This window comes from Tamandua tetradactyla, chromosome 16 (assembly GCF_023851605.1).
Source record: "Tamandua tetradactyla isolate mTamTet1 chromosome 16, mTamTet1.pri, whole genome shotgun sequence".
NCBI classification, from domain to species: Eukaryota; Metazoa; Chordata; class Mammalia; order Pilosa; family Myrmecophagidae; genus Tamandua; species Tamandua tetradactyla.
In genome coordinates this window covers 76,965,041-77,035,300 of record NC_135342.1, presented here as the reverse complement: position 1 = coordinate 77,035,300, position 70,260 = coordinate 76,965,041, and the positions used below count along the sequence as shown (strand labels likewise).

Below are 70,260 nucleotides of genomic sequence, written 5' to 3'. Positions count from 1 at the left end.
ATTTCAGGGGTGACTGGCTCACATACCTCTTATCATCCATCTGGCCACTTGTTCACAGGACAGCGTTCCAAGAGTACAGGCCTAGGCTTGGAACTGGCACACAGTCACTTCCACCACATTCTGCAAACCAAAACAAGCCACAAGACTAGTTCAGATTTCCAGATTCACAGGGGTGGGAAAACCTGCTCCATATCCTGATGGGAGGAAATGCAAAGCCACATCACAAGAGGTGCGTTGTAGCCATTTTTTTCAGTCTACATTTATTTCAAAATTGATGGCTAAAAATACAAGTGTCAGGGCATTATAGGAAACACACCAGTGGAGTTTCCTTGAGAGACACTTCAAGGAGATGAGCTACTAACTCCCAGAACTGACACAGGTCTTAATTTGTCATCATGATTCTATTATGCTCCAGGTAGGGATTCAATTATTTGCTTCCTCCAAGTGGGAGGTAAGAGGAGTAAAAAAATTGGAAATACCATGGTAATAATTTAAATATAATAGAAGGAGCAGGACAATTAACATCCCTCATAGATGTCCCAAGCACATGCCGTGCACTGGTTGAGGCCCTTTGAATACATTATTCCTAATCCTAACATATACCCCAAAGAAGTAGTTTTTTAACTGCTTCCCTGATCTTGGAGCAAGCTCAGAAAAGATATCTAACTTCCCCAAGGAGTGGTAGCAGAACGAAAGCTCAGGTCTGCTAACTCCAGGGTGAGCACTTTGTCCATTATGCCAAGCTCACATCTGAGCATTCCGGGAACAGAACACAAACAGAAAAGTAATTCACTTTACATAGCTTGACCCTCTGGTACTTAAGAATACTCCCCCATACTGCAGCGCCATCTTGCCTCTCCTAGAAATGCTTCTGGTCAATTCAGGGTCAAAGTTTCAGTTTTAGTAGCCATAGGGTATCTGTGTTATTGAGGCTTTTATTGTCTAATTACTTAGGGAAGCAGTATAGCTTAATTTTATTAAATCTAATGGATTTATATATCTTGGCTCTTTCTACAAAGGATTTGAGGAAACTTATAGCAAAAACAATACAGCTCTTTCTACTTTATATTTTGAGAATATTCACAGTTTTGACCACTAATCAAATGATATCTAAGTTAGTTTTTGATACTTGGAATTTAAGAACTTTGCTATCCAAATATGTAAATTTTTTTCCTGTTGCCTTAATTTTAAATTGGTTTATGAAACTTACTGTGCAAACACAGGCTTTACAATGATTATATGGATACTTTATTTAAATTAGCCTATGGTTAAGCTAACTAATATCCATTTTTGGTGGTTCTAAGTGTATTGCTTCTTTTCTTAAATAAAAAATAAGAGAAAAAAAACACAACAATATAGCTGAATACAGAATCCCAGAAATCAAAGGCTGTAGAAATATTCCCAGAACCCCTTTTTCCACAGACAAAATAAGAAATAATCATTGAAGAATTTCAATTTGTGTATCTTAAATTAGACAACATAAAAATCCCTTGGGAAAATGTTTACAATGCAGATGACCTGGCCTTACCCTGAGATTCTAGTGCAAGTGGTCTGCACAAGACCTTAAAATACAGTTTAAATTTCCCAAGTAAGTCTGTTGCAAACCGTACACAGGTCAGACTTTGAGGAACACTGAAGAAAATCCCAACCACTTAGCAACGAAGGAATTGCCTTACTAGCGTTCACTCCAAATGAACATCCTTACACACAGTCTTCTAGGTCCTAAGCATAGTCCTTGCCCCACAGGTAGAAAGATAAATAAGAAGAAAATCCCTGCCCTTAAAAAACTCAAAGTCCAACCACAAGTACAGTGACTTATATAATCAATTGTGACACAATATATTTAGTGCCACAAATTTTAGCCCTTTAAGGAATTGGAATAAGTTTCATTTATGAGGCAACTACGGGGTAATGACTACTTAAGATCACAGGCTCTGCAAGTGGACAGTCCCAGTACAATATGAATCCTGGTGCTGCATTTGCTAGTTCTATGATCTTAGAACTAACATCATTTGTAAATGGCAATACGGGTAGTACCTAGCTCATAAGGTTGTAAAGATTCAATAGAGAATAAATATAGGCTATATTTCAGAGTATTCATCTGTATATTGTCTATATATTCCCTATGCCTGGTACTGAAAAAACTGTTTTATTGGTATGGTGGAGATAGGGGTGAGGCTGATGGAGGTGCTGATGGTGATGAAGCTTGTGGTGGTACTGGGGTGTGGTGGTGGAGGTGGTGGTAGTGGTAGATGAAGGTGGTGGAGGTGGTGATGGGGGTGGGATGATGGGGGCTGGTGATAGTGGTGGAAGTGGTGACAGGATGGAGGTGATGGTGGGGGTGGGGATGGAGGTGGTAGTGATGGGGATGATGAAAGGTGATGATGGGGGTAGAGGTGGTAATGGGGGCAGTGGTAATGATGGGGGTGGTGATGATTGTAGTGGTGGTGGTTAATCTCTCTTTAGTTTACTTGGAAACAAAAACAAAGACTGAAAGAAACTACAGCCCAAAGGCAAGAAGAGAAAGATCCTGATGCCTGGCTATAGAGGAAATTCTTCATCTCCCATTTCCCAAAGAACAGATAAGACTGAGATTTTAGATAGAAAGTAGGAAATATAATGAGTTACATTTTGGCTAACAAGTTTGAGATAAACAGAATTTATCAACTGGAAAAGTGAAAAGAGGATAGGAGGAAAATGGAATTGAGAATCAGTCACATACAGAGAAGATACAGGGAAGAGAATGTAGAGGGAAAATATTTAGAAAAATAAGAGGAGAGAGAAGATATAGAGGCAAAAATAAAAGTCAGTGCAATGCTAGGAAACTTCTCCCTAAAGCATCATCTTCTATAGGTACAGTCATTTAGTCAGTTACAAATTCAACTCATTTCCATCTTGTCAAAAAGATATCACAGGAAATATTTTCCAATTCTTGCTGAAATCGAAATATGCTACATGTATATTTTTAACATGGTCTGTCCATCTTACAACCTTACTTGAAGACAAAATAATGTTGGTTCAACATCAATGGTTCTCAACAAACCTATGCTAAGCCCAGTGATTCTTGCTTTCCTTTCTCTATGATTCTAATTACCTCTTGAAAAATCCTTCCATAATTTTTCCAGGTATCTTCCTCAAGGTTTAATTGCAGTTTCTAGATTCTACTCTTTTTCCATTTTTAGATAATTAGAACTTTGTCCTCCACAGGCATCTAGCAGTTCTCCTGCCTCTCTGATTTCCCACAGATCACATACTTCAGTTTTAAAATTTTATCTGAAAATTGTCCTCCTGGCATATAATTCGTGTAGGCCCATGAACCCTGAACTCATCCAGTGATGCTCCATATTCTCTCAGAATATCCTCACCTATCTTCAAGTGCTGATGTCTTCTAAACCACAATTGTTCTAATAGTTACAATTTGAAACTATTTCCGTTCCAGAGATGGAGGAAGCATACTTACTTGAAAGTGTCCAATACTGAATTACTGGGCACTCAATTCAGTGCCATTCATGGAAGACAGTGTCTTTATACCTAGACTATTCCTTCCACACATACCTAGTTCCCATCTATACCTGACAATGTGGGGTCAATCAGATGGCCTCCACCAGAGTGGTAGCCATGCCAAGCATGCACAACATTTTGGCAGCTTCAATGTGCACTAACCTATACCTATGACCACTAACTCAGACCAGCCCACCTATTCTGCTCCATACCACTTCATACCCCCGATCCACTCCCGACCCATATTGGTTAATATAGAGGATTGGGTTGGGATTCCCTTGATTAAGAGAAAAGGAGAAGCCCTTGGTCAGAGGCAATATTAAAATCCATTTGGGAGGTGTATGGGCAGTTCAGTGGTAGAATTCTCACCTGCCATGTGGGAGACCCGGAATTGATTCCCAGTCCATGTGCTTCTTCCCCCACCAAGAAATTCAACAAATGGTGCTGCAATAATGGAATACGCACATGGAAAAAGAATGAAATGTGACCCCCACCATACATCATACAAAAAAAAAAGCCATTTGATAGGGGGCAATTAGGTGGTATAGTAAGGTATAGAATTTAGTTCATCCTCTAAAGCAGCTAGTAAATAGCAGAAATGGCATTGAACAACTACTGGGGGAATATCAGTGACCAGAAATACAGCATACAACAGTCCAGAACAGATGGAATGGCTGAGGTCCAGAATAGATGGAATGGCTGAGGTCTCACACGTAATTGTAAGTCCCCCAAGCCATGGAGGCCAATGCCCCTTCCCCACAGGACTGGCAGGCTAGTTCCTTGAAGGGAAAGGAAACAGACTTTATTAGTAGCAAGGGCTTAAAGCTCAACCAAGTTCCAACTGCAGAATTAATTAACAAACTCTAACTACTGAAAACAGTCCTGGAGCACAAATAAACCTGGAATAAGCACTAAAGGAACTAAGAGTTTTTGCCCTGGCAGAGAGGGGGCAGGGTTGATATGGAAAAAAAAGAGACTTTTTGAGTTGGACAGCTCGAAATACTGGAAAAGGACTGGATCCCAAGAAAAGGGGGCTCATAGAGCTTGGAGATACGTAGAGCTGAATACCAACTTCAAGCTATTGATTGAGAAACCCAAGGAGCAGGGGCTTGTCTAAAAAGTCTGAAAAGACTTTTTTTTTCTTTTACCTCTCAACAGCTATTTAGATAGAACTGGAAGCACTCCCAGGCTCCAGCACTGCCCCAGGCAAGGGCAGAACTAAAGTTAGTCTGAGAGACAAAGTAACTAGTCAGGTGAAAGGGGTTAATTCCCTAAAGGGCATTAACCCTTTAGGTTAATGCCTAAAGAAAAAGGGGGTGGGTCCCATCTCAACTGGAGGCCCTCCTTCAGGGAATTCAGTAACCAGGGGCTGGAAGACAGAAGCAATCAAAATCCTCCTACTACCTCACCTCTGTCTCAACCACACCCTTGGCAGGGAGAGTCTGCTGAAATTAAGGGACCACTGCATCTTGTTAAACTGGTGGGAAGCTAAAGGCAGATAGGCATCACATGCTGGGCAGGATAGAAAAAACACACAGTCTAAAGGCTTCATAGAAAAGTCTGGCAACCTGCTCTGTCTCATCCTCAGGGAAAACTGATGCTTGCTACTTTCTCCTCCTGAGATGTGGGCCTGTCTGATTTGGGAAGACCTTACTGGGGTCTATAATGTCTGAGGAGACCCTTCTCAAATAAAAAGGCTCCTTATAGGCAGGGCAAGAAACAGAAAAACAAGAACTGCAAAATCTGATCAGTTAAAGAGAACCTATGCTAGAGGTCTAGATGAAGTTGAACTTACTATTAAAAAAAAAACAGATAGAGAACAAAGCCATCCAGGAAGAAAATCCTAGGTAAAAGAGTGAAAACAAGTACCCCCCCCCCAAAAAAAAACTAATTAAGGAAATCAAATGTCTAGATGCCAGCAAAAAATAACAAGTCATACTAAGAAAATCAAAGATATGGCCCAGACAAAGGAACAAACCAAAACTTCAAATGAGATACAGGAGTTTAAACAACTAATTCAGGACATTCAAACAGACATGGAAACTCTGATCAAAAATCAAATCAACGAGTTGAGGGAGGATATAAAGAAGACATTAGGTGAATATAAAGAAGAACTCAAAAGTTTGAAAAAACAAATTGCAGAACTTATGAGAATGAAAGGCACAATAGAGAAGATTATAACCTGGTCATTCCCAGAAACTTAGGGTATATACATGATACCCAAGACTTGGTTTTAGAGCTCTGAAGCTAGGAAAGTTGGCATTACCCCATACAGGAACCGTTTTAAAAGCTGAAAATATTATCAGACTTCGATTAGAGATATGAAGGAAGCTGATCTAGATAGGATTAAGGTAAATCAGAATAGAGAGTAAAGGATGATATGGTCCATATTTTAAAACTTCAACTTCTGTGTGAGACCAAAGGGAGAGAAGTTTATTTGGTGCAAAATTTATATCTTGGGTAGTGCATTACATAATTTAACTTGTATGGTCAATTGAATTGAATACCATAAGTACATGGAATCGTGAATAAGACGTGAGATCTTGTTGTTTTCTACAGATCAGTGTGATACCCCAATATATCCCAGAGAAATTTAGGTAGGGAATATAAAAATATTTGCAAAGTCCCCTTGGGGGACTAGGGAGAAGGAGGAAATATTCGACTTCCCCATTTGGGGAATTCCTGATATTCTCACAAGCAGTGGGGCCAACCAAATCAATAGGATGAGCCCTCCATCTTGGGGTTTGCTCCTGTGAAACTTATTCCTGCAAAGGAGAAGCTAAGCCTTTTATAATTATGCCTAAGAGTCACCCCCAGAGAACCTCTTTTGCTGCTCAGATGGGGTCTCTCTAAGCCAACTCAGCAGGTGAACTCACTGCCCCCCCATCACCACCACATGAGACACGACTCCCAGGGGTGTAAATCTCCCTGGCAAAGTGGAACAGAACTCCTAGGACCTGGCATCATGGGATTGAGAAAGCCTTCTTGACCAAATGGGGGAAGAGAGAAGTGAGACAAAACAGTTTCAGTGGCTGAGCGATTTCAAACAGAGTCGAGAGGTTATTCTGGAGGTTATTCGTATACATTGTATAGATATCCCTTTTTAGTTTATAGTGTATTGGAGTGGCTGGAGGGAAATACCTGAAACTGTTGAGCTGTGCTCCAGCAGCCTGGATTCTTGAAGATGATTATATAATGATATAGCTTTTACAGTGTAACTGTGATTGTGAAAACCTTGTGCCTGATGCTTTTATCCAGAGTATGGACTGATGAGTTAAAAAATAAGGATAAAAAATAAATTAAAAATGGGGAGATAAATAATGGGGATAAAGGGTAAGAAACTGGGTAGAATGAAATACTGGTGGTCAGTGAGAAAGAGGGGTATAGGGTATGGGATATATGAGTTTTTTTCTTTTTTCCTTTTAATTTCTTTTTCAGGAGTGACACAAATGTTCTAAAAATGATCATGATGATGAATACATAACTATGTGATGATATTGTGAACCACTGATTGCACACCATGTATGGACTGGATGTATGCAAAGATTTCACAGTGAAAATGTTTTTTAAAAATATATATATATAAAACCATTTGATAATGCAAAAACTAAATAAGATTAATTGGGCCACCCTTAAAAGCCTGTGAGGATCCCAAAATGTCTTTATTTATTATACCAATATCTAGTGACCTACTTAAAGAGGTGTGTAAAATGATATACAAACATAAAACTTAAAAAACATTGAGGGAGAGAGTTTAATACAATCGTCACACAATTAAATGTAAAATTCAGATTCGGGTGCTATGAAGGAGGATGTGGTAAATGATCCTTTTTTTTTGCATGGGCAGGCACCAGGAATCAAACTCAGGTCTCCAGCATGGCAAGCAAGAACTCTGCCTGCTGAGTGACCATGGCCCCCCATGGCAAGTGATTCTTTAATGGTGTAAAAGAGAAATATTCAAACTTAGTCAGCAATACCAGGGAAATCTTCCTTGAAGAAATGAACACTAAATGAGGGCCAAAGGATGCATGGGAATTAACCATAAAATGCTGATTTCTAGACCTTCTTCCAGAGATAAGGAATTCTACTCTTTGATCGTGGGCCCAAGCACTGGTACTTTCAGAAGCCCTTCCCCAACCCACTGCAGTTAATACTGACGTGCAGCCAATGTTGAGAGCCACTGAACTAGGAAGACAAGATGGGTGGATACAGGGAAGAACATGTACAAGGTCCCATCAAAAAGGAAAGGAGATGGCTATGGTGGAAACTCAAGAAGCCTGGCATGTCTTGAGCATGGAAAACAAAAGGGAGCATGAATGGGGACAAGGCAGAGAAGGAAGGCAGGAACCAGGCAGGACTGCTCAGGTCATGTTTGGAAATTTTTTTTAATTTTGTATCAGTTGGAATCAAGTTGATAATTTTTTTTTGCATGGGCAGGCACCAGGAATTGAACCCAGGTCTCCATCGTGACAGGTGAGAATTCTGCCTGCTGAGCTACCATGGCCCGCCCAAGTGGATAATTTTTTAATTTGTATTTTTATTATTTTTTGGACATGGCCAGCTTTGCATTCTGTAAAGATGACTCTAACTCCCTGATGGAGAAAGATTGGAGGAAGCAAGAGGGACTAGAATTGGCCCATATGTACTTATGGGGAGTGGACAAGGAACGCATGCTGGACCTGTACGCTGAGAACTGGGGACAAGCAGTGACCACTGTCCCCTGGGACAGTGGGAGAGGGCACGTGAGGTCAATCAGGTGGCCTCCACAAGAGTGTAGCCATGCCAAGCATGTACAACATTTTGGCAGCCTCAATGAGCACTAATCAACAAGTTTGGCTGAAACCTCTCTTTCCTCAGGAGGGCAAGGCTCAGCAGCTTAGACTCCCTCTCTTGGCACAAGACTGGGAAAGGCTGACACAATCCATCCAGCCCGCCGGAGGCCATATGCCCTGCTTAACTCCTCCACAAACTCTCCACTTGCAGGCTCACAGACATATGCAACCTTAATATGGTTATAGCATCAAACTCCCAAGGATGGGAGAGAAGGGGTGCTCCAGAGCAAGCACAATGATGGAGAGGAAAATTGTCAGAAGTGATTCTTGGCTGAGATTGGCAACATACACTGTCACTTGAACCTATCAATAGACCAGGCTGATGATGTTTTTCACTTAACACCTAGTGACGAGGCTGTCAGAAACTGGCAGGAGATTCTTGCATGCACTGCCAAGAAAAAGGAACATGAAAATCTGTTGAAACCCATGCTTGCTAATAAATATGCCCATGGAATTCTTTTTTAAGGAACCCAGGATTTTAGATGTCTAGGCAACATTTGCCAGAATTCAAAGCGCCTAATAAAGTCAGCAAGTATCTCTGCAGCTCCTGTGTCAATATGACTTTGGCTGACTGACAGGGAAGTGGCAGGGCAAAGGGTTAAGAAAGGAGGGCTCCCAAAGATACTGAGCTTTGTAAAGTCTAGAGTGGGGTTTGCAGGCTATGGGCAAAGGGAGCAGACATATAACACTGCTCCTAGGCAACACTGACACTGTCCAGGCCACTGGGGCCAAGTGCCTGGTGTTACCTGTATTAGGGGGGGTTATGGGGGACTCAGCTGAAGGCTTAGAGGAAAGATAGAATAAGTGATTCCACCTGGGCCCCTGAGTTGTCATTCTAATGACTTACGTCTAGTAAGATGGCACTTCCCCACCCACTGGAGTTAGGCAAGGCAGGATGACTTCCTTCAGATAGTGACACAAGAGTGGAAGCCATGGATGGCACACTTCAAGGTAGGAGCTTTAAGGGCCAATGCACAATTTGCCATTTGCTCTTTCCTTCTGCCATCAGGAGTGGCAGTGTTCCAGATGGTGTCTGATCCAGGAGCTGGGTCTAGGAGTGAGGACAACCCAGAGCTGAGCCCCCAGTTGACCTGCAATAGGTGTGGAGCATGAGTGGAAAATAAAATTAGTTGCTTGAAATCACTGAGATATGGGATGTTGCCACATGCCACCTGATAGAGTCATCTGCATGACTCCATCTCTCGTCTCTCACATAAGGATTTTATTGCACAGTGGTTACAGACCCACAGGACCTTACGGACCACCAGACCCTTCTGGTCTACCAGTGAAGGTCTGGGACAAATTTCTTCAACTCTCCGAGCCTCAGTGTTTTCACTTCTAAAACATGAGTAGTAATACTAACCATCCTATAAGAGTCTTGCAGTAATTAAAAAAAAATAATGTATAGAAGTGATTAATCTTTATTTCATGGTATGCAGAAATGAGCTCACATAGCAGGCCTGAAACTACTGTCCTTAGCAAGACCTGCTTACAAGGTTAGTCCTTAGCTGATATCTGCTAACTTATTTCAAGAAGGTCTCATATTATCTAACTAATAAGAGTGGTTTATTGTGCCTGGACAATTTGTATAAACAGTATGGTTTGTGCTGAACACCTGTTTTCCTTCAGGGTGTCTGGAATTTTGGTATGTGTGATACAGTATGCATATGTGACCACCTCTCAATAAAGACCCTGGGTACTGAGCCTCTAAGTAGTTTCCCTGGTAGATAACACTTTTCATGTGTTGTCACAATTTGACACTGGAGGAGTTGTAAACTTGCACCTGGTTTCCCCCCAGACTTTGCCCCATGCACCTTTTCCCTTTGCTGACTGTGCTCTGTATCCTTCACTGTAATAAGCATAGCTCTGGTTATGACCATATGCTGCAGGCTGTAAGTCCTCCTAGCAAACCACCGAAACCAGAGGTGGTCTTGGGGATTCCCAACACATGCTAACCATAAGAATTGTTAGTATTAAAACATAAAACAAAAGAAGTCACATAGAAAGAAACCTAAAATGCCTAGTTCGTAGGTGATCATGAAACCAAAACACCAGCAAATTGACGTAAGTCCTCAAGGTACTTACTCAAATACCAAGAACCCAGAATGGTGACTTTTCTAGCTGAGGATTCAGGAAAGCACACTCACCAGGAAAGCAGAGTTGACCACCAAGGAATGAGCCTATCCTTGGCAGAAGTTTTCACACAAGCAGCCATTCCTAAGGTGACTCAATTTTGCTAACATTTCACAAGCACAGTTCTTCACCTTTTAAATACATCATCTCATTTAATCATCAAAACACCATTCTGGATTTTGAGGATTAAAACCCATTATCCCTGAATGACAGGTCAGGAAACAAACACAAAAAGCTTCAGCCATGTGCCCCTGGATGCTATCATGTGGTTAAAGGTGCAGGTTGGGACTCCAGACTCCTGGGTTCCCATCTGAACACTAACACTGAGCTCCTTGCCTCTTGGGTCAGTTGTTTAATTTTGGGGCATGTTATGCCTGTAGTAGTGAAGGAAAAACGCTTGGCTCTTGGTCTGGCATATGGCAAGAATCTAATAAACAGTGGGCGATATTACTGCCTGCCATCGCACAACTATTAGGTGGAGGAACTAGAATTTGAATTCAGGCACATGTAGCTACTTTTCAGTTTTGCTTCCATTTGAGAAGAATTGGGAGGGGAGCTTCCCCTTTGAGTAAGAAGTATTTTCTTTGTAGGCCCAATGATCACCCACCCATTCCACTGCACTCATTCCAATTAGGACCCCTCTATACCCTCTGTTGCCTCAGAGTGTGCAAAGGAGCTGAACTCCTACCCCCCACCCACCCACCCCTAGATCCTTCCTGAGGCCCTCAAAAAATAATTCTGGAGAATCTCAGATCCTCTGCTTTGCCATCTCACAAACCCCGACATAATTACAGCTGCCACACTAGAGTGCTTTGAGGGTTATTGAACTAATGACTATAAAGTCGGTGGAGTTTTCAGAGGAAAGAGCCATAAAAATCAGATAAATAAAACAGTCAATCAGTACGTGTTTATTGTGTCCACAGGGTACATAGTGCTATACTCAAAAACAAAGATTAAAGGTGAGAAAAGCAAAGGAAAAGAAGGGGGAAAGTTAGTTCAGCCAAATTTTTTCAGGCCAGTGAGCAAGGCCAGCAATAAAGTTAAAGAGCCAGAGTCCGCCAACTCTTTAAAAGATCCAGGAGGCACCTACACAAATCAGTAGGAAAAAGATAAATAACTCAATTGGGGAAAAAAATGAGTAAAGGATGCAAGCAGGCAATTCACAGAAAAATAAATATAACTCGCAAAAAAAGCAATGAGGAGATGCTTACTGCCCTCATAATTCATCAAAACAATAACAAAATATCATTTTTCACTTCCCATGTAGGCAATTTCATATTTTAATTTTCTGATACTTACTCCTGGCAAGTGTGTGAAGAAACAGGTGCTCTGAATCCACTTTCAGGAGCAACATGATAATGCAAACTTTTGGAGAGCAAATGAGGCAAGATCAATCACAATTAATACATATAAATGCACTTTGGCTCAGCAATAACACAGCTAGGAATTCGCCCTGTGCATAAACTCACACACACACACACACACACACACACACACACAAACTAGATTTGGCTATATAAGGATCTTCATTACATCATCATTCTTAACAACAGAAATTAGGAACAGCCTGACATGCATGAGTAGCATGCTAGTTAAATTATGGATAATGTGCATGGTAGGACACTGGCCAGATATAATCAAGGATGAGGTCACTCTCTCTTGGCCAGTAGTAGAGAGTATGTGCCCCAGAAAATCATGTTCTTAAAGCTAATCCATTCCTGTGGGTGTAAACTTATTGTAAGTAGGACCTTTTGATGAGGTTATTTCAGTTAAGGAGTGGCCCAAGGTGGGTCTTAATCCTCTTACAGGAGTCTTTTATAAGAGAATGAGATTCACACTAAGAGGGTAAAAGCCAAAAAACCCTGAAGAGAAGGGTGAGACCAGTAGAAGGCACCGTGTGCCTTGCCACATGGCAGAGGAGTCAAGAATTGCCAGCAGCCAGTCTTCTGAAAGAAAGCATCATCTTGATGAGGTCTTGACTTGAACATTTTTCTCAGCCTCAACACAGTAAACAAATAAATCCCCATTGTTTAAAGCCAACCCATTTCATGGTATATTGCTTTCAGCAGCCTAGCAAACCAAAACAATCATATTAAGAGAAAAAAGTTAGATCACAACCACATATGTACTGTGATCCCTCTTGTGAATGAACATATGATGGGCTTCGTATTCAAGGACGAGCCAGCAGGTGTGCTGTGACCACAGCAGGGCCTGCTCTCCTGGCCCTTGCTAATGTGGCTGTCACCATCAGGGCTGGAGTAAGCAGGAATGGGAGGACTTGTGTTGCTGCTCAGTAAAAGCCAAACCACACATACAGTCTTCATCTCAACAAAGGAAGAACATTGCATATTGGTTAAGATTCTTCACTTGGGAGCCAGGAACCCCAAATTTGAAGCCCAACATTGGTGCTACTTACCAGCTGTGTGCCTTTGGGCAAGTCATTTCTCTTCTTTGTTCTTTAGCTTCCTTAAAATAGGAATAATACCAGAACATTTTTATGAGGAATAGCTCTGTTACTGCCTGAAGAATGCTTGGAAGGAGGCATGGCAGATAGCAACTTCTGTCAGTGTCTTTAAGCAAGAACGTGGACTCTGTGATCAAGTTCTCCTGGGCCTTCACGTGGCCCCAAACACCCAAGGGGGGGAGAAGAAAAGAAAAGAAAGGTGCATTTTTACATATTCAATGGGCCACTCTACAGGATGAAGTTACTTTGAAAAGGATAATTAGATCTCCAGTTGGTTTTCATTTTATTTCACTTTCTTAGCCTGCAGTTGACAAGCAGGGAGAGTGTGTTACATCCACAGCAGCCAACTGCAAAGCTGCCCGATTGCTCCCATTTCTATAGCGAACTCCTGAAAGAGAGAAGCCTGCTGGTGCAAACTGCTTTGATGGGAGGAAGCATCTAAAATGCATTTTAATTTCAATTTGTGTGAAGCTTTTGTATCAAATTACGGATCTGGGGCATGATGCGGCTCAGTGAAGAATCCCATTTTCCAACCATTTGGATGTGTTCATTGTGCTGTCAAGGGCTAAAATAATTAAGGCTGAAATCCTAATCTCCACTGGAGACTGTCTGCTGGTGTTCCACTTCCCTTGTGAATGATCAGGTCAAGGGACAGACTGAGGATTAGGATTCCAGAAACCAGCAGTGCCCCCTCCAAGGCCCCAGCCCACCCAGAAATCACCAGGCAGGTCAACAAGTCCCAGGAGCGCCTCAGGCCTATGTGATAATGCCTCTGGTGTTCTGAAGCTTACTGCAGGGTCACCAGTCAACTAGGGCCAGCCAGGACTGCTTCTACAAACCAAAACTAAAGCTGGGAGAATTTGGCAAAGTAATTGAATTCTGCAAACTGGTAAGCCAGTTATTAGGCAGCTGAATTCACCTTGTTGCTTTTATGCACGCCACCCTGAGTCTCAGGAGAGGAGACTCAGAAACCAATGAGCTGCATATGCTGGGGGCCTGCAGTGCAGTTCCTGAGACTTTCACCCCGGGGGCGCTGGGACAGGATAGAGTGGGAGGCGATGCATACCAGAGATAACTGGCTAATGCAGTTATCTCTGGTATGAAGAAGAATGAGAGACTGCAATTATAAGGACTGTGAAATTGGGTGGCTGTTGCTGAGCACCATAAATGCCTTGAAGAGAGAAAATGACAGACTCTGGGCAATTAACAATTTTGAGCAAATTGTGTCGAGGGTCTCGGGTCTCTGTATGGGGTTCCTTAGCCTGCCACAAAAAAGTACCACAAACCAGTGGCTTAGAAAAACAGAAATTTATTCTCTCGTAGTTCAAGAGACCAGAAATCTGAAACGAAAGGATCAGCAGGGTTGGTTCCTTCTGGTGGTTCTAGGGGAAGAGCCCTCCTTGCCTTGCTCCTAGCTTCTGGCAGCTGCCAGCAATCTTTGATTTTCCTTGGCTTACAGCTGAATCACATGGCATTTTCCCTTTCTGTGTGTCTTCACGTGGTCTTCTTGTGAAGACACCGGTCATTGGAGTTAGGGCCCACCCTAAATTCACATAAGATCACATTCCAAGATTCCAGGTATACATGAATTCTGGGGGAATATGATTCAACCCAGTACAGCCTCCCTGGCAGTAAAGAAATTGCCATCTCCATCAGCTGGGAAGCAGACAGAGTTGATAAACAGACATATGACTTAATTCCATGAGGGGCCGAATTTCAGAGAAGGCTAGATTCTCAGCCTAGCCACATCTTCTGCACCAAAATCAGGGCCCTGAACGGAAGAAGCATGACTCTGAGTCTTGGGAGGTGGTTGTCTGGAAAGATGTACTTGAGCACCTTCAACCCCAACATCTCCTGAATCCGCTGATGTGCAGAAGGAATCCATTCCCTCTTGTTGGAAGATAGAGCCACACCCCGTATATTGTTTACAAAATAAGCAAAGCCTCAAATGAGGGAACCTCCACTGCCCCTACTGGCTACCAGGCCAACACCAAGGTGGAATGTTAGCCTACCCTGACTGAGCGAATGTGGGGCCTGCTAGAGGGTCATATGCCAGAGTAGCCTCAGGACCCAGGGCAACACTGATGGGCAAGAAACAGATCATGCCTGGGAGTGAATCCCAAGGGTGCCAGGTCCAGGTGGGCAGAATATAAAGTGTTTTGGATACAAGAGAATTTGTTTTAAAACACAGGTGCTTTCCTGTGTCATAGGATTTAACTTCTGGCAAGGACCCTAAGAAATAGACCTAATGTGCAGCAGGGATGGCCCTTGAGTACTTGGACAAAGCAGTGACTAGCATTAAATGAAGTTGCCAGGAATGCAGTGGCAGACTGTGGAGGAAGGGATCAAAAGGCCCAAAGAAGAGGAAAGTGGGTCACACTGGGTCCAGCATACAGGCCTGATGTGGCCATGATCCTTGGCAGGGCCTGGAGAATGTTCCAGGTACCAAGGAGATGAAGGATGCACTGTGAGGTGTGCACCAGCCTCAGTGAAACACTCAGTAGTGGCTTTTCCTCCAGCTCAGGGCTGACAGTAGGAGATGCTATCACTTACCTGGAATCCTAATAACACAGGACATGAAAGGATTCCGGTGTGGCAGAAACCAGGTTGCAGGTCTTTACTGGAGGAAGCAAAATGAGTATAATTACTGTAATGAGCAGTAAGTCTGAAATGATAACCAGGGGGTCTGATTCTCCCAAAGGGCTTATAAATGTGGTATTCCCAGGGGTCAGCTATATGGGTGGCCAAGAAGAGTATTACTTAATAATATAACCAAAAGAAATAAGGAATCAATAGAAGACTAAAATCATTATTCCCAATAGAAAAGCATGACACCTTGTCCAGCTTATAGACCTGAGCCAGTTCTCAGACCTACAATCCAGTGATTGAAGGAAAGGCCTGCTTCTTATGTGGAAGGAACTTGCAATGCGATGGCATGTCTATAGTGGTGACTTCTCAGTCCTTCCCCAAAAGGATCAAAGGCCATTTTCTTGTGCAATCATACTTGGGGGAAAGAAAAAGTCCAAACCTTTTGAGGGCTGTTGGATAAAGGATCCAGTTGCTACTGATAGCCAGAATCCAAAGCAATATCATGGCTTCTTTAAAATTTGGGTGAATGGGATCAGGTAATGAAGGTATTCTTGCTGAAATCTTCCAGTGGGTCCACAGATTCCACAGATCCCTCCTCAGCATCATTATGTTGGTTTTCAAGTATATAAGAGCAGTGAATAGACTAAGATCCCTTAGATTGGTTCCTTGAATTTGTAAGGGGACAGGCCAAATGGAAGCCCCTGAAACTTCCACTCAAACCAAACAACAACAAAAACAACAATAAATCAAATCATTCTTCAAATACTTGAAGGATGCACAGATGGTAATCCACATTGTATCCTTATTTAATTCATTAATCTGTTCCTTGCAAAACCGAGTGAACATGGTGGATGAAATTGGACCACTACGAAATTAACCAAATATTTGCAATCAATTCTAACTACTGCACTGGATGTATTATCTTCACTATATAGGGCAAGACAGCTTTGGATACATGAGATGCAGCTACTAATATGACAAATGCATTCTTTCATGTCAGGAAATAGGATAAGAACAAGTTCACATTCATATGAGATAGCCAAAAATATGTATTCACAGTCTTGCTGAAGGGCCATGGTAATTTTCTTTTTCTTTGTCACAATTCAGATTGATGGGACTTGCTTGGGCCATCTGGATAGTTCATAGAGCATCACATTTGTCAATTAAGTTGATGACATCCTGTTACTTGGACCTGTGATCAAAAAGCCTCAAGTACTCTTGATGCTTTGAGTATGTGTGCTCCACAGAGTGAGATTTCAACACAACAAAGATTCAGGGACCTGCCACATAAGTGAGGATTTTAGGAGACCAGTGAGATGGGACATGTCAGAACATCACTTTCAGAGAGAAGTATATTGCATCTTTCACTTCTTACCACTGCATTTGGTAGGCTTCTCTGGGTTTGGGAGCAGCATATGCCACAATTAAGGACACTGAACTGGCATTTTTATCACATGATGTGGAAGAGAGCTAGTTTTGAGTGGGGCCTACTAAAGGAAGGATTTTGTACACTCCCAGGCTGTGATGTAAGTAGCCCTTTCTCTTGGCCCATATGAATCAACTGACCCCACAGTTCTAGCAGTATCTGTATCTTTTTTATCATCACATAGTTATATATTCATCACCATGATCATTTTTTTAACATTTGCATCTGTCCAGCAAAAGAAAGAAAAAAGAAAAACTCATACATGCCATACCCCTTACTCCCCCCTCTCATTGACCACTAGTATTTCAATCTACTTGATTTATTTTAACCTTTGCTCCCCCTATTATTTTTTTATTTCTTATCAATATTTCTTATCTTGTCCATGCCATAGATAAAAGAAGCATCAGGCTTTCACAAACACACAGTCACACTGTGAAAGCTATATCATCATACAATCATCTTCAAGAAACATGGCTACTGGGACCAGCTCTACAGTTTCAGGCACTTCCCTCTAGCCATCTCATGCACCATAAACTAAAAAGGGGATATCTATATAATGCGTAAGAATAACCTCCAGTAAAACCTCTTGACTGTTTGAAATCTCTCAGCCATTGACAATTTATTTTGTCTCAGTTCTCTCTTCCCCCTTTTAGTCAAGAAAGTTTTCTCAATCCCTTGATGCCAAGTCCCAGCTCATTCTAGAATTTCTGTCCCACGTTGCCAGGGAGGTTTACACCCCTGGAAGTAATGTCCCATGTAGCGGGGGGAGGGCAGTGAGTTCGCTTGCCTTGTTGGCTGAGAGAGAGAGACCACCTCTGAGCAACAAAAGAGGTTCTCTGGGGGTGACTCTTGGGCCTAATATTAATTAGGCTTAGCCTATCCTTTGCTGGGATAAGTTTCACAGGGGCAAATCCCAAGATTGAGCGCTCAGCCTATTGATTTTGTTGTCCCACTGCTTGTAAGAATATCAGAAATTCTCCAAATGGGGAAGTTGAATTTTTCCCCCTTTCTGCCCATTCCCCAAGGGGACCCTGCAAATACCTCTTTACTCACTGTTCAAATCACTCTTGGATTTATTGGAGTATCACACTAACCTGGACAAACCAACAAAATCTCATGTCCTATTCAAGGTTCCATGTACTTAACGGTGTTCAATTAAACTGTCCATATAAGTTCAATTAGGAAATGCACTAGTCAAAATATAAATTTCATACCAAATAAACATTTCTTGCTTTAGTGTCACAGAGAAGTTGAAGTTATAAAATATGAATGACCATCTATCTTCAACACCCTGCAATACTGACATTACTTTGTTCTTCCTCATGCAAAAACATTTTTTAATTTATACATTTAGTCACTATCATTGTACATTCTAGGCATTCCTAGATTGGTATCTGTATTTTTAAAAAGAATATTGTTTATGTTCTCTGGCTAGCCTTCATTGAAGAGACCTCCTTATGTTCTGGAACAAAGTAAGGTCATCTGCTCAAAGAACTATGCACAATTTGATCAAAATCTCCTAGAACACTCCTGGAGTCTAGTAAATATGGAACATCTGACCATGGGGCATAAAGTGACACTGATCAGAACTTTCCATTATATGCTGAAGGAGGAAAAAACAACAACTTTCATTCATGGATGAGTCAACACACTTGTGGTTACAAGCCAAAAAGTGAACCAATGCTAGAATTTAGTCCTTTCAAAGATGACCTTAAAAGAGACTGGTAAGATAAAGTACTGCTGTTGAGCAGAACTTTGGGCAGTGCAACTAGTCTTACTTTGACTAAAGAGGGAACTGGTCTGCCGTAAGGGTCTACATGGACTCCTGGACAATGGTGAAGGCTGAGCTGCATGATGAGGAAGAAGAAAGATTCAAAGATCAAGAACAAGGACATGTGGGGAAGTGGGCAGTGGGTGGAGCTTTGTGAGAGTGCACAAAGTATGAGGATCTAGGATGACTTTGGTAATCTGGCAATTTCAATAAACTAGTTGTTCTAGTTTGCTAGCTGCCGGAATGCAACACACTAGAAACAGAATGGCTTTTAATAAAAGGGGATCTATTTTGTTAGTTCTTCAGAGGAAAGGCAGCTAACTTTCCACTGAGGTTCTTTCTTACGTGGAAAGGCACAGGATGGTCTCCTGCTGGCCTTCTCTCCAAGCCCCTGGGTTCCAACAACTTTCCCCAGGGTGATTTCTTTCTGCATCTCCAAAGGCCTAGGCTGAGCTGTGAGTGATGAGATGAGGTATGCTGAGCTGCTGGGGCTGTGCTATGTTGCGCTCTCTCATTTAAGCACTAGCCAATTAAGTCAAACGTCATTCATTGCAGCAGGCACGCCTCCTAACCAACTGCAGACATAATCAGCAACAGATGAGGTTCACATACCATTGGCTCAGGTCCACAGCAACAGAACTAGGTGCCTTCACCTGGCCAAATTGACAACTGAATCTAACTACCACACTGGCTACCACACTTCCAGAAATTTGTCCCTAGAAGGTATCTGGCTAAATAAACAACTATTATTTTATATATGAGGTTATTTATTATAGCTCTGTTACTAATAATCAAAAATGGAAACTGTGGCCCTGAGCATTACTAGGAGATTGAATATTATATCAGGGTAAATATAAGCACTAACATTTCCATTCCAGTTGCTCTGATAATTGCTTTACATGCAACAATCCACTGATTCCTCAGAGCACCATGAAGTAATTACTGTTATTATCCTATTTTATAGTTGGGGAAACGGACTCAGAAAACTTGAGAAACTCACCCAGCAACTCACAGCTAGAATTTGCATCTACGTTACCTGATTCCAGAGCCAGATCCCTTCCTCATGAAATTATTCTGACTCTACAATGAAATATGAGGCAACAATTTAAACAGTTTTTATAAATATGCAGAGCTAAATTTATTAACAAGATACACATATTATTGAATAAAAGTGAATTATAAAACAGCTTGGATTGCATTATTCTGCCTTTTATTTTAAGAATGATTGAAAAAATAACACAGACGTTCACAGATGCCTGGAAAGATGTAGACTAAAATGATAGCCATGGTTATTTCTGGAAAGTAGGATTTTGATTTTTAATTTTTACTCATCTCTATATTATTTTAATAATCATAAAAATATTCAATTTTCATTTTAAGGAAGAAAGAATAAGCCAATCCTTTTACACTTCTAACTGGAGAAAGTAGCACACCTCATATTCCATACACACGTGCCTCTGCTCAATCCTAACTCCTCAGCGCATTCCCGTTTTAGGCAGCACAAGTCCTTTGGGATGGGTTGCAAAGGAGAAAGGGACTATTAAATAACTTAATTGAAGTCAATTTTTCATTTGAGGCTTGGAAATCATTGCTAAGCTGTCTGGAAAAATAAATCTGAGCCAACATTCCCGAAAGCCCCACCTTGTACCCTGCCAATTCTTCATAAGTTCCAAGGAAAAGGAAACTCCACTTATTGGGAATCCACTTATTGTACCTGGTCTCCTCCAGACCTTGCCCCATACCCCTTCTCCGTTTGCTGATTTTGCTGTATATCCTTTCCTGTAATAAACCCAGCTGTGGGTATGACTATATGCTGAGTCCACAAGTCCTTCTAGTGAATCACCGAAACCAGAGGTGGTGGTAGAAACTCCTGACAAACCCCTCCAAACAGAGAGATACACTCATCTTCACCCATATGAGTCTGGGTGCTTCTGAGAGTGAGCAGCTTCACGGATCATGAAGACACTTCTCCCTTATCCTGAGAGTTCAAAAGTTAAATAGTACCTTTTCTCTCTATTCCTACAGAGTTTTGCTTCCATTCATAACCATTATTTACCCACTCCATCTTCTCTGATGCATGAAGAATTTGGTTTCATACTTGGAGGTATGTGTCCTCACCATAAAGTATAATTTCTCAGAACTCCTTGTGGGAACTCCTTTCCCATTTTCAATGTACAGAAACAGATTTATTTAACATACTGCCCCAGAGATCTCTAAAATGTTTAAAATTTGAATGAGAACATTCATGCCCTCCAGCCACATTTCCTGAACTGTGTCTTGCACTCCCCCATTGGAGGGGGTCTGTTCTTGCAGTGGTGGCATGAGGAAGGAGACTGGGGTGCAGGGGGAACCCAGAAGGGCACCTCTGTAGGAGATAGGATTAACATAAGACCTGCGGAACTACTTGGGAGTAGATGGCATTAGGGTGGTGGCGGCAGTAAGCTGCTTTATGTTATCTGATTTATGTAAGACAGTCTAGGAGGAAGAGAATGTTTGTTTACCCCAAATGGTTATTTTAAGTACGAAGGAAGAACACTGAAAGATAAGAACTTTGTTTCCTCAGGAAATGCATGCATGCCTATTGTCATCCTGTGTTATATAACCAGGATCTGGTTAAGAATAAAATTGTCTGAAGTCTGTCTGAAGTAAACTCAAGCTTCAGACCCCCTGAGCCCGTCTGTGCCTTTCTTTCTCTCCTTCTTCCTTTCTTTCTTTCTCATCATTCCTTAATATCCTTCGAACTCTGTTCAAACAGGAAGCAACACACCTCCATCAGACTAGGGTAGGATAAAGCTTCCTGAGCCTCTCTTGAGCACATCTTAAAGACATACTTAGAATTATCATGATGAAAAAGTCGGCAAATAGGAACCATTTGAGTGAGGAGGGAAAGAAGTAGCAAATAGCTTAAGTCAATCCAGGAACCTGCAGGGAACTCAAAATGCTAGAGTAAAGGAATGGAGAGATGGCCTAGACAGGTGTGTGAAAAGTGCCCCTCACTCTCAAGGTATATCAATGATGGGAAAAATTACTCTAAATATAAGGGCATCTTTTAAAGTAGGTTGTAAGTGCAGAGCTGAAATCCACAAACCATCTCACCAATAGCTCCTTAAGTTGCTATAGGTTAAGAACTCTGACTAGTCTGAACATTGCTTTTTCTCCTCTATCCCTGATGTTCCCTCTAGGAAACTTACCCACAGTTTCCTCCGGTGGCCTCATTTCCTGGCCAAGTTCCTCAGCCCTACATGTCTCATTAAGTGCAAGATGAGAGTCTGATGCCTCATCAACCTATGTTCTGTTCCAGTACTGTGCTTCTTACTCCACCTGTTGAGTCATGGGACAGGAGGCATTGGAAGGCATATGAGGGTCATGGCTGGGAACAGATGGCATACTGAAGGTGGTGAGAGAGTTTAGGAGGGGCTCTTTATAAAGGGGTAGACAAACTGAGGGAAGCCAATAGGGATGAAAGAACCAGGGGCTAGCATCAGCAGGAAGCTGAAACCCTTCCAAAAATTGAAAGGGCAAATGGAGGGAGTGTTTACCAGAACTCAGCAAGATCTGTAGTGGTATGAGAGGTCTACCTGGCAGGAACCATGGCCCATAGCTGAGAAATACAGCTTCTACACATCTATATCTTATCAGGAAAAGAGTCAGGCATTCAAATATGCTCAACTCTACTTTTTTCCTGGCCTCCATATTCCTGCTAGTGCCTTCCATTGGGCAAATGCAAGGCAAAACCAGAAAGCAAGAGAACTCTGTTATATGTAGTCCACATAACAGGTCAGCCTCCCACAGCACAATGTAAGGTGGAGAAGCTGGGGAGTGGGTCTGGAGGAGCAGATGGAAGAACCGGTTTGATGTCTGAATACAAATCCAGACACATGCCCAGAAATATAAAGCAAGGCACATTTCAGAAGCTTTTACTCATATGAGACAGACAAAAGATTTTGACATACCAAAAGAATATAATAACTTGTTTAGAAATGCAATTTTGTACTTCAATAGCACATACCTTAGTAAACAGCATGCTGTTAAACTACTCAGATACCTGGAGTAGCCCTCCTTATCTAGTAGGCTGATAAAAGATGCCACTTGAGAATAGATGGAGCATTGGGGGATATTGCTAGACTCTTCAGTACCTCTCTGGAGAAGCAGATAAAACAGAAGTTTTGCTGTGTGTCTGCCCTATGATTCTGGTATTTTATAGCAATTGTGTCTCTCATACGATCAATTTCACTTTTCTGCAGTTACCAGGCCTCAGTTGTGATGAACCTGGCAGAAACCTTGCTCCCTGCCCGACTCCTCAATGTCCTTGGGGTCTTGTTTCAAGTCAGTCTACATGTGATCAATTTCACATTTCTAGTCAACGGGGAACAATCCTAATGAACACCACTTATTGTGGTGGTAGGAAATTCCTGCGTGAAATGAATATTCAGATGTTTCTGCAGCTGCCCTACAGTCTGGCTTGCTGCTGAAGAGTTCTGCTATAATTGAAATCATCAGTCCCCCAGGGGCAAAGGGCTTCAGAGGTTGTGAGAGAGTGAAGGGACAGCTGTGGAGCAGGAAAGGAGGAAAGGCTGGGAAAGCAAGTGCCCCTGCTTCTTCCAGGTGACTGATATCTGCCTGCATGAGTGAGCAGAAAAGTGCCCACAGATACTCTGTTCACTTTCCTTTTGATGGTAAAACTCCCATTTGGTTTAGCAGACTACCAGAGCCTCTGCAGCTTTGCCATCAGGTAGCATATTTGCAGCAAGAATGTCTTTCAATTAACATTTTTTCTGAACAAGGAAAAGAAATAATTCTTTCCTGGCAGCATAGGAAGGTAGAGTCCTTACTTGTATGCTGTAGGAGACACAGTTTGACATAGTGATTAAGAACTCAGAGTCTGGAATCAATTAGTCTTTGCTTTAAATCCCAACTCAACCACTTACTAGCTATGCCACCTTAGGAGAGTCACTTAACTTCTCTGAGCCCCAGTTTTCGTACCTGAAATTTCTTATAAGAGGAATAACCACCCTTCCTCATTGACTTGGTGAGATTAAAGATGAAAATATATATAAAGCTTAGCATATCCTCAATAATATAGCATATAATTCTATGTGTTTATAGAATTATATGTGTAATATATGTGTATATATAATCTATGTGTAATAGAATTATGTTTATAGAATTATATGGCCCCCAATTTTACTACCAGGTATTTGCCGAAAAGAATCAAATCAGGGACTCAAACAAATACAGTTCCACACAAATTCATAGCAGCATTATTCACTATAGTCAAAAGGTGGAAATAGCCCAATGCCCATTGATGGATGAACAGAAAAACAAAGTGTAGTATATCCATACACTGGAATACTATTCAGCATTAAAAAGGAATGTAGTACTGATACATGCTACCTGTGAACGAACCTCAAAAAACATTATGCTACATGAAAGATGCCAGTGACAAAAAGTCACATATATGATTCTATTAATGTGAAACATCAAGAATAAATGAATCTGTAGAGGCAGAAAGCAGATTGATCTTGCCAGAAACTGGGAGGATAGGGAAAGGGGAGCAACTTCTTCATGGGTACAGGGTTTCCTTTCGGGATGATGAAAATATTTTGGAACTAGATAGAGGTGGTGGCTACACAAGAGGGTGAATATACTAAATGCCACTGCATGGTTCACTTTTAAATGGCCAATTTCATGTTATATGAAATTTACGTCAATAAAGCAAAGCTCAGCATAGTTTGATGAATATAAAATGTGTGCAACAAATGGAAGCTCTTATGACATCTAATGTTTAACTTCAATCACCTGCTGAGTTGCATCCTGAGGCTTCCGGTCACTTACAAGATGAAAACCCAACTCTTTTACAGTTTGTCCCCAAATCACATTCCTACCGTTCTCTCTCAATATCTCCCTAAACCATTCTCCATAATTTTGAGGTTACAAATTCTTTAAGAACATATTGAAAGTTAGGGGTTCCATCTTCATAAAAAAAATACAAACAAAATTTCCCACTCAACCTTGGAGATTTCAAGGCCATTTTTGAAAATTTAAAATGCTCCCAGGCTTTGTGAACTCCAGGTCAAAGAAACACATACTCCCTACAGCAGCCTCTTTAGCATCTCCTGACCCTCCACACGCACATGTTGCTATCTCTGATCTTCCTTCACTCTTACACCATTCTCACCCAGTAATGCCAGCCCTCTTTTCAAGGCACCAGCTGATTTACAACATACCCAGCATGACCACTCCATCCTCCAACACTCCATCTTTTCCTTCTTTGGAGTTTTTCTGGAAGTCCATGTGACAACATTCTGTTCACATGTTATCTCATAATTTTGATACTTTCAATAGGTTTACTTTTCACCTCCAACCACATTGTTAACCAAAGTGTGCAAATTCAAATATCCTGAGGCACCAGGTATGTAGGGATGATGGAAAATGGGAGAGGACACGCCTCTCCTGAAAAGCCTAATGTTTCTAGTTCTTCTGATTTTTCAGGGAAAGTCCGAAATATTGACATCTATCTGAAACCACACATTTTCAAATATTAGTAACTGCCTCCCAAAAGAAGCACATAGTAGGAGATGTGTTTTGTCAACTGCATGGTTTATCTTTGGTCAAAAGCAATGATCAGAATTAACTAAAACCAGTCCAGCATCACTCTGCACCCTTTGTTACTAGGACATGACCTTGTATGAATTCTAAGGTACCCTGAGGTCTACGACTTCACATTCTAGGACAACTGTCTGTTAGCAAAAGTAACTATAGTCTGATTTATCTACAAAAGGCCTAAGATTTTTCTTTAAGGCTCACACCTGGGAATGAGACTTCAGGCAGTATATTTGAAAGTCAGGGCAGAGTCTTGCTTAGGTTAGAGGTTGTGATAACTTGGGTTATTTCACAAGTATTTGGAAACATTTTTAATGACACAAGAGATATAGCAATGGACAAGGATCCCCATCCTCTGGACTCTAGAAATAAGATATTAACGAGGAAGCTTAGAAATAGGTCACACATGAAACAGAAAATACAAATAACCAAATATACACAACAATGTTCATCATCATTGGCATTCAGGGACACGCAAATTAAAAAGCACTTCACACTGGCAAAAATGAAGAAGTTTGCTAATGTTATTTATGTAGGGAAATGGCAGTACTCAAACAGCAAGTAGAAGCATAATTTGGTCCAGGGACTCTGAGGACAATTTGCTGGTACCAATTAATGTTTAAATGCGCATCCCCTGAGACTCAGCAATTCCACTTCTCCACAGCTACCCTGAAGAAACACCACCCATGTATACACAAAGAGACACATTCAGGGATGTTCACTAGAAAACTGTCTGTAACAGCAAAAATATGCAAACAAGCTGATATCCATGAGCATTGTGTGAGAGAGAGAGCTGATGTACACAAACTATAAAATACTAGGCAGCACATAAATAGCAACATACAACTGAATGCCCTTAGAAAAGTCTCCAAAACATGGTGCTGAGTGAAACCCATGCAGTAAACACTGCACATTTATTATGGTGCCAATGTAGGGGTGAAAAGACACAGAAGAAATGTCCAGAAGTAATTGCACTAAAATCTTTAGAGCAGTGGCTTCTTTGATGGAGAAACTTCTCTAGGGATTGCTAGTAATGAAGTAGGCAACTTAAGCCCTATTTGTAATGTTTAATCTTTTAAAAAGCATATTCATGCATTAACTTGAGTAGTTGAAAAAATAAAAAACTCAAGCTGCTACTTTGTGGATCTGTTTTCATAAAAGAAGCCCTAAGATGTTCCAATTTATCCCAAACCCAAAGCTCTCATAGTTCTCCCCATCAAAATCCTTTTGCATAAGTTTTGTTGATTTAATCAGTGAGCCTCTAACAATTCACTGCATTATAGCACTGACCTTCCCCCAAGTTTCAAGATGAGTGTTTAAGACCCATTTTTTTTCACTTATAAATGTATTTTCCTTTCAAAGCAAAAGTTGCGTGTGCTTCTGAAGCCAGAAATTATGCTCAGACAGATGCCCAACGGCTGCCAGTTTCCTCCAAGAAGCTAAAATAAAGTTAAGCAGATTCGGGGGTCTGGTTGTGTGATACACAGGATATTTGTCATTCTCATCAGCCATCCTAATTAGCCATCCTAATTGGGGGATGTCCTGATACATCAGGGGGTGAAAGCCCTAGCCCAGCCTCCCTTGCAGCAAGGGTGCAGTCACACACTGAGGTTCCCCCTATCAGACTCACCTGCCCAAACTTGGGAATGGAAGCTGAGCCAAAGCTGCAGAGACTGCAGCAGCCATTCTGTAAAGGACAGCAGCTACTGCCTCAAGTCTTCCCGAAGCTTCTGGGACACAGGCTGTCTCTGGTGTCCTGTGAGCTGGGCAGCGGGAGTGGCACCCTCAGCCACATCTTCCTGGATAGGTGCCAGTCTCTAGACCTATCTCCCCTGCCTTCTTGAAGAGCCTGTGAACTGCCCAACACCTTTTTGAGAAATTGGTTTTTTGGTTAAGTTAATTGGAGTTGTTTTTTATTGTTTGTATCTGAGAACCCTAATTCGGTGACCATAGGGAAGTTACCTAATTTCTTCTGTTTCTTCATCCATAAAAATGAGAAGAAGAATAATAACTATTTCACTGAGTTGCACAGAGATAAAATAAATGGAATACATAAAAATATATAGAATATATGAAAGATCATTTTAAATGTGTATATAAGCATATCAACTGCATATATGTTACATGTATTTATATAAAATTATGAATATTATATATTTTATATATATTAAGATACAATGCTTTAAAAACATCTGACCCTATACCTTTCTTCCCAGGGTTGGGGGTAAAAGGCTACAGTGAGTTTTAGGATTCATAATAGATTGCAGTTCTTATTTCCACTCCTAACATTTCATTGAGAAATAGAAAGGCAAATGATTTACAGATTTCCAAGGTAGGTAGGAAGAATTAAATTAAAAGATGGCACCTGTGGACCTAGAATAGAGTAGAAATAATCACTGTAAACCTCCCATGGCTCACTTATTTTGTCTATAATCTGCAGCGACCTTTTCATTGAAGGCCAATTTTCTGACAAAATTACTTCCTACCGAAGACCAGCTGGGCTGATGGCATTCGGAGAACTCACCCATTTTAATATCAGTCAGAGCAAACATCATTAGGATTGAAGATTTGGGGCAAAACAGCTCCTGAGAGCTGGAGCAAATTCCACAGCCAAGCAGGTGACCCCAGAATTAACGACTTTGTCGGGTGCCCACGCCTGTGTCCCCCATCAGCACAGGTAATCAAGAGGCAGCAGATGTGTTGGTTTGGAAAGGCCTCAGGGATCCACATGTGCAAATTAGTCTGAAATCAGACTCCCCAGAGCCAGAAATTCATCCTTTCCCTCCTTTCACAGGGAGTACGAAACCACCACGATAGGTCCTCCAGGCTCCTCCAAGCAGCCAAGGAGAAGTGAGGCTGGAGGGCCCCATTTCCCAGCTCTGCAGAAGCCTTCAAAATGATCAGCCATGGCAGGCAGAGACCCAGAATCAGGGCTGAGCTGCAAATGAGTGTGTCTTTTCCTACCTCTGCCTGACCATCTGCAGAACAAATACAGGATTTCTTTGAAAATTATTGTATTCTTCATCAAGTCTTTTTACCTGAGGACTTCAGGCTCCACCCCCCTCACCCCCTGACCCCAGGACATTCCTTCACACATCCAAGCAACCAAAAAAAAAAAAAGGAGAGAGGTGTAAGAACAGCAGCCCCAAAGTCAAATGGGGAAAAAACAAAGCTGTCTCCTGCTTTAGTCTTACAATCATGCTTGACCAAAATGCATCATATCACTTTCTCCCTTAACTCAGGATCCAGTTAATGCATTGGGGATTAGGAACTCCTCAATCATCTTTCTTCTCCCTCCTACTTAAACGCTAGCTATTTCTTAAGGAAAAGAGAGGTTTATAAATATCTTTATTTGTCACACTAGCATACTTTTCCCATTTTCCTATTAGAACCCCTGCTCCTTCCTGTGGTTTCATTCCATATAGTTCACATGGGGCCAAAGTAGCTATTCACCCCTCCCCTGCACGCACACACACACATGCGCAAACACACACTAATGCCACCATAGGAGTGAACTCCAATACCCACAAGCAACCAGCTCAAAATGGTCCCATGACCTACATCAAGCCAATCCGAGTCCCCCCTGATCTATGGACACCAAGAAGCAGTCTCACTCTTCCTCTAAGACTACAAGCCTGGAGGATAATAGCATCTTGAGCTGCTCATGGCCATTTACCATAGGAACATAGAAGATGCTCTCTGCAGTGGGAGAGAATGATTCCAACCTCCAAAAAAGAAGGGAGATATAAAAGGATAAACAGGGACAGACAGTGAGACACAGAGCCCTGATGCTATCAAAGGAGCCACTAGAAGGATCCTGACTAACACAAGAAGAAAATCAAAATAAAACAGTTCCATTGACTTGGAGTAAGAGATTTAGGGGTTAGAAATGGGGATAGGGTAAAAGGCAAGTTGACCCTGCAGGCTGTAAGTAAAGTCTTAGACCGTAATGTGAATTTGGGCATTTATACAACACTTGCTGAAGGTTCAGCTCTAAGCTAGAGGCTTTTGGATACATTTAGACTAGTACTGGGAAGTAGGAAAACCTTGGAACTCACACCAATTTGTTTAACGAGTAAAGTGCCTGGCTAAGATATTTATACACAGAGGTACTCAATAAATATTTTATTGAATGGCTGTGGTTTGATAAATTCAGGAGACGGGGGACTATAATCTACCTTGATCTTAACACTATGCTTCCATTAATATGGCTTAGGCATATAGCTTTTGATCCATCACATCATAAAATTGGCTATAATTGACTGTGTGCTATTAAGCTGGGCTCTGTTATTCCATAGCTCTGCAAATTACTCTTCAATGTCCAGTCTAGGCTATAAATTTATTCCTATTCAAATTCATCTTTTAGTTTCAGCCTATCACTTCAGTCTGTCAACATGATGTGGAATCCCAACTCCATCATTCAGCATAGAAGCTCCTTCCTTCCAGCTTTAAATCATTTGAAAATTTAGCAGGTTTGCCTACTAAAACTTTAGCCAAGCCATTGATAGACACACAGTAAATAGAAGAGCTCCCACAAGAGGCAGGTGGAGAAACAGCACCCCCCCCCCCAAGAACCCCACCCAACCCTCGCCACACAAACACACACACAAAAGTGACATTAGTAGACAATCTTCATAAGTAGTTATACATTCAGTTATAAATCAACCTTTTAACTCATCCAAACCATGTTTCCCCTCATTGACTGTAGTTTAATGAAATATTTCTCCAGATACCTTGCTAGGTCTCATGTACATCATATGCCTCCAGGCTGTTGCAATACACCAAAAGTGCTATCACAAAAGGAATGACAGCTGGTAGGACATGACCAGCTCTTGGTGAACCCATTCTGGCTCCCAGCAATCCCAGCTTCCTTTTCCAATCACTCACAAGCCATCCATTTAATAATTCAATCTGAAACTGAACCATTCACTAACGTCAAATTCACTGCCTGGTAGCTTCTAAAATAACCTTCTTTTTCTTTTGAAATCTCCAAAACTCATCTTCAGCCACCCCTCCTTTTCCTATTCAACAGATAAAAATTTGAAAGATGTCAGTCATGTGGCTCTGTCTAAGGCATTTGTACTTCAGAGAGATGAAAGTAGACAAAGTTGCTATACTTGTGGAGTTTGAATAAAGATGCAAATAATTGTATTTCAATCAAGCAAATATAATAGGGGTGAATTGGTGGTGTGATTCACCAGGACTGTCTTTGGGGGAAGCAGGAAATCAGAATTAAGGACTTAGGCTTCATCTTCCTAGCCTCTTCCCATCACATCCTCCCCTCTCTCGCCCCACTCACACACACCAAGGAATATCTCTATTCTCTGGCATTTGTAAGGAAAACAATGAAACAATGGCTAGCAGTTGATGAATTAGGGTGTTTACTAGTACAAATCTCAGAGAGTTTTTCCTCTCCACTTTAGAGAACTGTCTGTTGAAATCAACCATTGGGATAAATAAGCAGCACAGTGGAAAGGATGTGTGCAGCCTGACTCAAGAATATACCTGAAATCTACACATTGCACCATAGCCTAGCCCAGAGAATGTCCCAGCATCAATGGTACTGGCCTCAGTAAACAAGAAAATCCTCAAATGCAGAACCATAACTGTCTGCTGCCCCCAGAGAGTCCCAAAGCAAGTTTTGGTACATATCAGGTTATTTGTTCATGGTCCCTTTGCCCTAGGACTTTTCAATTCCTAGTTTCTCTTATGAAAGAGGAGACTATCTCCCCACCTCTTGAGTCTGGGCATAACCACAACTTGCTTTGGCCAATAAAATTCAGAAGTTCTGTGTGTTAGTTCCAAGTCTAGGCCTCAAAGTCTTATTGTTTCTGCTATGCTCTTGCACCTCTGCCAACACCATGAGAACATGCCTGGGCTAGTGTGCTAGGATGAGAGACCAATGAAGAAAAATCATATTGCATCAGTTGTCCCTGCATAAGCCAGACTACACTCATCAATCCCCAGTTGCCCCCAGACATGTGAGCTAGCCCAGTTAGGGTCAGCAGAGCCACTTGGCTTGCCTCCACCTGGCTCCAGACACATGAGCAATGAATGCTTATTTGTGGTTGTTTGTTCCATGCAGCTTTATCTTTGTTACATAGCATTTTTATTTTATCAGTGAGTGCTCAAATATAAGAAGGAATAAGGGAAGGGGGTAATGGATATTTCAGCACCAAGCTTGTTAAGAAATTTGCCACATATGCATTATATTACCTTTGTATTAATTAGGGTTCTCCGGGCAGACGGAACCAACAGGATGTATGTGTGTGTGAAAATATTATGAGATTTCTTACAGGAACCAGTTCACATGACCATGGAGATTAGCAAGTCTGAATTCTACAGAACAGGCCACAAGTTGGGAACTCCATTGAAGGTTTTGATGAATTCCCCAGCAGAAGCTGGCTGGCTGAAGTAGAGACATAAATTCTTCCTTCTCACTACTGAAATTATCAGTTCTCCCTTTAAGGCCTTCAAGTGATTGGATGATACTTCTCTCATTGCTGAAGGCCATCTCCTTTGCTCATTTTGGATGTATGCAGTATAGAGGAAATCAATCAACTAATGATTTAAGTCCATAAAATATCCCCATAGTAATGATGATGCTTGCTTGACCACACAACTGGATGACATCACCTAGCCAAGTTGACCCATGAATTTAACCATTATATCCTTCACTTTTGATACATGTTTCTGGTGCTAAAGGGTTGTCAAGGAATAGATGTGTGGAGAGGGGAAAATATCTGTCTGCTTGAGTATCATAATTATTTTGAGGAGGAGCAGACACCAGACAAAAGAGAAAGAGGAAGATTCAAAAGTAGCTTCTCTGCATTGTGTGTGGAAACCAGTACCACAGATTTTATGCTAAAAAGTTTCAAAAGACATACACAATGGATTTTATCTACACCTGGAGACCTGAACTTGTTTCAATTAACCAGGCTGGCTTCCTGCTTTCACACCTACCCTGAGCGCCGATTCCCTTCCTTTTATTCTCCTTTTTCCCATAGCAAGATCGTTCTCTGCACTATACAAGTCAGAATTCAAACAGCAATTGAGTAGTTCTGCTTTCTCTCTCATCTGTTAAAATCTCCCCCAAGCAGTCTTTTCCTTGTTCATCCATTTGTTTTCCCAACTGGAAGTAAAAGCTCTTTTTATTTGTCTTTAGTATGTTTCTCAAGCTCCACTGTTTCAGGTTTTAGATGGAACAAGATAGTTAAGTTCAGAGCACAGGCTCTGGAGTCAAGCTAATCTGGGTTTGGGTCCCAGATCTGCCATGTAGAAACTGCATGACCTTGGGTGAGTTTCTTAACTTTTCAGAACTTCCCTTTCCATTTCCAAAAATAGGGGGGAAAGTCATCTTTACTTCAGAGAGTTGTTCAAATATTAAATGAGAAAATGTCAGCCAAGTGCTTAGCAGAGTTCCAATGTGTAGCAGGTGCCCAAAAGCCAGCCACCAGCATGATTCTTTAAGCTCAGAGTCATTCTGTTAAGTCAGGGCACAAGATTTTTTTTAAACTTTTGCCATTTTTTTCTACTGTTTATATGCCCTTTTGATATCTAGACTTTTCAGAAAGCTCCATACACAAACACAAGGCTATCTTTCAACTCTGTCCCCCTTATATTCCTTATTTGAATCCTGCTAAGGCAGGACATTGATCAAGCTTGGACTTTCCATCCTCAGGCATCAAGAAACCCCACCAACATTAACCTGGCCTCAGAATTAACAAAGAGGGATGATTCTGAGGTTGCTATTGTCAATGCCTGCCTGCCCCAGTAGTTGTCAAGGAGCCTTTCTCTAGTCCTGGTAGTTGTCAAGGAGCCTCTCCAGGCTTGATCCCAAACCTGGCTCATACAGGTTGGGTTGCCCATGAGTTAGGACAAAACCATAAATATCCACCACCCTCACAGCTAACTGTGCCACTGAGTCCAGCTGGTGGCCTTCCACTTACCCTGTGTTCTGGTCCCTGGGTAACAGTCACCTTCTGGACCACCTGAGTCTACCAAGGCTCTGCCCATATCACTCTATAGGCTCTGCTTACCAGCCTCACCACCCCATTGTGGCCTCCTTCAAAGCACCACAACCACCCTGCCCTCTCTTGCCCCATTTCTGCCCCATCTCCTACCCTACTACTGACCATGCTGCAGCAGGACAGATCCAAAGTGCCCCAAATCTGAACCAACTGGTCCTCCAGTTCACATAAAACATAATGACCAGGCCCCTAGACATGAGGTAAATTGAGTAGGCTTATTGTCCTGTTAATATTATGAATGACATCAAAAGGAAATAACACTCTTGAGTGATTTCAATGGGCCAGTGATCATGCTAAGACTCTTTAGGCATTATCTCATTTACTCCTCATAGTAACCTATGTGGTAGGAACTATTATTCCTATTTCTCTAAGGAAGTTTGGAGACTCAAAGCTGTTCTGGAGCCTGTTAAAGTCACCTGCTACTAAGAAGTAGAACAGGAATTCCTTTCTGCTTGAGCTGCCTACTACTGCACACTCCTATTTAGGCTGGTATATCAGTCTCCTCACCTCCAGGCTTACTCAAGTACAATTTGCCACCCAGTAGCTGCAGTGGGTTGAATGGTGCCTTCCCAAAAGATATGCCCACCCAGAACCTGCAAATGTGGACTTATTTGCAAATAGGATCTTTGCAGAAGGATCCCCAGGTGAGACAACCCAGATTAGAGCAGGTCCTAAAGCCAATGACAAGTGATGTTATAAAGAGAAGACATGGAGATCGAAGGTGATGAGAAAAATGGAGGCAGAAACTGAAAAGAGGCTGCTAAAACCAAGGAACACCGAGAAATGCAGGCAGACCCCAGAAGCTGGAGAAGAGGCAAGGAAGGATTTTCCTTGAGAGCCTCCAGAAGGAAGCAACCCTGCCAATGCACTGATTTCAGACTTCTGGCCTCAGAATTATGAGAAATTAAATGTCTGTTATTTTAAGCCATCCAGTTTGTGGCACTCTGTTACAGGAAACTAAGATATTGACCAAGCCCATTCCTGCCTCAGGATCTGCAAAGCAACTGTCCCCTCCACCTGGGACAGGTCCCCCTGATCTTTCCAGCTTCAGTTCTCCAATGCCACCTTCTCAGAGGGGGTTACCCAAACCACGCATTCTAAAATGGCATCTGCCCCCAGGCACGTGCCATCCATTGTGCCATTCTGTTTGGTGACAGCACTTATCTTGGTAACTTAAGGGGTCTGTGACTCATCTGTTGCTCATTGGCGACTCTCTAGCACCAAGAAAAATGTAAGACACACCTGCCACTCAGTGGCAGATACTTGATAAATATCTGTTTAATGGATAAAGATATTTTGTTGAACTAACCAAAATTGGGGGCCAAAGAAAAAAACAACAGATGTAGAGGAAGAAAGAATTCCAGATTAGTCAGTCTCCAACCTAATTCTAAACCTCTGTCCAGATGACCCTGGGTCTAAGCCCAAAGCTCACTCAGTCCCTGTGGTAAAGCAGGCCCCAAAACCACCTGTCAATATCCTTGCCCTTCCCACTAAATGTGCAATCTAAAAGCCCATCCCTCCCCAAAACAAAGAGGAGCTCATCTCTCACAGCCTCTCAATGCTGTCATTGTCTGCCCTGCAGCCCCACATGAGCCAAGTCCCTCTTCTATCTGCATTATTCCCAGATTTGTGGGCTCAATTGCACTAGAGGATATTTCTTGGACCAGCAGGCTACTGTCCCTTACTTCTTCCCAGAGCAACTTAGCAGTGGACCACCTGTCTTGCCAATAGTCCTCTTTAGCTGCTACCAATGCCCTCTCCAGCTTGGGTGGCCAAGAAATGCCAGCACCACTAGCTGTGAACTCTTAGTCCCAGGACTCTTGTGCACTTCTAGATTTCCCACCATGGGCCTAAGCCCAGATTGCTTAATGCAACCTATTAGGCATCAGAAGCACAGGGTGGAAGGATCAGAGAAGAGGAGCTGAAGGCCCAGGCCTTCCCTTAACAAAATTCCTGGCACACAGGGAGCCTGTAGGATATCCAGGCCTAGATGCCTCTTGAAGGGGCAGGTCTGGTGATGGCTGTGCAGCAGCAGGGCGAGTGACTGTCAGTTTTGGCCTTTTGGCAAAACCCTCAGATCCCAGTCCATGCCCCATGTAGGTCTCTTTCCCCATCATGAGTCTTAGAGCTACACCTGCCTCCTCTGCATCCCGAACACCCAGGCATCTTAGATGACCTCAGTCCCTCCTGGTACCACAAGTCAGCTAAATGTCCAGCTCCCAGACCCTGACAACCTGCCTGCTGCAATCCCCAGGAGAGTTCTGAAAACTATTTATACATGTGCCAAGCCCAGACAACGGTTCTGGTTCAATTAGCCTGAGGTGAGACCCAGAAGGCATTTTTTTACTTTTTTTTAAATTAGTTTTTCCTAAGGGCAGCCACTGACTTGGAGCCTAACTCAAGCCCATGAACAAACACCAACTCATTTGAAATCCAGGAACTTCCTAGTGCCCCCAAAACCTTCCTACACAGCTCTGGGGTGAATCAATAATATCAGATCTGGCAAAAGCCTTAGCTCCCGGGGCAGTGATGAAGTGGGGAGGGGTGGAGGTCAGAAATGACTGGAGGAAGCAGGTGAGCAAACTCAGACAGGCCTCCAGAGCAGGCCCGGTGCTGGCCCGTAGCTTCTCAGGAACTCAAATATAAGAACTTTTCTCTGAAACCATCAAAAGAGCTGCCCCCAGAGTTGGCTGGTTCCACCAGATACTGAACAGTCAGTTGCAGCCCTTCTGGGCTTGTAAAGCTTTGAAAGTATTCACTTACCAGATTGTCCTCAGTGCTGGGCGATGCATATTTCAGCTGTGTCCTGAGCCCAATAAAACCATCACCGTGGGTTCTAGCCCGGGCTGGAAGGCCGAGCACACATATCAGACCCACCAAGTCCAACAGAATTCTCAGCCTAGAGAGGCTCAAACACTAGCCCTACCTGCCACGTGGGACCACCGACTAGGGCATGCAGAATTCTAAGGTTTCCTTGAGACCTGGAGGGGTTGTGAAGAGTTGGAGAGAGTCTCCTGAGAACACCTGGGGCTCTCGGAGTCTCCCACAGAGAGCTGCCCATGAAGCCTACAGGGCAAATTCCAGCCTGCCCCATCATAAAGATCACCTGGCAGGGCTCAGACCACAGCTGAATCAATCTCTGGAGAGTAACCAACATCTTAACAAACCTTCTGGATGATTCTCAGAGTTATACAATTTAGGAGGGCAGCTGTTAGGGCTCAGGGCCTGCATTTGTGCCCCCAACACATCCCCACCTTGGCCAAGGCCAGAACTGCCTGGGATAGAGACCCAAGCCCTGGTGAGGACACCACACCATCAGGACTGTGTTTCTGGTCCCAGGAGGAAGCAGCCATCTAACTGTTCTTATACGGCTGGGTGTCCTTTTTCTCTTCTGTAAAATGGGCTGTACCAAATCCTGACACCCCTATCTGATTCTCCAGGATGAAAACCACATCTGAACACATGTTCTCTCCTGGATGATAGCTACGGGCTCCTAACCGGTCTCCTACTTCCCCCTGACCCCATCCAATCCACTCCCTACAATGCAGCCAAAATGGTTCCTCTAAAAGGTATATCTGTACAATGTCACTGCCCTGCCTGCAACCCATTCATGGACCTTAGGATACAATTCCTAACACTTATCCCATAAGAACAGTCAATATGGAAAGGACAAGTTCTCCCTCCCCTCAGGGCCTTTGCACATTCTGTTCCCTACCTGGGGCACTCTTTCTTGGGTTAATTTCAACTCCTTCTTGGAGCTCAGCTTAACCATTACCACCCTCACCAGCACTCGCACTCCCCCAAACTAGCGCAGGCCTCATTAGCCTCTCTCATTGGTCCCTCGGTAGCATTTATCAAATGTGTAGTGAACTAATTATTTGTGTAATTATGTACTCATTATCTGTCTCCCCCAGCACTCTCGGTTCCATAAGGACAGTGACCTTGTCTTTCTGGCTTGCCATGAGATCCCCAGTGCCTACATGAGGCCCAGCACATAATGAGCGTCTTATGTATTTGCTGAAGAAGTGAGCAACTGAAAAGATATCACTTAATTAATAAAATGTTTTAATAAGACCCTCTTTCTCAGCCTGAGTACTTTCAGGGGCTGCTGAGCAGCTAAACCTCCAGACCAATGTGTCCTGACTCAACAAACTTCTGGGTCTGCCTTTGAACAGTCCACAAGTTCAAAAGGGCAACATTTGCCAAACGTATGTGATTTTTGGATGACAAAGGGATTCTTCACTTTACCAAAATAATTCCCTGAAAGACGTCTTTAAATAGTGCGTCCCTCCGGAGCCTATAAGCTGTATTAAGAGCTCATTAATTATCTGCCAGGGAGGCTAGAACTAAGAGGCAAGTCATAAGGATGGTTGCCAAGGGAAGAAATGATGATAAATCAGCACTTAAACGAAAGTGTAAATCATGAGGGAAGTGGGATACGATTTACAGAAATGTGATTTGTACACAGCTTATCAGGAACTTTATTATCATGAAGCACTCTTGGTGGAGGTGGAAATGCTGCTGACTTGGAACCAGATTTCCTCCTCATTTGAAAAGCATCCTCTTTTCCTCGCTGGGTTCTGCATAGTTTTCCAAGGTATCTTCCAGCTGTTGTATCAGAAGAGGTGTGGTCCTGCCCCTGCCTGCTCACCTGCTGTCCCATTAGGTTCTCCTGTCCACTCAGGGATGCAGAGAGCACCCCTCTCTGGCATGAGTATATGGAACTTTATAAAGGTGCATTCCCTCTGAATGCATGGGGAGATGAATAGTGAATATAATCCAAGTTACCTCGAAAGTTAGGTAATTTAGAAGAGATTAAGGCACTCCTCAGGCACATTGTAACAGAGGACATTTATGAATGGTCCATGTGTGTCAGTACCTGTGTTGAAATTTGGGTTCATTTCTTGGCTTCCCTCCTTTCTTGCTCTCAGCTAGTTGAGGTTATACCCGTTCATGTCCATTTACACTACCTCCTGAAGCCACACAATCCCACCAGTACTCTTCTGCAAGAAAGTGCATTGGTTAGCTTGCAGGCAACAGCCAGTCCAGGTTTCTGTATTTGGAACATTTTTCAGGTAACTTTAGGAGTCGGTGGACCTTGCCCTTCCTTCCACTTGGCTCTGCCTTCCCCAGGCCAGTATCCATGCTCTCCTGGGATGCTGCAGAACAGGTTCATTTCTCACTCTCTTCCATTCTGCACACCTCTCGGCATTCTAAGGGCACTTGATTCTTCCCTCTGGTGTCCTTGAGTGTGATGCATCTATCCTTCCCCCACCCCCTCACCCCAAGCTCGGAGCACCTTGGGGATGGGGACAGGGACAGGACTGGTTTACGTTTATAGATAACCAGGGACCTGACACAGTTCCTGGCACACAGAAAGTGTGTAACAAATGATTCATAAATAATTGAATGGATGCACTGCTTTTACTGCCAGCTGCTCAGGACAAAGAAAGAAAAAGGAAATAGAAACAAACGCGGGCAATTACAAAAGCTCAAGGAATCTTACATAGTAGTCCCCTGGGTTTCATGAAACAAAATGGGCCCAGTGTTGGGTCTTCTTGTCCCATCTCTGCCTCCCCTTCTTAAATGGCCCCAGATAATATCTCTTATCTACTCTCCATCATAATTATTCCAGTTTAGGAATAATTATATATTTTTTCTTGCATCCCATGCATGTCTATTGCAATACAGGAAATGTGGCAAACTGCCAAAATGCATCAATTAGATGATTTTACTATGGGTGGCAATGGCAGGGAGAGGGTATTTTGAATAACCATGGCCAGAGTAAGCAATGGGCAAACCCATGGGAGGGCAGATTAAGGAAAACCCTCACCTGGGCCAGCCTGGTCAAAGGGGAAATGATTCATTCCCCACATAATATAAAATGGCAACAAAAATGGCAATTCAAGTATAATCACTGTGATATAGGAAGCAGTGTGTATGTGTCAGGCTACAGCCACCCCAAATGCTTTTATTTGGGACACTGTGAGAAGCTGCCACACAAAAGTCTATCTAACCAGGTCACAAAGTCCATGTCTTTGTGGTCTAGATGATCCAATTAAGTCAGGTAAGAGTCCCTGTCTAAGCCCATCTTAGGCAAAAAATTAAAGGAAAATCAAAGGTTTGAGTCCCCCAAGTTGTCAGCGCTTCCACGTCTAGCCATTTGTAAATATAGCAACAGCCAGCCCCTCTCCCATGACAAAATAGAGAGAAGAAGCCATTTTCTCCCCTTCTTCACCCGACTGTTAACTGCAGTTCAGCATGTCTTCTGTGCAGTAACAATCACGACCCAAAGGTCCAACAAGATGGGAAATGCCTTCTGAAGCAGCAAACAGAGATTAAATTGTCTTGCCTGTAGTCATAGTCTTAACTAAAATTACAATTCTTTGAAAACTAGTATTGGACTGCCAGTTCTCAAGGACATGAAATTTTATCTAACAGTGACTCTTTATGAACCAGAATGTACCATTAGCATGAACGTTCTTTTTGGGTGTCTTTCTAGATGAATGAGACTCTTTTAGGGAAAAAAAAAAAAAGTTTATTGCATATAAAACCCATCATTCACTTTGGAACGAAACATAGTTTCCAAAGCATTTTGATATGGATTTTCTCATGATATCACTAACTCTCGGGAAATATAGATGAGATGGGTGCAATAATACCTCAGTGATAATACTGGTGCCCCATCCAACTTCTGGGATCCCTTTCTACCCTATTCTGTGTGTTCCAAATTGGGTGTGGTTCCATTTTCAGTTTGCCGCTCTATTTTTGGAGGATTGCCCTAGCTCTACTGTAGACCATTTTACCCAATTAGGTGGAGAGCTGGACATGTCTGAAAATTTACATTCCACCCACCCCACCCCCAGCCCTTAAGCAACAACTGTTGGTGCAGGAGTATGAAAGGCCCAGCTCCCTGGTCTCAGGTCTGTAGGACTGGGAGGCATAACTCACAACCAGAGTTCCCCATGAGATCAGGCCATAGGTCCTTTGGTCCTGTGATCACTACCTTCCTCTGCTTCCTCCCTTCCTTTACTTCTCACCATCAGGAGCACCTCCTTAGTAAGTGCTCATTGTACTAATCCTCATCTCAAGAGCAACACCTGGAGAGTCCAACTTAAGACTCAGGAATATCAACCTTTTGCAAATTTAAAAATGGGCTCAGCAAATTTAAGCCACTTGCTTGGGATCACATATGCTAGGTGTAGAACCCAGACCTTTCCATTACTCAGCCATCCAACCAGTATCTCCTAATCACCTACCACTACATTCACAAGATGAGCACACTAGGGTTCCTAACTCCACTAGCATGCACAGGCTGGTGAGAAAGACAGCAAGACCCAACACAGTGTTTCTAGTTGGCATTGCTCTCCACCTGGAAGGGTCTTGGGATGAAAGAGGATTATCTATATTTCTTCAGGTTGATCATCAAAAAGAGGGAGCACTTCTTACAGAGCATTTCCCAACACTTGAGTTGTCTCAAGTCTAACCAGTTGCCTTCTCTGCCCATCAGGGTCCCATATCCAAGGAACTGCTGGGAAGAGAGGCAGATGGAGAGAGAAAAGAGGTGAGGTGAGGACTTACTGGGATTCATGTTGGAGAACTAGAGGGGAAGGGAATGGCTGGGTCCAGGTAGAGGCTCACACAGAAGGGGCAGTGATCCTGCACTTGGTTACCACAGCTTCCGATGAACCCTGGGGCAGCTGCCCTCTGAGTCTTAGATCTGGGACCACCCTCCAAGCATCATCCATGACAAAGCCCAGCAGAAACTCTGGGGTGTCACCAGCACCAGGTAGCCCATCTCTTCAAATCTCTGCATTCCTGAGCTGGGCTCAATTTGGGTAGGGCTCAGAAAGGCCAAGTTACTCACCCAAGTACACACAACCAGTAAGAAGCAGAGTCCAGATTTGCCTGCCTGAATCCAAAGACCACATTTGAAGAATAACTAATAAGGGCGAGGAAAAGAGAACTGTATTCTTGTAAACGCTCAGTTCTCCCAGCAGAACAAAACTGCCCCAACAAGTTAGACTGAGTGAATGCCCAAACATAAAGGGAAGTGAAATTCTTACTCAGAAACAAAAGAGCAAAATTAAACCTTGTTTTGCAAAGAAATAGGCCACTCTTGCCAGAAGGGAAGGAGGAAAGCCCTTAAAAATGAGATGAAGCATAAAACCACATAAATGTTCTAAAACCTTAAAGATGTGTTTGCTAGGGAGGAAAAGTTTAATGACAGAAGATCTGGAAGTCATTAGTGTGTATGCTTACCTTTAGTTTCATGGCAACCTCAGCTGCCAACTCTGTGTTGCTTGCTGTAAAAAATAAACAGTAGGCATGGCAAAGGTAAGAAGCAGGTTAAGTTGCATTTTCCTGGTGCACACTAAATTCATGGTTTGGACCACACCTTTCCAGAAACAAAATGACATGAATAGGTACTTTGACCTATATACAAACAAGGGGAAATAGGATTCCAGAAATTACAAAGAAGCCACTCTAACCTCACCTAACTAAGGAAATATTTGATTAATCTAACTGATGTTAAATCTAAGAAGAGTGCATGGTAAAGAGGAACAAGCTGCCCTGAACCTTTCTCCCCATGTGAGACCTGACTCAAGATCTAACTATTTTCCAAGCACAGAAAATAGGCTGTCTCGTGGGAGAGCAATTTGTGGGGAACCATGAGATATCTTGCTTTTACTTCCACTGCCCCCTAGAAGTCTCCATCCAAAGACCCAGGCAGGACACTCTGAAATTCTTACTTGGTTCCCTTTTGAAGGGAAGGTTTTGAAGGAACAGCCTTCAAAACTTTCCCTGTGCACACGCTCATTCACTTGTATCCCTCAGTCTCATGGCTCTGTGCACATGCTCACTCACTCACATGGCTCACTCACTCATATGAGCATGCCCTGGCCTGAAAATAATGTGGTGATCAAATTCTCTTCTCCAGGTTTGTTGTCAGGATTCTGAGAATATGGAGAAGCTCCTGGCACATAGTAGAAGCTTGGTAACATTAAGTTACCGCTCTTGTAACAGAGAAAGAAGAGAGACAAAGGAAGCCAGTTTAATGAGGATAAGAGAGTGGGAGAAGGGGAAAGGGGAGACCAGGGCTCCAGCTGTGCCAGGCTAAAATGGGGCCACCAGGAAGCGTCATAAACAAACCATGCCAGTTGCCTGGGGAACAGAAAAATGGGAGGCACCAAGGACAAAGGGCTTTCTGCCTCAGCCCAACGTGTGCATGTCTGGGTGGGAGTCACTCTTCCCTGCAAATATCTAGGTGAGGCTCAGCTCCTGAGAGAAGCTGTGAGTTCTCCTCATTCTTCAGAGCCCAAAAGATGCATGTAGCATAAAGAACTTGGAACTAAAGCCACTCAGAAACCCCTGGAGGGCTTGTTAAAAACAGAAGTTGCTTTTTTCTGATTCTGAGGTTGTCTGAGTAATACCCAAGAATTAGCTTTTCAAACATTTCCTGGGTGAGGCTGCTGCTGCTGGCCTATGGGCCCCACTTTGAGAAGTACTGTCCTATACCCTTCCATAGCAACTTCATAAGACATTGTCTGCCTAGAATTGTAACCTTGGGCATTTCATTCCCCTCTTGGCCCTCACACTTGGCTTGAGGCATGATGCTTCACCTCCAGCTCTGACATTCTGTGACTTTGCAAGTCTAACCAGTTCAGTGCATTTACTGCCTCGTTCTGGGGTGGGAAAGGGAGCCAACAAGGTGTGCACGGGGTGATTGAGTGACAAGGAGAATCTACAGAATATGGAAAGAGCAAATACTGCATTTCTTTATCCGCTGCCCTAATTTTCTTCCATGCACTAAAGTACTCTCCTGACTTCAATTAAGCTTGCCCTGGGCTCCTAAGCTTGGCAGATATTTAAAATAAAAAATGAGCTGTTTGGCCAGGTAAAATTTTCCTAAGCGTCCATCGCAGGGAACAATTCTCAGCCCCTCAGGCTGTGCGTCTGTGACTCAAGAATGACATCTGGTGGCCATCCCAGTGAGTCCCAGTTCCTCATAACCACCTGAAGAGTATGGCACATAAGGTGTACTGAGTTCCCAGAAAGAGGCCCATAGTCAATCACCTATCACTTACCCATACTATCTGTGAGCAAATTATTCTTTTGGTTGGATGCCAAAAGCATTAAAGCTTCTGACTCCTAATTTTAAATCTCTATTCATTGACCCATTTGAATGGATACAAGCCTTTGGAGACTGGCAATCCTACTGTGGTTGATGCATCTTAACTAATATTCATATTTAAGCTGTTTGGTTAAAAGAATGCATCAAAGCATTTGGCAGCGGGGGAAGTATACAGCCTAACTTTGCTTCCAACAATTTGATCTAAGCAAATAAATAAGTCATTTTCATTTCCAGTTTAACATAACAAGAATACTTTTACATGATAATTTGTTTTTAAAGCTTCTAGCTGTGAAGTTTAATAGCAGTGCATGAAGTTGCCTGTCATGTCATATTTATGTTCCAATCCCAGTTTTGACAGTTCCCACAGGCTCTAGATTGCTCAGCTAGAGATATTCTAGGCCACATTTTCATTATAACAGATAGAAAACCCAGCCCTAGAACCAGGAAAGAATAAAGAAACTTCAATAAGGCTTTGGAAATGGAAATGGATGCTTGCTAAGGGGTAAGTTTCAACTTATAGAAATGATCAAGCAACCTTCCCTACCAGTCCCCTCATCCCTTAATATATGGACCTATTCATCTTTTCAAAGGCAGTAGTGCCAGGACACCCTTTTTCACACGAGGACTGGCAGACGGCAATAGCAGTTGGTGCTGATGGAAGGCCGCTTTGTGCTGGGAGCATTCTTTGCAGGTGGCCAAATGTGCAGAGCAGCACTAGGAAGGCAGGACTGCTTATATCCCATCTCATGGACAAGGAAACTGGGCTTAGCCAGTTGAGGACCGTCACTCAAGGTCTCACAGCTCGTGGGCTACAGCGGGGGTCTGAAACCAGCCAGCCTGATCTCAGACTAGGATCTTATTTAAAAGGGCTGGGTCAGGATGAGCCCATCCAGTCAAATCCTTCAAAGCTCAGAGACAACATTTTTTCTTCCACAACACCACTCACTGTCCCTGTCCTCAAACTCCAGCCACTTCCAATTGACAATAATGCCTCTTCTTTGTGAGCTCTCTCTCTGCATTATGACTATCTCTCCAATAGTCTATCCTTGCTTGGAGTGGCTGGCATGACTCTTAAAGGTAGGACTCCTTTGTAATATGTACCTGTACCAACCACACCACCTGGGACCGGACATTGCAAGTATCAGTGGGCAATATGTGTTTGCCGAATGAATAAATGAATAAATGGAGGTTGAGAAACCTGTGAAAGACCCCAGGGGCAGGAGAGCCTCTTTGAGCAGATGCTACCACCACAGAGAAAAAGATTGAGCACAGGGGATACCGAAGGAATCTACTCCAAGGGGAGCTCTATGCCAGGGATGGCACTAAAACCTGGTACAGCCCACCACTGAGGGGGCCAACTGTGTCACAGTCAGGCACATAGCCTAGAGCCGAAACCAAGGGGGCCTCACAATTCTCCCTTTTCTAGCATCTATTGTGGAAAACTTAGGACCAAAGCCTGCTCTCAGGGGAATGTGTGGCATCCCTACATCCCTAGGATGGAATTTATCACACCCCATCACCTTAGCATTGCCCACCTGTCTATTCCTCTCCAGACTAGAGTTCTCTAAAGGAATGAGCTGTCCGTTTAGTTCTCTGCTAGGTCTTGGGCATCTCTCACAGAACTTGGCACCTAAAAGGGGCTCAGTAAACATCTGAGACTGATTAAATCTTCATTTCAGTAGCGACTACCAGGCAGTGGTAAGAGAGGAATTAGTGTCAAATGCAGAGCAATAGGAAGGGCTCCTCTGTCTTTTATCGCGAGGGTGATGCATGTACGTTCATATTTTGTAGATGCTAATTGTCAACAACATGAGTCGCTGGTTCCACAAATTGGAACTGACACCTTCAACCTGCTTGATCCATTTACAGTCTTTCATCAACACAAGGGACTTTGTCAACGGAGCAGGGCCGGCTTCCCCTGTGAGGCCAGCATCTTGTTTCCTATTAGCAATGAGCTTTACAAGTAAATAGATTGGCTTAGCGTATTAAATTGCATCCAGCAGCCTAGCAAAAAATCACAGGCTAATGCAGGAAAGGAAAATCCATGAAGTAAGGAAAGAGTGACTCAAATCAAGGCATACTCACTGAGCAGAAGTTTTACTAACTCATTTCTCTACCATCATCGGCCAGGGGCACCCCATCTCCACGGTCCTCCCATCTGATCCCTCTAAAATGCCAACTGGTACATCTTGTTGAAAATTATTAGGGTTTTCCCCCCTTTTCTCCTTATTATGTCATCCCAGGTCCTTCAGGACCTGAGCCTTGCCCACACCTCTAGCCCTACACTGCTCCTTTCTCCCCACTCCCCGGAGTGACACAAACACATGTGCACATGCACACATACATACACACGCCTATTACAACCCCAAGAGTATCAGGGCACCACCATTTTCCCATGCATGGCCAGAGAGTCTCTTCCTTCAAGACTCTGCATGTGCTGCACCCTCTTCTTGGAACACTGTCTATTGCCCTTTTCACCTAACAAACTCCTTCAAGACTTAGCTCAACGGCCTTGCCTGATGTACTAAAGAAAGAGCAACTCAAATCAATGCATATTTACCTAGCAGAAGTTTTCCTGTTTTCCCTACCATCATTGGTAGAGAATAATGTTCCCCCTCCCTGACAAAAGATATACCTACATCCTCAACCTGGAGACATCCATGTGGGCCTTAAATCCAATGATAACTGTCCCTAATTAAAAGAAACACCCAGAGTGCACAGATGGTTCAATGGTAGAATGCTTACCTGCCAAGCAGGAGACTTGGGTCCAATTCCTGGTCCATGTGCTCCTCCCCCTTCCCCCACTGCCAAAAAAATAAAAAATGGATACACAGAGAGACACAAAGAGAAGGAATAAAATGCCAAGTGAAGAAGGAAGCAGATATTACAGTGATGTGGTCACAAGCCAAGGAAAACCTGGAGCCGCCAGAAGCTATAAAAGGCCAGAAGGATTCTCTCTTAGTCTCCAGACAGAGCATAGCCCTCTCAACACCTTGAATTCAGACTTCAGGCATCACAACTGTGAGACAATGAAGCTCGGTTCTTTTAAGTCACCCAGTTTGCTACAGCAACCACAAGAATCGAAGACATCAACTTCCCTTCAGTATTCCTGCTCTGTAACCCCTAGCCCTTTATGGACTCCTCTCTCTGCCTTTTTCACATGGTTTTGCATTGCTACTTGACTTTGCTGCCTTCCACACGAGACCCTGAGGCCTGGACAATGGTGAACACATCTTCCACGGCCTCTGGTTGACTCCAGCACAGACCTGTACACATCTGCGAGTAGAGGCCTGTGTGGGGACCCCACAGTGGTCAGCAGGGTAACAACAAAAGTGACATAATCAAACACGCTCTGTAAAATCCCCAAATCGCCCTCAAATGTCTTCTGAAGGCAGGTTTATCAGTTCCTCTTCATTCCTTCTTGCTCAAAAGTATCTATGGGTCCCCAATTAATGCTTCCATTTCTTTGTCGACAATGCTACCACCATTAGCCGGCAGCCTGAATCATGCATCTTGCTTCTTTGTCAAAGGGTAACAAGCCCCTAAAATAATTCGTAAATAATTTCCAATCTGCATTCACCTTTCCAGCTTGATCCCATCTATTGCCTGTGGGCACACTTGCATTGAGTAGGATGCTGGACACCAAAAGTAATGTTTAAATGACCTTCCTCTTTCTATTTTTTTGTACAAGTATTAAGTGAGCATACAACATAACTCTAGATGAAGTGTTAAATACATGAACAAATGGAAGAATGATAAATGCTTACTGCACCCCAAGTCTAAGCTCTATAAAGAAAATATAGGTAAATAAAATGTGGTCCTTGACTTCAAGGAGTTTATATGCAGGTGAACTTAAGAATAATAATTGCCTACATTCTGCCTCCCTGTCCAAATCCCTTGTTTCTTATTCTTGATAAAGTACAATTATCTCATTATGTGTCACTAACTTTTCAAAGGAAATTGGGTTTCACTTTACTTTTTTTTAAAAATGAACATATATCATTAACAGATCAAAAAGTCCCTGTTTATAAATGAGCTGGTGGGCAGGCCATGGTGGCTCAGCAGGCAGAGTTCTCACCTGCCATCCTGGAGACCCAAGTTCAATTCCCACTCCCTGACAATGCAAAAACTAAATAAATAAATAAATAAGCTGTTAAGGAGAGATCATGATAAATCAAAGAAAGAATGGGGTACAGCTGGTAAGAATGTAAAATGGTACTGCCACTTTGGAAAACAATCTGGTAGCTACTCAAAAGGTTAAACACAGAGCTACCACATGACCCAGCAATACCACTCTTAGGTATATCCCAAGAGAAATGAAAACATCTGTCCACACAGAAACTTGTACATGAATGTTTGTAGTTGCATTCATCATATTAGCCAGAAGTGGAAATAACCCAATGGCTATCAACAGATGAATGGGTAAGTAAAATTTAGTTTATCCATAAAATGGAATATTATTCAGTCATAAAAAGGAACAAAGGACTAATATGTGCTACAACATGGATGAGCCTTGAAAACATTATGCTGAGTGAAAAAAGCCAGAGACAAAGGCCATATATTGTATGGTTCCATTTCCACAGAATGTCCAAAATAGGCAAATCCATAGAGACAGAAAGCTGATTTATGGTTGCCAGGGGTTGAAATTGAAGGTACTGGGGGGAAATGGGGAATAACTGCTGAAGGGCACAGGATTTCCTTTGGGGGTGATGAAATGTTTTAAAATTGAATGTGGTAATGGATACACAATTTTTAAAACACTGAAAGCCATTGACTGGTATGTTTGCATTATATGACATGAATTATGTCTCAATAAAGCTATTTACCAACCAAAAGAAAAGAAAGGAAAAAGAAACCTTGGGAGAAGGAGTCACAGCCTCAAAAAGATAAAGAATTAATGTATCCTAGAGGAAGATATTTTCCTGTAAGAGAGCCAAACCTTATTCCAAAAGCAGCCATAAAGCAAGGATAGGGGAAGTTTGTATCAAGCCCAGGATAACAACTCAAGTTGTTGGTCTTTCTCTCAAAAAATTACATGTGTGTTTATATGTAGTGGTCCTGTTCTAAATATTCAACATACTTGGCATCATTTAAGTCTCACCAGGAGACTATGCAGTAGGTAATATAATTTCTACTTTACAGATGGGGAAACTGAGGCACAGAGAACTTAAATGACTTGTCCACAACCACAACCTAGTCAATGGTGGAAGCCAGGCCTGACTCCGAAGCCCAATGCTTGGCTAGAAAAGATGCATACCTCTGAAAAATGACTCCCAACAGCAGACTGAGCAGACTGAGCAAAGGGAATGGCTCAGATAATTACGGTCCTCTCCGTTCCCAAAGGAGACTACACTTCTGCAGAGAAGGCCAAAAGAGATAAGGTGGGGAAAGAGGGATTTCCAGCCACCTGGGAACTTGGCATGGGAGCTGAGTTCCTGCATCTCTGGGTGCTGAACGAAAGGCCGCAGGAGGAGTGATGTTCACTCAGGTTGAGCATGGACCCCCGGAGGAGTCTGTCCACATGGAAACAGAGGGCCTTGATCAACAGAACAGGCGAATGAATCTGGCTCCGAGTGTGCCAAGAATCCTTTGGGCAGAAGGATTCATGTTTATTTTCAAGCCCAGAATAAATTTGATTGGGCAACAAGATCAGTCTCTGATCTCTCCACTGGACAGAACTCAAAGGTGTAGCTCATTGTTTCTCAATGTGTGTTCCATGGAACATAGATTTTGCCAGGTCTTAAGAGATTAGGTGGAGAGGAGAGGGTTTCATGTTTAAATAAATTTTGCAAAAGCTCTATAAGGTGACATTAGGATTTCTTTACTGGGGACTTCCCAGAGCCTGAAATATGCTAAATGTGCATTGAGAATCTCCAAGAGGGTGCAATAGATGGAAACATTCACCACACCAGTAGGATTGGGAACCACTCTCAGAACATGTAATAAATATGTCCTTACTGATCTTGGGTCAATTTTTACAAATGTGCTTTCTCTGCTTTCTAGGCTTTTGCCCCTCTTCCCCCACCTCTCTTTATTACCTGCCAAATGCTTGTGCCATTTCCTACCTAAAGTCTTCCCTGCACTCCCCAGACTGGTTTAGGATTTTGTGTTATGGTCCCTAGACACCCCTCCCTCAGCCATCATAACACCTGACATGTTTTATCATCATTGCTTATTTCATCTTTGGCCTTTATTGTGAACCCATAAGCTTGGTAAGAAAAAGAGACTGTGTCTATCTCACCTGCCATAACAGGTAACCCAGGGTCTAGCGCTCACCTGGGACACAGTAGTGTGCCAGTATTAATTGCACAATAAAATAGTGGATAAATGAATGAATAAGTTGCAAGCTCCCTCCCTCTGCAGACCACAAGACCAAGATCTCTGTCTCTACTAGCAACGTCAATCACTGTTTGCTCTGCCTGCAGCCTCCCCTCTCCTCTTAGGAACTAAAAATAAGACCAATAAAGGGAAGTTGACAAAGGGAAGATGGCAGTAAACAATACACAAGGAACATTTAGAGTTTGAGCAGGAGCATCTAAGATGATCAGGAGCAAGCAGAAATTATGAAAGAGCAAAAACATGAGGAAGCAAAACAGCATTTTAGACAGAAGGGAATGGAATGCAGAAACCAAGAGAACTAGAGACAGAAAGAGGCGAGACAGAGAATGAGCCTGAGAAACATCTGAAATCCTGTCCATGAGCTATTTATCTGTCCTGTTCAAGACAATAGTCAGTAGCCATTTATATTTAAATTAAAATTAATTAAATTTAAAATTCAATTCCTTGGTTACAGTAGCCTCATTTCAAGTGCTCAATAGTTAGAAATGGTTAAGGCTACCTTACTGGGAGCTCAGGAATAGAACCTTTCCATCATTGCAGAGAGTTCTATTGGACAGAACTGCCCTGTATCGTTACAATAAACCCATTATCTTGAACACAGTAACTGCAACATAAGGATCTCTGATTCGTACAACCCAGTGACTCTATCCAGAACACCTCTTACAGGATTCAGCCATTCATTCAACATTAAATTTGTATTAAGTGATGCTGTGTACAAGGCACACACATGCACAAACACACACACATGGTTGGGGGAACTTTGTCTATCTAATGTAACACAAAAATATCATACAGTATGTGCCAGTTTGAAAGTATTATGTACCGCAGAAAGTCATGTTTTAATCCTAATCCAATCTTGTGGGAGCAGCCATTTCTTTTAATCCTGATTCAATACTGTAGGTTAGAAACTCTTGATTAGATTATCTCCATGGAGATGTGGCACACCTAATTGTGAGTGCAAACTTTTAATTAGAGGGAGATGTGACTCCATCCATTCCAGGAGGTTCTTGATTGGTTTATTGGAGTCCTGTAAAAGAGGAAACATTTTGGAGAGAGCAGAGCCAAGAGAGAAAGAGCTGACAAAGATGCTGACACTTGGAGAACAGAGACATGGATGTTTAGAGATGCATAAAGCCCAGCAGACATTGCCATGAGATGTTAAGCATGCCAGAACCTGGAGAGAGCCAAGGGAAGTCAAGAGATGAAGGCCAGCCCCAGAGAAGCAAAGTCAGGAGCCCCAACAGGAACAGAGGCAGAAAGTAACAGAGCCCAGGAGCAAGGGACCAACAGATGCCAGCATGTGACTTCCCAGCTAACAGAGCTGTTCTGTACCCATAGACCTTCCTTGAATTAAAGTGCATTCACCTGGATGCCTTAGTTTGGACATTTTTATAGGTTTAGAACTGTATACTTGTAAATTATTAAATTCCCATGTTTTTTATTTTTTTTAAACATGGGCAGGCACTGGGAAATGAACCCAGGACTTTGGCATGACAGGCGAGAACCCTGCCTGCTGAGCCACTGTAGCCCACTCTTAAATTCCTCTTTTTAAAAGCTGTTCCAGTTCTGGCATATTGCTCTCTAGCAGCTTGCAAACTTAAACAGATTTGAAGACAAAGGCCAAAAATGTCTTTAAGGTAAAGCATGAGGCTCCCAAAGAATTTCAGGCTTACAAAAAGGACTTTAGCTCCACCCCTAGAATGCACAGAGGGACATATTTCCTTCCTTCTGACTTTAGGACCCCTGTAAAAGTGTATCATAAACTATAATTGAAAAGGTCAAATTGATATCCCAGAAGCCACCATCCATGGAGCAAACTGTGTGAATAATATTATAGGCTCAAGCCTTCTACCCTCTGAGCAAACCTAGCCATGCTCACACAGCAGAGGCCAGCTCCATAGGCCTGGCTTTCCACTCATCCCCTTGGGCTGGCAGTAGGCGGGCTCTTTTCTTATTAAGGCCCTCACAGGCCCACCAGAGAGAAGCAATGGTTCCTACAATGTATGAAGTTGGGCCAGAAGCCAAGATAGTTGTGATGCTTAAGCATTAAATATAGCTCTGATTCAAAAGGAAACAAAAGGGAAAAGAAATACCTCCACAATCTCTTACTCTCATATTTCAGAGAACAGAAGGAAGATGGTAGCCACTTTCATGTCTAAATAATGAGTCATTGTAGGGAAGTCTGGCTCCTTCTCCTAGGCCCTTAGACCCATGACCCAGGCCTTCTTCCCTTAATCTGCCCTAAACCTACCTACTTCTACCCCAGCAGTGACTGGCCCAGGTCTTGCTTTGTCCTTCACCAACTCCTAGTCCTGTCTCTTCTGGGAACCTGGTTTTCATAGCACAGACCTGCCTCAGCTTCCATCTTGCTCCCCAGGCTTCCCAGTGCAACCCCCATCTGTGCCCACTGATCAGAGATGGTCTCCTTTCTTAATAGGCACCCTAAGACAATCCTCCTAGTGACCAGTATTTTCCAGTTTCCTTTCCCATTCCTGGAGCACATTCTTTCAAAAACTTTCAGCAAAAACCAGTCAAAGTCATCATCAGCCCTTAGTTGTATGAAGAACCAATAATATGTCAAGCCCCAATCAGGCACTTAATCTCATAAAATCCTTACAAATACCCTGTATGAATATTACTCCCATATTATAGGTAAAGAAACCAGTTCTTTACTTGTTCTAAATCACATAGCGAGAAAGTGGCTAAGCTGGAATTTAAATCAAGGTCTTTTACTCTAAGCCCAAGATTCTTTCTACAAATCTCTAACTTCTATCCTCCTTCTTGAGATTTCTCAGCCTCAGGGCTCTAGTAGTCTCAAAGTTATCCTGCACTTAAGATATCTCCTTATTCCTGCCCTCCATCGGAACAAGCAGTTCTGCCTTTCACAAGGAGATACCAATGAGAGGGAGTCATATTCCAACTAAGCCAAGAGAAGGCAAATTACATCTCATGGACCAAATCTGGACCACCTCTTATTTGTGTGTGGCCCATGAGCTAGGAATGGATTTTACATTTTTAAGTGGATGAAAAAATCAGTTAGGATAATGCTTTATGACACTTGAAAATTATATGAAATTTAATGTTAATTGTTTGTTGATATATATTTTTTGGAATATGGTCCCACCCATTCATTTACGTGTTGTCTGTAGTTCCTTCTGTGTCACAACTGCAGGGAGTTGAGCAGTCATGAGGCAGCTCATAGGACTTTAAGGTAATAGCTTAAAAACTTTTGAACTAAGCTAATGGTGTTACTCTGATAACAAAATCTCAGCTATTGATCATGGTGGAAGAAGAATCTGTAAGACTCTGAGGTCAAACAGGTCAAGTTGGCCACAGCAATGGTATAATACTGCCATTCCCTGGATTGAGTGCACAGTGAAGAAAGAGCTGAGGCAGTGCTTTGGGTGATATTTATTGAGTAGGGAGAGCAGAGGTATTCTGACATCCTTGGTGCTACATGCTCAATCTGGTTCTACCAGACAAGACTTAAAACCTAAGTTACACTTCATAGGAAAACTCATTGGGAAAATGGATGTCTGGGCTAAGGATTGATATTCATGAGCAAGGAGAGTAAGCCAATCAATTACACTGAGGAATTCACATCAGCTCCAAGGACAGATCCAACAGAGTATCATCTGCTTACGTACATCTCATTTTCATCAGCTTCAGAATTCTCTATCCTGCGCGGTGACTTTGGTCTTCCTAGAACTATGATCACTGCAAAGGGAATAGTTATATTCTGACTCTCCCCCTCCAGAAAAGGGGATCATTTCTCTTCTTCCATCTTTACATCTCCTTTCCAAAAAAACAAAGAAAGAAGCATTCCCCACCAATCCCTTTCCAGCATGCTCTTTTCTCTTCTCTTCAGCAAACATCAAGGGAAGTGACTAGGTCCCCTACAATTACTCATTATTCAGACGTGAAGGTGGCTACCATCTTCCTTCTGTTCTCTGAAATATGAGAGAAAGAGATTATGGAGGTGTTTCTTGTTTCTTTTCTCTTTTGCCTTTTCTTTTTGAATTAGAACTATATTTAATGCTAAATACCACAACCAGTCTTAGCTTAGAATTCCAATACTGCAGCCTCCCTGTCCCTAAAACATTAATCTTAATGTTTGTTCTTATTTCAATAAATCGTTTGTATAAATAACATCCACTTTAAGTGATTTTTTGAAGAACAGTATAAGGAGTCAAAAAACCATTTCATATATATTATGTATATAAATGTTGTGTTAGTTAGATTCAGTTGTCAACTTGGCCAGGTGAGCATACCTAGTCTTGTTGCTGCAGACATGAGCCAACGGTACGTGAACCTCATCTGTTGCCAATTACATCTGCAGTCAGCTAGGAGGCGTGTCTGCTGCAATGAGTGACGTTTGACTTAATTGGCTGGTGCTTAAATGAGAGAACGTAACGTAGCACAGCCTAAGCAGCTTGGCATTCCTCATCTCAGTGCTTGCAGCTCAGCCCAGGCCTTTGGAGATGCAGAAAGAAGTCACCCTGGGGAAAGTTCTTGGAACCCAGGGGCCTGGAGAGAAGACCAGCAGAGACCATCCTGTGCCTTCCACATAAGAAAGAACCTCAGTGGAAAGTTAGCTGCCTTTCCTCTGAAGAACCAACAAAATAAATCTCCTTTTATTAAAAGCCAATCCGTCTCTGGTGTGTTGCATTCCAGCAGCTAGCAAACTAGAACAAATGTATATGCATGTATACATGTGTACATGTATATATGCATACACATGTACATATGTGTATGTATGAATAGTTGTATACAATATATAATTTGATATAATAAAGAATATTATGCATAATAATTATTATTATTTCCTGTGCACTTGCCATGAGTCAGGTCTCTACTGGGTGACTTACATACACCATTCATTTCATTCAATCCCCTCACTTGCTGTTAAAAGATGAGAGCAATTCATTAGGAGAGGCCAATTACAAATCAGAATTTCCAAGGTCAGCATCAGGATTTCAGGCAGAAAATGGATGCAGAATGCAGTGAGAGAAACTGTGTCCAGGAGTACTAGTCAAATCACCAGATGAGCAGGACAGATACAGATGTTAGAGCAAGGTGAGATCCAGGTAGGTGAGCTGGAAACATCACATAGTCAAAGAGAAACAGGGAGATAAACATCTATTTATTCAGCAAATGTTTACCAAACATTTCTCCACTTAAATCTGTTAGAGAATATTATCAGTCTCTACTCCATATAATAGAATGGAACACTACAGATAAACTGCTCTGGGGATTTAGGACACCTCCAGCTTTGAGCGAAGTAATGGATGGGACAATCAAGGAATTCAGCATCCACATATGGTGCCCCATATTGATTTCAGTGCCCCATATATGATAAGTCTTCTGCAAGTCAGTTGCAGAAGATTTAAAGATGCCAGACACCTAGCAAGGGTAGAATAAGCACAGGGCAACTTCCTGGAGGAGGAGGTGTCGAAAGTGAGACTTTTGGCTACCCTAAGAAGTTGAACCTAAATGCAAGTTGGTAACTGTGTTGCAGGGTTATAAGTAACATTGTCATGTTGAAGGTGAATATGATTGAAAGGGGATGTATAGTGCCAAGTATCCCATGGACTAAATCCCTAAATATAAATAAGTTGTTTCAGTGGTTCGATAGCAGGCAACGAGTCAATAGTAGAGAGGTATAGGGGAAAAACTAAAATTGCATGTTATGGTCAATAGTTAGCATGATGACATCAATTGTACCATAGTTCTACTAGGGGTAACTAATGGGGGAGGGGGGAGAACAAGTGATAAGTGATAGTTTTTGATCTGATAGTTGGTAACATTGTGTTTTGTCAGTTATTTGTCCTTACGGACCAATGAAAATTGTCTAAAATTGAGAATGCTGCTATTATACAACCAAGTGAGGATATTGTAAGACATGGTTTGTTTATTTTGGACATTATCCATGATGCCTAGTAGATGGAGGAGGTTGAAGGGTACATTGACTGAGAAGCAGAATGGGGAACTGTGATATATTTATATGATGGAATATGGTACAGCTACATAAAGGAACGATGTCGAGCGGGATGCAATAAACTAAATAAACCTTGGAGAAAATGTGTCATGCAAAATAAGTCAGAAACAAAAGAATAAATATACTAAGATTTCTTTCAGAAAATACTTATAATTGGAGCCTAGATTGTAAACTCTTACAGCAGCCACACAGTCTGAAGTTTAAATATATTTCTGGAGGCTGAGCTGCTGAGCTGTATGTATATCAGCTGGGATTTCCTGGGCTGTGAGTAACTGTGGTACCGGGATCTGGAGATGACACGCTGCAGCCCTGAAGGTTAGCACAACTGTATATAATAGATAAAGTAACTGAAGGGGGAGATCAGGCCTCAGTTAGAATTAAAAAACGGAACCATTCTGGCTGTGTCTTTCACAGGGTAAAAGGTGATAGTGTATGTACTCTAGACCTTCACCTACTGTATGGAACCAAAAGCAGAGAGGTGTATTATATCTAGAACCTCGGTTTTCTGTAACACATAATCTAAATCAACCTGTCTAGATAGCTCATTTGAACCACCCAGACTCAGACTCCTGTGGTCCAACGTGGGAACGAGGCCTTGTAGTTTTGTGTAGTTTGGTATAGTGCAGGGATACATCTCAGACTGTGGTGGGTTGATAATTGGGAGGTGTTGGTGGAGTCCCCTGAGAGTCTAAAGGAAAAATTATATTTATATATGGAATTATTGAACTTTCCCATCTGGGAAGCCCTGGGTACCTTCTTAACCATTGGGGACTCCCAGGAAAATGGACCAGGCCCTTAATTTTGAGGCTCTCCCTTATGGAGCTTGTTTCTGTGGGGGAAAAAGTTAAGACTGCCCATGGTGAGCCCTAGGAGTCGCTCCAGGAAACCATTATGTGGCTCAGATCTGGCCTCTGTCTCTCTAGGCCCAAATCTACAAGGAAAGTCATTGCTCTCCCCACTGTATTAGACATGACTTTCCAGTGTGAGGGTCTCCCTAACGGCCTGGGGCATGGCTCCCAGGGATGAGTCTGGTCCTGGTACCATAAGATTGACAACACCGTTTGGACAAAGGTGGGGAAAAGAGGTATAATAAAATAAGCCAATAGTGATCAAAAGAAATTAAATGGAATTGAGAGGCTATTCTGGAGGCTGCTCTTATGCAAGCTTCAGTTAGATACTGCAGACTGCCATGGTTTGCTAAACCCTGATCAACATCCCGCCTGTTGACGCTTGAGAGTATCTAAGGCTCAAACTGAAACTTTATAGGGATGTCATGCACCAAGTTTGCTTTCCTCAAACTTATAATTCCTGGATGGTTCCTGGGTCAGATGGGTCCTGAGGCCCAGAGGGACCAGCCTCTCCAAGATTATCAATTGATTATATCCCCCCATCCTTTAGTGTCGACACCCCTTCTCAACACGAAAACGTGAGAACAGGCATTGCCCAAAGATTCCTATAGATGGGAAGAAAGATCAAAGGAGAAGGAGGAAGTATAACAAAGAAAATAGGACTTAGTAGACAAGTATGACTGCTGAATCACTGTATTAATATTCTTTCTAGCATCCAGTGTTTGGGAGTAGCTGGAAGGAAAAATCTGAGATGGTTGAATAGTAGCCCATGACAACCTCTAGGGTCTGTTCTGTAACTACTTGTTGAAGTGTGCTTTGAAAATTATTGCTTTTTTTCCTTTCTTTGCTTTATAGATATGTTTTACCATTAAGAAATTGCTAAATGGGCAGTGCGATGGTGGCTCAGTGACAGAATTCTTGCCTGCCATGCCAGAGACCCGGGTTTAATTCCCTAGGCCTGCCCATGCAGGAAAAAAAATGCTAAATAAAAACTAAGGAAATCTGAATCAAGTATGGACTTTAGTTAAAGATAAAGTTTGTTTCAGCTTTGGTTCATTAACTGTAAAATTTGTAGCATGCTAATATAAGGTGTTAAGAATAGGGAACCTGGGGTGGGGTGCTATAAAGGAATTGTGTATCTGTTCAATGTTTCTATAAATCTAAAATTAAAAAAATAATAAACTCTATTAAATTCCATTATGGTTTTAAAAAGTAAGCTTTTGTGATTGGCTCATATTTGTACTTGTTGGAGACAGAACCAAAGAAATACAAACAATAGCAGAATTGAGAATGATCGCAAGTCCAAGCCAATGGAACAAAGAGACTTATAGGAACCCAGCAATTATTCAGAGCAATAAACCACTGATGCCTACAGTAGCTCCATAGCTTCGATTCAGAGTGTTATGTGGTATCTACTGAGGTCCCAGGCTAGGCCCTGATAAGGAAGAGTCAAATGAAGAGAACCATGGTTTAGAGGCAAGGAGGTCATTGTGTTTAAGCTGCTCCAGAAACAGTGGTCATCTGGAAATCATAAGCTCTTGCCCAGCCTTCCATGTGTCTCTGCAACAACCACCCTAAGATTGGCAATTTCAGGCCAATCCAAAGGAAGTATCATAACCCACCATGTCACTGGAGAAAATACTAGCAGAAAGAGATCTCCCCCTCTTCACTCATAAATCATAGAAAGGTTCTAATAGCTGCCTAAGTTATTAGAACCCATTTTCCAGATTTTTTTGCTTGTGTTTGGCCTGTTTTAACTTGAGTTTCCCCAAAATCAGAGCCTAATATAAAGACTTGGATGCAGGTAGTTTATTTTGGAGATAATTTCAGTTGATTAAAGGAAGAATGCAAGGAACCAGGGAGAGTAAGATAAAGGATGAAAAATTCAAATAAGGGTGCTGGGGGAGCTTAGAGCTGTATGTAACCCAGAAAAACTTGTTCTTAAACTTAATCTACTCCTATGGGTGTGAACCCATTGTAAATAGGAACCTTTTATGAAGTAACTTCCAATAAAGGTGTTACCCAACTCAATCAGTTTAGGCCTTAATCATATTACTGGAGCCAATCCTTTATAAGTGGTATGAAATACAGACAGAGAGAAAGCCAAAAGAAACAAGAGCCAAAAATTAACAAAACCCAAAAGAAAAGGGAGAGGCCAGGAGAGGCCACCATGTGCATTGTCATGTGACAGAGATGCCCAGGACCAAAGGTCATTGGCCATCAGCCCAGAATGCCAGTCTTCAGGAAGAAAGTAATGCCTTGGTGGCAACTTGATTAGATTTCTTCCAGTCTCAAAAACATGTGCCAGTAAAGTCCCACTGTTTAAGCCAACCCATAGCATGGCATTTGCTTGAGAAGCCAAAGAAACTAGAACAGATGCATAATCAGAGCCCCTGATATTGGGCAGATGGGCTTGATTCCTCTTGTACCTCCAGTGGTGAGTACAGAATGCCTTCTAGAACTTCCCACCTGAAAGACAAGGGAGTGGAGTACCTGCCAGCCCCTATACTCTGTTGGTTGAAGTTGGACCTCAGAGGAATTAACTCCTTCACATTTCCAAAAGTCCTTTGCATGAGCCAAGTAGTTCTGGCAGCTTGGAAAGGGCCCAATGGAAGAAAGCAGAAAGAATCTCCACACCTCTATGCACTACTGTCAGCCTGAATCTCAGCTCATGATTGATACTGAGTTTAAATCTGAGTCTAAATATCAGGTCAGCCTGAGTCTGAGCTTCCATGGAACTTTCCACTACAGCTGTGGCTAAAATTGGAAGGAAGCATGAGCTATGGAACACCAAAAATGTCTGCTACGTGGACCTATAAAGTCTCAAGATAACTTCAAAGAAGACCAAGAGAGGTCTGGCTTATGGCAAATTGTGACATTTTGTTATTCCCATAAAGCAACAGGGCCAGGAGGACAAGGCTCATTGATGAGCATTTTAAGCCTACCTCAAAGATATAGATTCTATTATTAATTCTTACAAAGACCCCAAGAAACATCTTCTACCTGGACAAGATTACATAATTATCTCTCAATATCAGTCACTCCCAACAAAGTGACATGACCATTCACGATAGGACAAAGACATGGAGAGCATTATCAGATGAAATAGAATAAATCAGGTTATGTGAAAGTCAAAAGCTTACACTTCATAGTCCTCCAACAACAGGGCACTTAATTGACCAAGGGCCCCAGCTGCTGTGTACTAGAATCCATTGACACATTTGCCCAGGGTCACACTTGCCATAGCCTCTTCCTGCAAATTCCTGGGTGCAGTAGGGATTCAAAGCCAGGCTTATTCTTGGGAGACACAGGACTACTCTGACATCTGACTTCAACTCAAGGATTTCCTTGTAGACTTGAAGAACCTTCCATAGACTGCACCTTCCTTAGATTCCACCCACCCTCCTTCCTTCTCTTCTTACTCTGACTGCTCTCCAAGCCTTTCCTAGCTCCCTTCCCATTTCCTCCCATAGAACTACCCCCTAATAAAATCCTTGCATATTTAATCCCATCTGAGCATCTGCTTCACAGAGGACCCAGACTAACATGGATTGCCACTCAAAATTTCACTAGTTTATTTCCTTTTGTGATATCTTGATTTGTCATTCCCAACTTCCCATAAACACTTAAGAATATGAGCTCTTCTCATTGTTCTGTATTTCTGCCCTTCCACTCTATCCAAATAAGTTCCAAGTTATACAGATTCTATATGCAATAGAGAAAAATGGATTTTAAAATGTATTTACTTTATAGCAGTAAGGAAGAGCAGATTACCTTTGTGAGTATTTTAATTTAACAGATGAGGAAATTTGAAGGATGGGGATGTAACATTGCTTCATCTTAGGATAATTATCCCTACACTGCTTTAGGAAGGGGCTCAGAATAATCCCCCAATTCTGGATGAAGCCACCTGTTATGGGTTGAACTGGAGGCAAAAAAGACATATTCAAGTCCTACCTCCTGGTAGGAATGTAACTTCATTTGGAAATAGGGTCTTTGCTGATGTAATAAAGTTAAGATGAGATCATACTGGAGTGGGGTGGGCCCTAAATCCAATAACTGATGTCCTTATAAAAAGAGAGAAATTTGAACATAGACACACAGATACACAAGAAAGATGACTATGTGAATACAGAGACAGAGATTTGAGTAATGCAGCCACAAGTCAAGAAATGCCTGGGGCCACCAGAAGCTGGAGGAGGCAAGGAAGGATTCTCCCATAGAGTCTTCAGAGGGATCATATCCCTGCCAACACCTTGATGCTAGACTTCTAGTCTCCAGAGAGTGTGAGAATAAATGTCTGTTGTTTTAAACCACCCACTTGGTGGCCATTTGTCATGGCAGTCCCAGGAAACTAATATACCACCCAAGCAAACCAGCTGTGGCATCCATGGAGGTGCACTGCTCAGTTCACTCTTCAGGGGAGTCTGCCGTGAGAAGAGCAGGTAACTGACAGCCTCCAGCTTCAGCACCATAGGGATCCACCTCAGCATTCAAGCCAAGGCCACGGTTGCCCTGTGAAGTCTCCAGTCAATAACTGCACATGACACAGGTATTAGGGCTTGACAATTTCTATCCAACATATGATTCCTCTATTGGGCAATCTCTTCTCTGCAGCTCCTTGATGGCCTAACCAAGACCTTCTTGAAACTTCTCTGCAGACTGAGGCTGCTCTTACCCAGTCCTCCTTCCTTCTACCTTTCCTTTCTTAGATGTTAGCTGCACTGTAATCTGTAGACTTTCCTAAACTTTTCCTGCTCCTTCTCCCATTTTTATTTCACTGGTGTCACCTTCAATAAATTTCTTGCAATTCTAACTCTGTCTCTGCATCTGCTTTCCAAAGGACTCAATCTGACACACCAGGCAACCCTTCCTCTTTACAGATGATGAAACTGATCCTCAGATCTGAAGTGTACTCTGCTGCTTCTCTCTGAGCAGTTCCATGTTAGAGCTGGAAGCAGAATACACAAATATCCAAGCTCTAGTCCAGGGCTCTCTCTCCTGCTACCATGCTGCCCTTGGCATCCAGTTGGGTTGGTTTGTGACTGATGTAATCACACAGTCAAACATCTCATATATGTAGATGTGACAATTGCCTCACCAAATGATCAGACCATCAATTATATGTCTTCACATCTCAATTTGCTGTGCTCTAAAGTTGGAAGATACTTGCTTCATACCAGCTCCCACGGATAGGTGAAGAGAAATAAAATGCTTCTTATAGCTAGAAGAAATGCTATAAATAAATATGGAAAGATGTAGTCAGCTTTCATTTAGCAGGGCTAATAGATGGGCACCCTGGGGCAGATGCCAGCCTGGGGCTGCTATGACAGCATCAGGACACTGAGACCAGAGAGATGGAATGCTATAGGAGCTGGTAGGGAGGTATTCAGACACACAGATAAGTCATGAGAATGGCCTTATTGAGCAACGACAATATAGACCAGCTTTTCCAATGGACAAAGAGCATGTGGAAGTAGTCCACAGACAGATGGCTTTTAAGCATATGAAGAGATATGGAACCTCACTCATAATTACAGCAAATTACAGTACACTAACAATAAGATACTATTTTAAAATTCTAATTAGTAAAGATCAATACACATATTGGTGAAGTATAAAGAAACAGACACTCTCACACTCTATTAGTGCAAATGTAAATTGGTAATTTTTTTTCAGAGGAGAATTTGGCAACTTCTACTAAAAAATAAAGTATTCATACTCTTACACCCAGTCCTCCCACTTCTAAGACTTCATGATACACATCTACTTGTGCAAATGCACAGGATGATCATTGCAGCATAGTTTGAAATAGCCAATTGCTGGAAATATACTAAGCACCTATCATTAGAAGAAAGGTGAAATAAATTATAGTATGCACTGATAAGTGATAGAATCTGTGTTACCGTAACAAAGAATGAGGAGGATCTAATATGCTAATATGGAATAATTGCATATCTATGCAGTTAAAAAAACAAAAACAAAGATGCAGAAGTGGGTTGCCATTTGTAATAATAAATACATATAAAAAATAAATAATAAATAAATATATATTAATTTTTATATATATACACATATATGCATATATGCATAAACTAATATATACAGAGAATAGTTTTGGAAGAAAACATAAGAAACCAATGAAAAATAGCTAATATTCTGAGAAGGAATTGCTAGTGGGAAGGAGAAATAGATTTCACAGGGGAAACGTTATACCATTTGTATTTTTCCATGTCTTTGCCTTAATCATTTTGAACACTGCTCCTTAAAACACTGCTCATGGCAGAAAAAGTAACATATATATATAATCGCCAAAATGTGGATTGAAGTTTACGCTCAATACATTTTTCTATCCACTCTCATGATCAGAGAGGAGTGATTTCCATCTGTTTTCCAAATAAGGATGCAGGAGCCAAAGAGAGTCTATGAGTTGGCCAAGGTCATTGCAGAGGTCACCTGGAAGAGACTTAAGTTCTGGGTCTACTTTTACCATAGCTCATAACAACACCATCAAGGAAAGAAGTGGTGGAAGAAGGACCCTAGTTTCTAGGCTCCAAATCCTAGGATCTTTTCTCTGCACATCTTCTCCCTCTGCTTCACCTTGAAGAAAAACATGGCTTTCATTATAAAAAGCAATAGAGCAACAATGAAGTTTGTAAATAAGAGAAAGGAACAAATATTGGGTAAACACAGAAGAAAAGAGGTTCACGGAGGCCTCTGAGGCTAGAGAAGTCAGCCTGGGATGGAAGAGGAGGAGGCAGCACAGGAGGAAAAGGATCCCAGTCCCTGTGGATGTGATTCTCCTTAACTCTGCATTCTCTGCTGAACCTTCTCATACCCTCATCCAAGAAGAAAAAGAATCTCCCAAGCAATTTCTTTGCCCACATTTTCACTAGAGTTAGGTATCTCTCACCCAGAGAGCCTGCAAGGATCTTGTGGAGGCATAAGAGGAGGGTTTCCAGGTGTTATTTGCAACCAGAATGCGTTCAGGAGGAAGATAATTTGGAGGATTATCACAATAGTTAAAAGAGAAGAAACTCTGCCCTTTGTGACCTCTAGGGAATACTGTGAGGGAGCTGTGAGATGAGATGGACTTGACTTGAGAGCTCTCTGTTGCAGAATGTACAAATCACACTGCATGCAGTGGACTTCTTTCTTTGGAAAGATATTGAAATATTGAATCTTGTTTCAATGCTCATAACATATCAGCAATGCATGATCCTTGGGGGACTGTTCACAATTTAACAATCTCTTTGTTAACTAAAAAGAAAATTATAGAGAAATATGTATAATCTTATCCCAATTATGTGATGAGATATGCATATATCTGTATACATATCTACTCACACATGTATATACATGTATATACACCATATATACGATAAAAGTTATCAGTAGTCATCTCGGTGCCACAACAGACTTTTTAAATGTTCTTTATGTTTTTTAGTATTTTCCAATATTTCCAGTTTTCTATAACAAACTTTATTTTTATTTTCAGAAAAATCTAATTTTAACAAAGATGATAAATACACTGAGGAAGGCTTTAAAAAGAACTCCATTGAGCTAAAGTGTGAGAGGGCTCTATATGATCCCTTGCTTGAGATTGGGGATATGGAGCTACACCCACAGTGGCTAGCATTTCTTCCTCCTTTATTCTCCTCTAACACTTTGAGTTACCGTTTCCATTAAACTCGCTTTTTCTTAAGGCATGTTGCTGTGATCTTTCCCTTAGCTATCATGTTGAGTTACTGTGTTACTACAACATGGAAGGAAAGTGATTCAGCTTTTCAGCGAGCTGGTCAGTCTCAAACGTGAATCCTGATGCTTCTACCATTACTCCTTTACTTTGGGTTGAAGTGTAAGTGTCCCAAACAAATAGCTGTTACAAATAGGTGGAGAGTTGAGAGTAACTTCTCTACTTTAGTCTCTGATACTCAAAATGCAGCAGCAGTAGAAACCCTTAGGAGCTTGTTAGAAATGCAGAATCTTAGACTCCATCATATACCAACTGAATCAGAACCTTCACTTTAACAAGATCCTCAGGTTTGTGTGGACATCAAAGTTCAAGAAACACTGCTTTTGTCAACATGGCCCTAGTTCCTTCAATATATGTGAGCATCCCCCATAAGGCCAACCACTCAAGACCAGCTGAAGAAACTCAGGGATTTGTGCCCTGTCTCATTTTAACCCTCATCCTTTCAGCATCTTTACTCACCCTTCCTGGATTCCATTTTCCATGCAAGAGTAGTCAACCATTCTGCTTTCTCTGGATGCACAGGATTGGGGTGGGGGTGATTCTTTGACTCCTGGGATAGAATAAGGGAGCAGACCCTCACCAAATCTTGGCTCTGGGGTGGGTTTTCAAAAGGCAATCAGTTGTTAGTCAAGTTGTAATGGAGAGGCTGGAGGGAACTGCCTGCAAATGTGGAGCTGTGCTCTGGTGGTCATGTTTCTTGAAGATAATTGTATAATGATATAGCTGTCGCAGTGTGACTGTGTGGTTGTGAAAGCCTTGTGTCTGATGCTCCTTTTGTCTACCTTATTGATAGACAAGTAAAACATATGGATTAAAAATAAACAAATAATAGGGGGAACAAATGTTAAAATAAATTTAGTAGATTGAAATGCTGGTGATCGGTGAAGGGGAGGGGTAAGGGGGGAAAAAAGGCAATCAGACCTCTTAAACTCCCAAAATTAACTTCTTATTAGTGTTTATCCTTAGCCAGTATCTTTTCCCTCTCTGTCTTGAGTTGTTTCTGTTATACTATGGGAAGCTGGGATAGGGATGGGAGTGGTTGGACTTGTTTTGCCACACATGCAACACTGGTAATAATTTGACCTTAATGAAGCTAGATTTGGTCATTTAATCTAATGTGGAAGAACATAAGCCATCCATTTAGTGCCCTGTGGCCAAGCAAGTCAAGACATGCTTATACAAAAAAACAATTTGCTGTTTATCAAAATTCTAATTTAACTAAGTGTCCCACATTTTACCTGGCAGCTCTGATCCTGGATCTATCTAGAAACTCTTCAGTGTTCATGAGTGTAGCCTACATGTCACAAGAACTTTACTGAATGAAATCTCCAGTTGTTGCCTCCTAATTGGGATGGAGATTTCACTAGAAGGTCCACAGTTTCCAATACTCCCCCAATCTCTTAAGTGGATAGGAGTTATAAAGAAGGAAGAGGGAAGTCTGAATTCTGAATGAATTGTAAAATACTACAATAAGGAGAATGGTGTTTTAATTTGTGCACAGCTCTTTCAAAATGCCCACATTTAAGCCAATCTTGGGATGTGTCATTGTCTCCTCTAATCCAGGAGATACCATGAAATCGCTAAAGTATTCTAAAAGTTCATAAGCCGTACTCTTTCCTAGTGTCTCTCTTTAGAACCTAAGGAGGTGGTGGCTACACCCTAGCAAAATTATGGTCCTTAAAAAATAATAATAAATTGTGATCCTTCACCCTCTCCACTCCTCCCCCTACTACCTGCCCTTCTTCCTTACCTGGTCAAGGAAAATGTCTCTCTCCTCCAAACCAAGGCACTGGCTTTTATCTTCCTTAGAACTCTGTTTCTATGCATCTTATATTATAGTTACATCTCTATTATGTGTCTTCTATTGTATATTGCGGGCCCTCTGAGGGCAAAGATGTGCAGCCCTCCTATCCCTGGCCCAAGATCTTGCACAAGCAAAGCCTTCCACAAGTGTTTTCTGAATGAGTTCTGGGTAGCTTTCTCCTGAGCCTAAAAAAAGAGGCCCCAGCTGGACTCTTTGGCTTGACTCTAGTACACTGTGATTAGAACGAAAAATGAAATGGCATTGGTTTGGTCCAGAACCCCTATCAGGGCTGACAGCTACAAAAACTACTGACAACACTACAGAATACTGTCAAAAGACTTTCTTTGGCCTCTGAATGTGCTGGTGCTTTTGAAATGGATGCAAGCCTTTCTATGTCTGCTGGGCTCCACTTTATAATCCATTCCAACCATTAATAAGAAAGAAAGAAAAAATAAGACTCTCAAACACTACCACCCTAGCCATTTCCTTATTCAGGAATAGAAAAGGCTCCTCAGGAGGTAGGGCCGCCAATCTTTCCTGACAGGGAGAAATAAAAACCTTTTCAAACTCTTTGTCAGACTTGTGGGAGCCCAGAGTAGAGTAGTACCAATCATGGCAACTATGAGATTTCAGACCCATTTAGAATTAGATTCCTACTGCACAGAAGTTAGTAAATGAAGGTGGAGGTACACGGAAGATACCAGCTTCATCCCTACTGGAGGTTCCGGGTTCAGCCATACACTAATGGAAGGCTCCAGTGATCTCTGAAGGGGGCCAAATGTCCCCACAGCAGTTTATCCAGAACTCATGCTCTTCAAATCACTCCCAGATGGATTGTCTTCCTGAGAAAGGGGATTCAGATTTAGTGAACCTGAGAACAGGAGGCTTCTATCTATAAGACCCACCAATATCACTCCCTATTTCCAATGTCTTTCCAGGAATTTACTTAAACTGATTATCTCTGCATGAGAAAACAGCATTATCTCAGTAGAGGACAGGTTTTTTTCTGTCTGCCCTACATCCACTTCTCATCATACCAAGGCTGCTAGTCATAGCACGCTAAACCTCTGCCCTTAGAGATGGCAAGGGTCCCAGGCATGGCCAGTCATATCCCCCATTCCCCCTAGCAACAGAGGCTGGTCCAAGAAGTGGGCATGTGACTTGAAGAGGGCTGCTCAGAGCCCTTTCCTGGCTCTGATACACAGACATTATCTACATAGACCCCCTTCCAGTGGGGTCACTGAGCTAAAAGGGTGGAAACTGGGGCTGTAAGCAAAGACCTGCCTACAGAAAGAAAACAAACAAAGAAAAAAATAGATTCGAAATGGGGAGACATACATAAACCCTATTTACAAGGTGCTATGTGTCCCTTAGTTATTCCCCTGACATTCAGAGCTACTCTATTGCCCCTTCCCTCTTTTGCTTAAGCTAGTTGAATTTGGGTTTTTATAAGTTGCAACAAAAGGACTCATGGCTCATCACTCCCTGACTTTCCAGCAAACTGGGAAAGACACATGAGGAAATACACCCCACTCTCCATCTCAGGATAAGGGAAGAGCAGAAAGAGAAGAATGTACAAAACCACAGACTTGCCTAATCACTATGGAATACGGCTGTGGCTAGTGAAGGAAGTTTCCCTGAAAGATAAAATAATTAGGAATCTGACAGCAATAAGTAACATTTTAAGCACTCCATGGCAGAGTAGATCCTATCCTCCTGATCAAAGCTTATTGAGGAGAACCAAACAAAACTTTGACTAAACTGAGTCAAATAGCAGGGAAGAATTGATTTGAAACATCAGGCAGAATTGGGGTATGAGGCTGCCATTTTGTAGGTGTTTTGATGGACAAAATGAAAGCAAATGATTAGTTCCAGCACTTGCAGGTGAGAGGAATGAAGCAGGCACTTAGAAGTAGAGGGAAGAGAGACAATGAATCATGGCCATCTTCCCCATGCCCAGCTATAACTCTCCCTCTAAGCACTGCCATTGAAATAGATGATATCCTCCTGCACCCTCCTTTTTTATTTGAAATATTTGATTTGTTTTTCAGCCTGTTATAGCAGAATGAAGAAATTACTCTAACAATTGGCATGTGTGGTTTTTGCTTGTTTTGTTTTGTTAGAAAAACCCATCTTTATTAAGAAACACATTTTGCGAGGCTGCCTTGGCTGGAGAGAGTGAGGCCTCAGACCTGCTTCATAAGGGAGAGCAAGAAATAATAGAGAGATAAACTTCTCTACATAAGAGATGATCTGTGACTTCTGAGAAGATGACACAATAGGATAGGTAGAGTTCACCCCTGCTTCAAAGAACAGCTAGAGAAATGACAGAAAAATGATGGAGAAAACCATTCCAGGGTGTAAGTGACCTGAGACGGTCTTCTATACCACATAGGAAGGTTCTGGTTGCAAAAGCTGAGGAATTGAGATGCAGAGAACCGAAGACCGTTCAGCTAGTGCAAACAATTTAACTCGTCCCTTTCCAAATGGAGGTCCAGAGCCCTTGGGAATGCATGGACAGGGAGATGGGGAGAAGGAAGTAAGCCATGCTATGTTCTTTGAACACCCTACATCTACACATGCTGCCCCCACCCCGTGATCTGTGACACCCCTACGACCCACACACTTGAACCCCACCCCCTACCCTCCTCACCTTGCCCCATGCACCCAACCCCACCCCATGATGCTACAAGCACTCCTGCCCCGACTCACCCCACCCCAACTGCCACCCTGTGCAGGCATGCCTGCCTGCCCTAACCTGACTTCTGTCTCTCACACAAGTGCATACTTTCACCCCACCCCACCCAGGACCAGCACCCAGCCTAGCCCCTTGCCTCCCACATCCCACTCCCTGCCCCCTGCAAGCACTCACCTGCACATAAGGGCAACACCCACATCCACACCTAGACCATGCAGTAGCTCAACCTTTCCCTGACCCCCTGAGCTTTGCACATGTGCATATCAGCATGCCACCCACCCCCAGAGCCATGCACGTGCATACACACAGCCACTTCCTGCACCCATGCATCTATGTCCTGCCCCCTTGGCCCCTGAACCTCACCCCCCTGGTCTCACACACATGCACAGCCTTGCCCCAATTTCCCCACTGCCCCATGCCCATACACACACCCTAGCCCCACCTCGACACAAGCACCCTGCTCCCACACCTGACAGGTGCTCACATGCACATCCGTGCCACACAGCCACCCCCCATCTGTGCACACATGCACCCCTGCCAGGGCCCGGCCCACCCTACAACATGTGCACATGAGGCACACTCCACAAGCCATGTGACCTGTGCCCCACCCCTGCATATGCACACATCCACATCCTGGTCGCCCTGGACTCACTCCCCCTACATAAGGATGTACCCACACCACACCCTCCCTGTACCTTGAACCCCACACCCTGATATCCATAACCCCTGGACTATCAGCAACCCCCACATCCTGCTAACGCACCAGACCCCACACATCCACACAGCCCCCTCAATGATCTGCCTCCCACCAGGCCCTACCTCTGTGTCCTCCATGCCACACCCTGCTTCTGTGCTCCATGGCCTACCTCAGCTGCACCCTGCCACCATGGCCACCCCACTGCACCTCCACAACCTCACACCATGCACTCTATGCTCCAGTCACCAGTATAGTGCCCACAACCCATGCTTATATCTGCGCACATTCCGTCACTATGCAGTTGTGCCCTGCCCCACACCCTGCATCCTGGCCCACACCTGTCCTGCAAATATAAAACTTTAGACTACTGAAGGAAATCAACATCCAAAGCAACCCTATAAAGATATTTACATGCCTCGAAGACAACAGAAGATCATTAAGCATATGAAGGTGCAGACAGATATAGCCCACCAGAGGAGACATAGACTTTGGAACAACTAATCAAACATGTTCATATAACTCTACTAAATAAAATCAATGGGTTGGCTAATGACATAAAGGAGATCAAGAAGGCACATGAGACAGACATGGGCAAAACTTAAAGGAGCAATTCATGTTTTAACAATAATAGTAGGA

At 42.5% G+C, this 70,260-nt stretch overlaps 1 long non-coding RNA gene across 3 annotated transcripts; it reads right to left on the bottom strand.

Annotated features, from left to right (window-relative positions):
- Window positions 1-14,224: 14,224 nt before the first annotated feature.
- Window positions 14,225-42,492, bottom strand: LOC143659826 (uncharacterized). 3 transcript variants are annotated; one of them, XR_013163773.1, is made up of 3 exons: window positions 42,222-42,492; window positions 41,612-41,655; window positions 14,225-15,550 (listed from the first exon to the last, which is right to left on the bottom strand). It is a non-coding gene; the product is annotated as an uncharacterized LOC143659826 (long non-coding RNA). The 3 variants fall into 3 exon arrangements; XR_013163771.1 differs by lacking the exon at window positions 14,225-15,550 and adding an exon at window positions 37,787-38,352; XR_013163772.1 differs by lacking the exon at window positions 14,225-15,550 and adding an exon at window positions 39,591-39,668.
- Between the last annotated feature and the right edge of the window lie 27,768 nt (window positions 42,493-70,260).